The sequence below is a fragment of the Lipotes vexillifer genome, unplaced genomic scaffold (assembly GCF_000442215.2).
Source record: "Lipotes vexillifer unplaced genomic scaffold, Lipotes_vexillifer_v1.1 scaffold793, whole genome shotgun sequence".
NCBI lineage: Eukaryota > Metazoa > Chordata > Mammalia > Artiodactyla > Lipotidae > Lipotes > Lipotes vexillifer.
In genome coordinates, this window is record NW_006774859.1 from 1,322,732 (window position 1) to 1,389,367 (window position 66,636).

Genomic DNA, 66,636 nt, shown 5'->3' on the forward strand with positions numbered 1-66,636 from the left:
TTTGTTCTTTAAATCTACTAGCTCTTTGTTAAACATTTCTTATATCTTTTCCGTCTGTGCCTCCATTCTTTTTCTGAGATCTTGGATCATCTTTACTATCATTATTCTGAATTCTTTTTCAGGCAGATTGCTTACCTCCACTTCACATAAGTGTTCTTCTGGGGTTTTATCTTGTTCCTTCATCTGGAACATATTTCTCTGCCATCTCATTTTGTCTAGTTTTCTGTGTCGTGGTCTTTATTCTGCAGGATGCTGAATTATAGTTCTTCTTGCTTCTGGTGTCTTCCCCTTCATGGGTGAAGTTGGTCCAGGGGCTTGTGCAGGCTTTCTGGTAGGAGGGACTTGTGCACACTGGTGAGTGGAGCTGGGTCTTGTCCCTCTGGTGGGCAGGGCTGTGTCAAGGGGTGTGTCTAGAGGTGGCTGTGGGCTCAGTAGGACGTTATGCAGCCTGCCTGATGAGTGGGGCTGTGTTCCCACCATGTTGCTTGTTTGGCCTGAGGTGTCCCAGCCCTGGACCTTGCAGGCTGTTGAGTGGTACCAGGTCTTGGTGCCAAAATGGTGACCTACAGAAGTGATCATGCCTAGGAATATTCCCTAGGGCCTTCCACCACCAGTGTCCTTGCCTCCCACAGTGGGCCATAGCTGACTTCCTCCTCCCCTGGAGGCACTCCAAAACCTGCAGTTAGGTCTGGCCCAGGGTCCTATGGTGTCCCTGCTTTGCCTTGTGTCCCAGTCCATGTGAAAATTGTGTGAACCCTCCAATAGTTGAGTCTCTTTTTCCCCCTGTCCTGTGGAGCTCCTGAACTGAAGCCCTGCTGGCCTTCAATGTCAAATGCTCTGAGGAATCCTCCTCCTGATGCCAGACTCCAGGCTTGGGAGCCTGATGTTGGGCTCAGAACTCTCACTCCTGTGGGAGAACCTTTGCAATATAATTATTTTCCAGTTTGTGAGTCACCCACCTGGCAGGCATGGAATTTGATTATATTGTAAAAGTGCCCCTGCCTTCTGTCTCATTGTGGCTTCTTCTTTTTCTTTGGATGTAGAATATCTTTTTTGGTAGGTTCCAGTCATTTTTTGTTGATGGCTGTTCAGCAGTTCATTGCGATTTCGGTGTTTTCATGAGAGGAAGCAAGCTCAAGTTGTTCTACTCTGACAACTTGTCTCCAATCATTAAAGTTATAAATGCCCATAGTTTAAAGAGTTAAACAGTTCTTTGTTCCACCTCTTTTTCTCCTCCAAAAACATCCATTCTCAATTTCTTTAGTTATATCTTTTGTTTGTACTCAATATTTCTAAAAATTGTACTTAAATTACTATTTATTCCTCTGTAATTGTTTGGCATTAACTACTGACTTCTCACATTGGATAAATGAAGATTTAGCTCTTTTTCCTCCCTCCTCCCTGAATGCACATGCACACTTTCAATTTTCCTAATCATCTTAATAAAGTATTGCGATTTTAGTAGAACAAATATTTAGTCTTTACATTGTGAATGTAATTCACAATTGTAAAGCTATCCACAATTGAGCCATGTAGTATTATTATATGATAATTTTTCCTTGCCCATATAATTTTTTCTTTTCCATGGAGTTGATAGGCATAGAGTAGTATAATTAAACAGTTAGTTTAGAAATCCTACTAGAAGATTAAAGGAAGAAAGGGAATTTTAAGGGAGTTTGGAAGACTGTTGTAAGCCAGTGACCACTTAAGAAAATAATCCAGTAACCTAGCAACAATCTATTTTACCTTGAAGGAAGACCAGGTGCATTTAAGCACCATGCACACTCAAGCCACAAACCCTGGTAATTAAAACACATGGCAATAAATATGGGTTCTGAATCTTGTTACATGAAGTCAGGGAGTTAATGATCCTCGAAGAGTAGAATCTCTGCATGTAACCAAGACAGGAATACAGGTGAAAGGGGAAAGAAACTAGGTGAAAGGGGACATTATACCAAAACCTGGGATGAATCACCATAGTTTAGTATACATTACCACTATTTTGTTAATATGCCTATGATTTAAATAACACCATGACAGTCCCTGTTATACGATATAGGGCCAAAGGAGGAACTAATGACATAAGGCTTGATGTCTACCCAAAAATGAGGAAGAAGGGAGTCTTCTCTCCTCCCATTTTTCTTTGATTTTAAAAATGTAATGCTCTTTGTTCTTAGGGCTGCGCTCCCTTGCCTACCTGCTTGTATCTCTCACAAGCATCCCTCACTAATAAACTCATTTTTTGCCTGTCACTTTGCCTCTTGCTAAATTCTCTCTGTACCGAGAAAAAAGAACCTGAGCTTCAGTAAGTCCTGTGGCCAGGTGTACAGTTTCAATCAAAAGACTGTGGGCTTGAGTTCCCTTCTACGTCAGAGACTGTGGGTTCAAGTCCCAATCCGAAGTGCAGCTGGCTTCAAGTCCTATCCAAGGTGTGTGGTTTCAGAGTTAATAATTGTCTTTTTTTCCTAGTTGCTTAATATCCCATATATATATTAGAAATTCAACCTCAATTATTTCCCAACATTCATGTACAAGAGACATTTTATTAACTTATTCTTCTTGTAAATTATTTCTTGGGCTTTTGTCCTGAACATATCTGATAGTACTTTACTACTTATAAAAGTAAAGTACTATCATATATGTCATTCAGCTGTCATTCTGAGATTTCACCTTATCAGTTTCCTGGGGATTCCCTTTACTCTCCACCATTTGGATCTCCTGTTTCTTGGTTTTATGATTTTCCTCTGTATTGGTTTCCTATTTCAGAGAAACACATCTTTCATCAGTTTTTTGAGAAAAGTATATGAGTGGTATGTGAAACATGTCTTCATTTTGCTCTTCACTTGAATTTTAGTTTTGACTCAGTATAGAATTATGGGTTAGACAATTTCCCACATGATTCTGAAATCATGTTTTCTAAGTTCCAGTGATGTTATTAAGAAGTCTGAGTTCATTCTGATTCCTCATCCATGGTATGTGCTAGCATTCTGAAATTTTATGACGGTGAGTCTTGTATCAATTGTAATCTACTTAGCTAAGTATACAGAGTACCATTTCATTCTGGAAACTCATGCCCTTCAATTCTGGGAAATAAATATTTTTGGAGGTTTATTTCCCTCTATTTTCTCTCATCTTTTTCAGAATATTTTATTATTCATATGTTGAACCTCCTGGATTGGTCATCTTTTTCTTTTTTAATCCCTTCTCTCTTATTTTCCATTTCTTTGTTTTTTTTCTCTTATTTTTGGAAAGTTCTATGTGGTACACTGCATTGTTTCTTGGTTTTCCTCACTAATTATTTGGGGATAGCTCTCTGAGTTTGTTAAATGTTTGGTACAATTTTTCTTACTGCTTTATTCCACACAGATCTTTTTTCTTTTGTCCCCATTTCCATTTTTTTTCTCCCTTTTTGCTTATGATACTTTGTTAACTTTTTTTTGAAAGAGGCAAAAGTAAGTGCATGTATTAAATGTGGCATTTCTCCCCAAAAGGCTTCAACATTTTTAAGAAAAGCTTATAAAGTAAAAGATGTATTTTATCCTAAACAATCAGGTAAGAAAATTGGTTGGTTAATCAAGAAAGTCAGCAGAAATAAGGAATCATAAAAAAGAGTAAATATTTTAAACATATTATTTTAAATTGAGTTGTATAATTATACATTTGTTAACCAATGTATTGAATTTAGAACAATGTCTTTTTTTGAGTATACATCCATTGGTTTGAATCTCATATTGTCTTTCTTGCAAAAAAACCATTATCATAGTGCATCATATAAGAATAATATAAGATTTTTTGTTTTTTGTTTCTTGGATGCTAGGTCTTAAAAACCATTGTAAGACAATCTGAAAGATAATTCTAAATTTAACAAATTGTTTTAATTTTTTTTTTACATTTGTATTACCCAAACGGAATTCAACAATTTGTATTTGACATATACTGCTATGAACTGATCTCTCATAAATTAGATTAGTGCCCTTATGAAAGAGACTCCAGAGAGCTCCCTCACCCTTTCTGCAAAGTTAGGACACAGTGAGAAGACAGCTGTCTATGAATCAGGAAGCTGCCCTCCCCAGACGTTGAATCTCTTCTTGATCTTGAACTTTCCAGGCTCCATAACTGTGAGAAATAAATTTCTATTGTTTATAAGCTACCTATTCTATGGTATTTTGTTATAGAAGCCCAAACTACGGCATGTATTATATTTTCAAGTCTTTCTAAAACATTCAGCTTAGATTTGAAGAAATGTTAAATGTCTTTCTTCATATTAGTTTACATAATATTTAATTAAATTGCATGTATGCAATAACCAGCACAACTATGATAAACAATTGTGAAAATAACCACAGTCAGTATACAACTAGACTGGTGGGAGAAGAAGCTGGGTGGGGGGGGACTGTTAAAACAGTTAATCTTGAGGTTTACTGCAGGAAGAGTCCAATTATAATGAGGAGGAGCTAGAGATAATTTGATTAGTAGGTTAGATGATGATGTACAGGCCCAATGTGAGTACAACAGAGTTGGAAGGATGCTCAGTGAGTAGGTTGTCACTAGAAATGAGAATCTCTGAATTAAGATCTCTTTGACTTAATAATGTGCAGTTTATGCCTCTATTGGGCAGATAAGACACTCTTCATGACATGGAAAATCTTATAAATGAAGAATAACTAAGTTTTAACAACTTAGTGAGATCTAATAGTTTATCTGATTTATTTGTCAGAAATGTACCAACTCCGTGTTTTATGACACAACAATTTTTCCATCTTACTTCAAATATTAGAATTATGATTAGTTATTAATTTGGAGGGTTAGTAAAAAGTTGTGGCTGTGGATGCAAACTGTATTTAGATTGTTGTGTTTTATGTAAATAATATTGATTATCTGGCAACTTCAGGTGTAAGTTTTAACTTCATCTTGATTCTACAAAATAAATGCATTATTAAATTTTATAAAGAGAATCAGCATTTAGATTTGGATGAAAAACAACCAAGTGAACAGGTAAATAGGTTAATTTTAAGCTTTTTAAGTTTTAAAAGAGAAATGAAAACCCTTTCAAATACTCATTTTTGTAATTAAGAACAGAGATAAAAATTTCTCAGCAATATAGCAACTGTTGTACACAGTATGTTTGAATTTTATATTGCAGTTTGAGTAGAAAGAAACAAAGAGGATAAATGGAGAAGATATTGACATTCATAAGGTAGGAAAGAGAGGCAACTGGAATGATGATCAAAGAAATAAAGGAAAAGGTAGAGTTGATTACAACAAACATAAAATAATGAGTATGCAATTGCAGAGATAGAACAAGACAGTCAGGCCGAGCTGACCAGTTGGAGTTGGGCCTGGACTTTCTTGGGCCTAGACACCCTGGAAAGGAGTGCTCAGCTGTGGAGACTATACATCACACACGGAGGAGGGTACAGAGGGTTTGACTGGATTCAGAAAAAGCCTCCTACCATCCCCCATCAACTAGACTTGAAGTTGTGGTTGAAGGTAGCAAACTCCCTTTGAGAAGGCATTTCCTATTTCCTCTGACTGAGTTAGGATTTTTTCTGGGACCATGTAGAGCAGCTTGTAGATGATTTCTGTGCTCATTGTGTACAGCTGTAATGGCTGGGGTTCTTCAGAGACTGATATTTGGAGAATTGAAAAGGCTAAAGAAAGATGACAGTAGTTATACAACACAGGACCAGAATTAATTTAGAGACTAGAAATGATGCTAGAAAGGAAAATAAAAATAGAAATTACAAATAAGTAGATCTTTGCCATCGGTAAAAATCTGGGTCACTTACAGGTGTATTTTTCCAATTATGTTTTTGTCTGTGGACTTCAATAACATAGTTGTCTAATAAATATTTCATTATCTCAGTCTAACAATAGATTTCATTCCAGAATACAATTGTTATATAACAAAACCAGTATGTTGCAGAAAATGTTGATCAACACAGTTTTAAGCTTTGTATATCCTTTGTTTGTAGGGAGTCAGGCATAAATGAACATTTGTCATTAGACTTTTCTAGTGCATTTCTAGTGTATTGTGCCTTGGGCATGACACATGAGAGTCTGGTGCTTATCTTTTGTTACCTGTCAGACCCCTCTGGAAAGAGCCTCTATGCAATTCATCATCTGCAGTGTTTGTTTTGGGTATACATATAAATACATGTTGAATGCATTTGTTGGGGACACTGTGGTTTCCTAAGCCAACTTAAGTAAAAATGTGTGAGATGAATGATGAAGGGGACCTTCTGAAGGAGGTATGAAGTTAATAATTAACACGTTATTTATCAAAATACTGACAGAAAAGCTTTTTATTATTCTATGTCAACTGTTTGAGTGTCAGAATGAATAAGGACAACGTGATTTCACTTGTTTTATGTCTGCCCTGGGGAAGTTTATGAAGAAACTCTCTACTACACATTGAGTTTATAAATGTAATAAAAACTAAATTCAGAATTTGCATTAGGAAAGCATATTTAGTTTGATGAATCATTTAAAATAACTTCATTAGGCGCAGAGTTTGAAGCATAAGTATGATACAAAAATTTTTATGCCTATTTTGGTTGTTATTGAGAGAACAATCTTTGTTTTCTCAAAGTTTTTGTTTCATTCAAACAAAAATGCTTTGAGGTTAAATGACTAAAGGTAAGAAGCCATTTTCAAATTATATTTGAAATGCACGTCATTTTAAATAGTGACAGCCACTCATCTCTTTTAGAATATATTTAAACAACTCAGTTGTCAACATGTAGCATTTCTCATTACTTCTTAATGTGTATATACCCAACTTTGACTCCTGTTATTCTCACAGACAATTCTGAAAGTCTAGAATGTAGACTGGGAGGTATGTTGTGGTCAAGTCTCGGAGTATGTGGGTTTTCATTAGTTGAAATTAAGAAAATACAGTGTAAGAAGCATGCCTACTCTGTGTGAGGCACAGTGTTAGACCAATGCACTGTTTGAAATAGTGGCAAATAGAGAATAGACTCCTCCATCTAGTGGTCAAGACAGCTAAAAACCTAAGGAAGCGGGACTTCCCTGGTGGCACAGTGGTTGAGACTCTGCCTGCCAATGCGGGGGACATCGGTTCAAGCCCTGGTCCGGGAGGATCCCACATGCCGTGGAGCAACTAGACCTGTGCGCCACAACTACTGAGCCTGCGTGCCACAGCTACTGAGGCCCGTGTGCCTGGAGCCCATGCTCCACAGCGAGAGAGGCCACCGCAGTGAGAAGCCCGCACACCACAGTGAAGAGTAGACCCCACTTGCCGCAACTAGAGAAAGCCTGCAAGCAGCAATGAAGACCCAACACAGCCAAAATAAATAAATAAATAAATTTATTAAAAAAAAAAAACCTGAGGAAAAATGGGGTAACTGCTGTGTATAATGAGCATAAGCAGTGTGCTTTGGGATGGAGACAAGTGCTTTCCACAAGGGAACCGGGTTACACTGTGTGAAGAAGGGACCCACTGCGGAGTGGCTGTGGCTTATCAAGTAGTGTCCTGTCATTGTCAGAGGCATCAAATGATAGACATGTGTAAGAGAACAAATTAGTCTGAAAGTAAACTTGTAGCTGCAAATGATGGCTTAGAGAAAGTAGTTAGTATACACATAATAGCTTTTTGAAATTTTGATTTCTATTTAATTTCTTCTTGGATTAGGTTTTACTACTCCTGAGCCCATGGCAGAACTGTGTTTTCTCCCCCACCTTCCACAATTTTAAGGATTCCAGGTGACCCAGATTTTGTGAAAATATATGAGTCACACTCTCCCCAAGACCAGTCTAGACTAAATGTTGACAGTTCACTCTTAGGAGAATACAAAAACCAACAATATGATTTTAAAGTACACAATTTTTACAACAAAAGACATATTCTGCCTTTTGGGGAAAAGTTCACTGCTAACTGGGATGGACATTATATTTAATAGATGTAGTAAAGGTGAGTCTTGGTGTCCACTTTACCCAACTCTTCATTGAATAATCTCCTCTGTGTTTTCCTGCCTAGGGTCATATTTCAGAGAGAGAATGAATATGGGAGGAGCGAGGGAGATGGTGTATGATATCCTTTTCCTGTTAATTGATGTCTAGAAAAGGACAGTGATTGTGTGCTGTACCAGACACTCTGGTAAAGTAAGCAGAAGCAGCACGAGGTTAACAAAGGCCCAATGGATTCAGGAGGGTGGATTAGATGTAGGAAGAAAATCCCCAGGATGATCATGTACCCAATCTGAACAAATTCTTTGTCAGAATCTTCAGTAAAAATGAACTGTTATTAACCTTAGATATGGTATGTCCCTAAAGAATATTTTACTGACATTCTCTATTCCAATGTCATGAAGTCGTGCGTTCAGCCAAATTCTTATCAACGGTGAAAAGAAAATAGATCAAAAACACATTCTTATTCCTCAAAATACACCCTATGGGTGTATGACATTGTGAAATTGAGGAAAATAGCAGCACATCAAGTTATCAAAATTAAAATCTATCTATCAAAAACCTTGAGTGCAGCACTGAGTTGCATGATATGCCAAGAGACCTGGGTAAGATCTACTCTCTGCCCTGTAGATGCTTATGGCTCAATATAGAAAACATCCACCCAGGTGGACACAAAAGGCTGAGCCTTCCACATTGAAATGTGGAAGAGAAATGGGTGCCAGATGGGGTGGGACCAGAGGCTTCTCATCCTCTGCAACCTCTGTATGTGTCGGCAGCAAGCATGGCACCGGGGGAGGCTGTAACTGACTGAGGCCACACTGAAGGCTACAGATTTACCTACCCCAACTTACCCTACTTTTCCTGCTGCATGCTACTGTGTGTGCAAGTTTATAAAGACTTCTTGATTCTATTTTTATATTTTAAATGTGTTTTGTCTTTTAGGATTCAAAGTCTTGTTTTCAGATTTCAAGGTTTTAGCTCATTTTATACTTGTTTTCATTTGACTCAAATGTACCTCCTTCCAGTTCATTAAGTGCCTCTCTCAATGTTAAAAATTAAGTTTGTATTTCACATGCAGTGACTAAGAGTACATTCCCTGAAGCCAAAATGTCTGTGTTTTAATCTCAGCTCTACTACTTACTATCGGTGTCACATAGGGAAAATTATTGGACTTCTCTGTGCTTCATTTGGACATTAATATTACCAAATGGAAGAGGTATTGTGGAGGGATTAAATGTCTTAATACATTCAAAGTGCTTAGAATAGTGCTTACAACACAGTGAGCACTCATGAAACAGGAATTAGTTATCATACATACTTTAGTGTATTTTAGACTGACTAGTAATATCTTCCCTAAGTTTTCATTTTTACAGCCTTAAAGAGTTTTACACTTTTTCTTTACATGGTAGAACTTCATTTGCTTTTCTATGTCATAATGAAATAATTATATGTGGTATACATTTATATAAACACACATCTATTCACTGCTAGCCCATTAAGTCTTTCCTAAGGTATAGTGATGAGAACTATATTTAGTATTCTAGTTATAGGCACATCATATTTTTAAAAAGATAGAATGCCTTCTCCTGTAATATTTAAAATATTTTTGATGAGACCCAGTATTTTTATCTACTGCAGCCTATCAGTTGATATTTTCACCAACAGTTCTATAATGTTCTTGGATCTTATTTCAACTATATTACAAGAATCCATTATCATAAATATTATATGTATTATATTATATGCTAAATGTACATTAAAAATTTTCTACAAGTCTTTTCTTACTATTGAAGTATATTTGTTGCTTTTCTGCCCATCCACAAAGCCTTCAAAAATTACTTTGATCCTATCTACGCAGATAAATATATTTATTAGGTGAAAATATTAATTTCTCTGGAAAACGTGGAGATTTCTTTTTTGGTTCACTTATGAAAAAGCAAAGTAAGACTGGTATACTAGCACCAAGCCCAGGGAATTGACCGAACATTTTGCTTCCTTTATTATTTTAGCTTCCTTTGTTATTTAGTTTCATGTTATGAAAATAACATGGTGTTAGACCTTTATAAGAGCATTTTTTCCCTTCTCTGAAACTATTGATTAGGCATTTTTTTTCTTGCATAGAATGTACTGTTGCAGATTTTGCTTTGCCCCCGAAGTTGTGATTTTCTCTGGGCTTGGTGCTGATGTTGCTTATTTGCCATCTTGCTGGGAATGGAAGCAAGATCCAGAACTCTGAACTTGAGGAACAGCCATATCATTTACACTGTGACAGTTGCTTCACACAGAGGCTTTTTATAATGATAGTTTCTCTATAATTCTTGGGCGGATGTGGATATATATTATGTTCCACCTAATCTACCAACTAGTATATAGATTATCTTATTGCAAAGGTGGTGAGTATCTATGGTGGTAGAACTGGAAATGATCTGGGTCATCTCTGACATTTGACTCTCTAACCTCTCCACAAATGAGCTTGAGGATAAGAAGCTGGACACTTTTCCAAATAGTCCATCCCATTTTAGCCCATTATATTAAGTAAAATTTGGATTCTCTGTAACTTCCAAAAAATTTATTTGTATTTTTCGTCGATGCATAGTTTCACTTCAAAGGATGGAGATGGCACTCTTCGGTTGGAATGTGAAGTTTAAAAAAAAAGACTCAAATTTCTTATAGCTTTTCATGTATTCAGATGAAGGCTCCTAAAATGCAACACGTTTAAGGATGAAAATTCTTTAAAATATAAAGATGAAGGTCTAGTTTTTATAATAAGTAGATATGTGGATAGTGTCTTTGTAAGAATATCTTATTTTCTATAAGTTGGGTCCCTGTGTATAATGATCTCAGGGACTCTCTAATTTAGTGAAAGACTAAAGTGACTTTGCAGAAACAGCTTGGTGGAAGGAGTGAATTACTCACTAGGCCATAAAAAGGTGTGGAAGTTTTTCTTTTTCTATTTAATTATTTATTGCCATGTGGGATCTTAGTTCCCCTACCAGGGATCGAACCTGTGTCCCCTGCAGTGGAAGCTCAGGTTCTTAACTACTGGACAGCCAGGGAAATCCCTGAAATTTTTAAATAAACTCCAAATGATGTTCATTTATCTGGGAAGCCAGACAACTTAAAAGGAGAATAATTTGACTAACGTTTTAAATAAGACATGGAACAGATCAGAGTATACAAACATAGTTAACTGCCAGTGAATATTTTCACTGAAAGTGAATATTTTGGTTCTCTTTAATGTTTCTGAGTTTTCTTAATTTTCTTTCGTATAGTTCTTTAATGTTTAGAACATTCTTTTGAAATATTAGCATGTTTCAGCTATGCTATAAGGAAGGATTGGAAATAAGATTCTATATTTCAAAGGGAGTAATCATAACCCTGGAGATAAGCTGTCCTTTTGTGGATAAATATGGTGAATAAAACCCTGAAGGAAATTATGAAATGGTGAAATTAATGGGGAGAGGGGACAGAGTTGTGAAGCAGCTTGTCACCAGCAGAAGCTTCTTTTTCTCTAAGCCCTTCTCGAGAAAACTTTGAAGGATTCCACATAATATTTTATCTAGGAAAGCTGTTTTGATTATGTCAACCTATTGGATTACTATCAAGTCCTGTTGGACATTTAAAGAAATCTCATTTGGTATTATTTATGAAGGAGAGATCTGAACCAAATGTTCCTTCTGGCCTTGTGTTTCAACATGGTAGACCTTGGTTGCCATTCATTCATTCATTTATCAGAAAATAATCAATTTCCATTTTATTCTAGTCAATATATTAAGCTCAAGGGTATATCTAAAATGGCCCCTTCTAGGACTCTCCAATCCCTTGACTAGCTTCTCTTTGTCAGTCTTTCCTGATTTCACTTCCTATGTCATCTGTCTTGGATTTCATGTCTCATTATTTTAGCTCTTACTTGCCAATATCTTCAACTTATTTTTGTCATTGTCTTCCTGAGTTTGTATCATCACAAAACCTCAACGCTGTGTTTTTCACAACCCCACAGAGCTTTGCTGGAGAAAAATAATTTACCTGTAAAGATTGGTGCCAGTAAAACTTTAAAGTCTTCAGTTCTTTTAGACACTAGACATTTTTGTTTCCTGAGTTGGCTTTTTCTTGTTCTCTGCTATGCCTATGTCAAACCACTTCCACTCTTCTTAAACCTTTAGTTTTCCATATGCTTACAGTCTGAGCACACCCAGAATGGATAAGAAAGATCAAAGTTTAAAATTAGTTTTAAATTCAGATTCTGTCACTCATTAGGTGCAATTAATCTTACTGAGGTACAGTTATGTCATCTGAAAAGCACTCATTAAATGTTGAGGATTCCCTTCTTTCTCTCCTACTCCTAATTCTCCTCTTCCTCCAGATTTTTCCTCTTCTCCCCTGCTCTAACCTTCTATCTTCTATCTTCTTTACTTCCTCTTATGGAAGGAGATATGTTAAAGTTATTCCTTCATTTCAACTCTAGTTTCCATACTTTTTGCCCTTTCAGGGATCTCGCTTTATCCTTTTTCTCCTTTCTTCAACATCTCCTTCTTTATAGACTCCTTTCATTAAGTATTTATATACAATACATGTAAGTCTTTTCTTCCTAAAAGCAACATAAGCTTTTCTTGGACCCCTAGGCACTCTCCCATTGGCCATCCTCTCTGTCTTCTTCTCTTGTATTTTTGAGTTGTATTTCCTGCCTGTCTCCCCTCGATGGTGATGGACATCTCTGGTGTACTTATTGTGTGTGGACCCAGGACTGAACACTTCTCAGTCCTCCTCGGTTTACTGCTGCTGCTTACATTCTTCCACTGAAACTGCTCTTACCAAGGCCTCCAGTGACCTTGTTGCAAAAAACAATTGGCAAGTTTTAATGCTAACTTTATTTATCATTTTAGTAGCATGGCCTATTTGTGCTCCCTTCTCTGAAATACAGCTTTTATCTTTTTACGTCAATGAAGCCATCCTGTCCCAGTTTTTTCTTTCACATTCTCATCCTTTGTTCTCTGACTACTGTCTGAGATTCAATTTCTATGTTTAATCATTAAATATTGTTGTTCTCATTTTTATCTTAGTCATTTTTTTCAGTCTCTGCTCTTTTTTTCCTTAATAATTCCAACCAATGTCAGGCCTTTGCTTTTTTCCTTTTGTTTCATCTTCTGGGTTCTGACCCATATGGCTAATAACTTCTGGGTACCTCCAGATGACACACTTATCTTAGATTCTATATACCCAAAGTAGAACCCAGAAACTCTCCTCTCATGTCTCCTCCTCATTTGGGTTTCCTGGTCAGAAACCTTACTGCTATCTTTAATCCTTCTGTCTACTTTATTTCCTATATCCAGTCAAACACCAACCTGCCAAATCTACCTCCCCAATATATCTGTAGTATGCTCATTTATTGCCTCATCTCTACAGCTATTATCCTAGTTCAGATCACTGTAATCTATACCCTAGATTGCCCAAGTGGATATTGGGAGGTCTAAGTAGTTCCTTGGTTTATGGCTGCAGAAGTTCTTGATTCTAGAAGGGGCACCTAAATACATACTTGGCACTTAAGGAATCATGATACTTGGGCTAAACTAATCATTGCCTTAAGGTTTGGAGAGATTGGTAAGGCTGGGTTATGCAGGGCCTCAGAGAATACTAATATGAATTTTTCCTGAAGGAGATGGGAAACTGTGGAAGTATCCTAAGCAGAGAAATAACAAGACCAAAATTGTGATTTAGAGAAGTGATATGGGCAGAAGTCTGGAGGATGGGTAGGAGAATGGTAACACTGAAGGTAAGGAGAAAGTTGGTAATGACTGTGGTAATCTAAGAAAAATGTGGGAAATGGAAGCACGTACTTTTAAATGGGGAATTATTGAACAGAATTACCACACTGTATTCAACTCTTCCTACTTCATGCTGCTTTCAAGTTTTCACTATTATAACAAAGATGCCACTGGACATGCATATAACTTTACATATTTTGAATTATTTTCTTAGACCAAGTTGCCGGAAGTAGGAAAAGTGTTTAATAGGTATGGATATTTTTAGATAAGCTGATATGAGTTTAGAATGTGTTCTTTGAAGTATCTTTCTACAAATATTTTGAACACATTTCTTCCCCTTTTCTTTGAAGAATACATTTTAAGGAAACTGAAATTCTTTTCTTTTTGATATATTCTTTTAAATTTGATAATCACTGATTCTTTTTAACATTATTTCTAACACAAGTTAAAACTTGATGTGGCTTTTTTCCCCCTGTGCTGTACAGTAGTTCCTTGTTTGTTATACATTTTAAATATAACAGTGTGTACATGTCAACCCCAAACTCTGATTTTATTAATGAGGGGAGGTACATGAAAAAGCAAGCAAGCAAATACAAGAACAAAAATTAAAAAGAAAAAAACAAACAAAAAAACTTGATGTAGGGATGTGGGATTTTTTTTTTTTTCTTGCTGGCTGTTTCATGCATCTCCCCTCATCAACAAAATCAGTGTATGGTAAATGCATTAATAATTATACCACAGACTATAGCCAGTATACAGGGGTTAAAACAAGGATTTTTAAAGTATTGACATTGAAAAAGTAACTGTTAGAGAAAATAGTAAATGAACAGAATCAGTGATATCTAGAATCTAAATAACACTGGTTACTTTATTGGAAAGAAACTTATTAGGTCAAATTATGCCTAAATTTAATACTTGGCAGTAGCCCTTTAGGTTAAATCTTTTAGTTAACTTGATCAGCCACTGAGTGGAAATGCAAAATGACAAACATATTAAGCCATATAAACAATTTTCAAAGGAAATGCTGTGATGAAAAAAAATGAATTATGAAAATATCTTGTAATATGAAATATTCTTTAAAGACCATTCCTGTGTATGAACTGAAGTCATCTGACAGAATGAAAGTAGAAAAGTATCTGAAGCGTGAAAAGCTTCTCTGGTGGAAATGTCAAAAGAAACCAGAGTCAGCCGGTTGTAGTAGAATTTTGAGACTGTCCACATTAAGCATAAATTAGATTTGTATGTTCACACATATCCGTGTTTATGCTCATGGTTTTTCCAGCTTCGTTTATTGACTTCTTTTTATCTTTAGTTCAAGTGTCCCCTCTTCTGTTTAAGCTTGGCCTAGTTTCCCTGAAGACTCTCTGAGCACCCTATTTATAAAACAATCTGCCTGTTTAATAGCAGTGCTGTAGATTACAAGCATGAGTATGTTGGCTCCCCACTGAGAACCCTCAGACTACTTGACATACACTCACCTCTCTGAGAGGTTCCACTAGTTTACTGTGTTCAGAGTCTAGAGATGCTTAGAAAAGAGAGGGATTACAGCCTGACTGAATAGGAGTCATCTCTCATGAGTTAACGGCCCATGAGGTAGCCTAGAAAGAGGTATCTTTGAAGCAGAGATCCTCAGTAATGCGTGGTGTCTGGGTAAAGATAATCATGACTAACATCTATTTAGTACTTACTACGCATCAGGCACTGCTTGTCCGACTTAACGGTGCAACCAGGAAATTTGTCGGCTGCACCTGTAATGTCAATTACTTGATCAACATTTCTAAACTGGTTGGTAAACAGCTGCTGACGAGTGCCTTGAAGGTACCCCAACCCTCTGAACTTCTCTAGCTCTCCTACTGTTTCCCTGGGGCCCTTAGACCTCTCCATAATCCATCTACTAAAGAGTTAACATCTGGTCCTGCAGGGACCCTCTAGAATCCTGTCCTGGCTTCCCAGCACCCCAGCAATGATTCTGGGGCATTCTGCCTGACTGTATTCATTAATAATGCATTAAGCACTTGTGCTCTGGAGCCAATTTCCTGGGCTCGAGTCCTAGCTCTACCACTTACAATATTACAAGATGTGTGGGCTAATTAGTCTTTCTTTGACTCAGTTTTACTCATCTCTAAAATGGAGATGACAATGTATCTATCTCAAGTGGTTGTTCTGAGACGAAACGGAGAGCATTTAGAAGAGAGCTGACACATAGTAGGTAAAATAAAAGTATTTGTTATTTTTATTATCTGTACTAATGGTTAAATATCTTGACCATCTCTACTAACCACCACTGATGGGGAAAAGATAGGTGGTCTCTGCTGCTATCATTGTGCCCAGGGCCTCTAGCACTGCTGAATATTCTGAACAACATTCCAGTCTTTTTGAGATCTGGCTATATGGGAATTAAGTATCTTTCTTCTCTTCTTTACTACCTATTTTACACTTTAAATTGATTGTCAACATTTTAAAAATCATAGAATCCAGATTTCTGGCATTCCTTGGAAATTTGGAAAACTGGCATCACTAGGGCCACATTTTGTCATGGCAACTATTGGCTAGAGCCACACATTGGTTCCTTTCTTGGATGGCTGTCAGCTCTGGTGTTCACCATACAGCCCACTGCATCTCTGTTACTGGCTCAGCATTGAGTTTGCTGTCTCTGAACTAGGGTATCCTAACTATATCTCTTTCTTTGTTACCTGGGAGCCTTCAACTTCAATAACAACACTTTATCTCCTATACTAGATTGTAAGATTCTTTATGAAATGGACCATGTTTTATTTATTTTTATGTCTTTGATTTTACCTTACCCATAGTCCTCATTGTTTGGACTGATGAAGTTTAAGCTAATAGTGACTTAAGATGGTTTTTACCCTTATTTAGGAAAGAGTTATTAAAACACAATATAGTTGTAGAAGAATATGTAACTGAAGGAGTTGAGTGAACAAATTTTTACAAGTCATACAGATAATCTTATAAAATAGAAGTGGAATTTCATCTAGTTCAGCTGTCCACTATGGTGATGTGGGAAGCTCCCCAGATAATTCCTATTCTTCCTTGGCAGTCATATGACCTTGAACAAATCATTTCCTGGTGAACCTGTTTCTGCCTTGGCAAAACGTAGGTGATAATAAATGTTCCCTGAAAGTTGTGAGTATTAAATAAGATATAACATATTGTTTGGTTATAAAAATACTTGTAAAATGTTAATATACTTTTGGGAATTGTACTTATAGCAGTGTTTACAGATGAAAATACCAAGGCTCCAGAGGACTTGCTACTTAGTGGAAAAGTCAGAATTAGGACTCAAATCACATGAATCTTGACTAGTAGATTTTTTTTACTGAAACATCATTCACATTGTAACTAAATGTAGTTAAGAGATTAAGGAGAATAAAAATACTTATTGGAGGTGAGGTAAATCAGGGATCCACTAAATTTGTTTGAGCTATTATAGAAATGATCATTTTAGTATATAAAGGAAAATCAAAGGACTGAAGTAAATGTATTCTTCATTTGAAAAAACATTGAGCATCTATTTTGGAGTCAGAGGCACATACTATGACTTAGTTCTAGGGTTTTTATTGGTGAAATTCTCAGTTTAGGAACTTGATAAATTGTCCTTGTTTTTCTCTTAATAAACTTTCCCTTTTGGTCTGGTTTATATGAAGGCAGGTGAAATTTACTAAAATAAACATTCTCTGAGTTTGAGTTTCTGAAATTTAGGGAGCAGAATGGCATTTTGGAAACCAGAGGACCTGTTTGCATCAATACTCTGTACTTTCCGTTCATTTTTGTGGCCTTGGGCAAGTTATTCAGGGTCTCACTTTTCTCATTTGTAGGATGGAGATTCTACCATCTTGAGGGTTATGCTGAAGAAATGTGCCTGACAGAGTGCTCAATTGTAGCATATTGTTATTTGGTTGCAGTTAGAGTTTGAAGCTGGAAGAAATCTTAAAATTTGTTTCATTTGATTCCATCAATCTGTATATGAGAGGATCCCTATGAATCAAACTAACACAAATATTAGTCTGCTCAGTTTCCTTTGAAATTTGTGTAACTGGACTAATAAGTCATTTTCTAAAGAAGACTTCTTAAAAGTAACCAGAGACATGAATATGTAAAAACATTTACCAAAATTACAACTGTATAATGTATATTTCTGGCAATGCAATCTTAGAAATTGTGAATATATACAATAGAGCTAGTATGTCACTGTCAGAATCCTATCCAAAGTGCATAGGGATAATTTACACAGATATTTGAATAAAATTATAAACTAATAGAAAAAATAAATTACTATAACAATAAATATCACATGATCCAAATATAAGATTATCTGTAGTGAAAGACCACAATTTTCTAAAAAGTGAAACTTAAAATCACACAAGATGTTAAGGAAAAAAAACAGTATGGCCAACTTAAAAATTGCTTCAAAATTTAAAAGGCTAGATCTCATGTTAAGTGTTCTTACCATAATAAAATTTTAAAAATATAAAGTATAATGTTGGTATTTAGTATACATTAAGTGCTTAATAAATATTAGTTCCTTGAAAAAAATCACACAAAGACTTTATCCTATGAAATATATCTTTTTAAAAAAACATGATAACAATAAGAACAATGTATCATAACTACATGTAGACACAAAACAGTTAAATTCATGTTTCTTCTTTTAGTCTTCAGAGATTGAATTGATTTAATTGACAAATGGTACAGCTGTTCCCCAGCAACCACTCTGGACATGTATTTATAACTTGCCTCCAGGGATGGAAACTTCAGAAATAGCTCTTCAAAAAGAAAATAGCTCCAGGTTCATCCAACTTGTTGCAAATGGCAAAACTTCATTTTTTATGGCTGAATAATATTCCATTATATATATATATATATATATATATATATATATATATATATGCCATATTATCCTGAGTGAAATAAGTCATACAGAGAAAGACAAGTACTATATATTTTACTTTTATGTGAAATTTAAAAAAATGAACAAATATAACAAAGCAGAAACAGACTTACAGATACAGAGAACAAACTACCAAAGGGGAGAGGTGTGGGGAGGGATGGGCAAAATAGGAGTAGATGATTAAGAGATACAAACTACTAGGTAGATAATAAATAAGTTACAAAGATGTAATGTGCAGCACAAGGAATATAGTCAATATAATAAATGTATGGAGTATACTCTATAAAAATATTTAATATTGTACACCTGAAACTAATATAATTTTGTAAGGCAATTACACTTCATTTAAAAAAATCAGAAAAGTTGACTTGGTAGAAGTAATGACACCTACACAAAACTTAAAATAGAATCTGTAGTCAGTACATTATGATGTGCATAAAGTATCAAGCCATTTGAGTAGAACATAATTGATTCTTTTAAAAATTATTTCAGTGAAGTAAAAATAAAAGTGTATAAATGAAAAAAATCAACGTCAGCTTTTTATTTTAAAAAATTCTTATTTATTTCAGTTGTGACTCAAGACTGCAGGGATTATTCTGTCCACTGATGGGACAGAGACACCATAGCTCTTCATCCCCAGTCCCTGCCTCACTGTCCAGCTCCCTGTGGGGAATTGCCCTTGACAGCTCTGTCAAGGAATCCTGTCAAAGATTATATATAACTAGAGTGTTGAAGTTAGGTTATTTTGTTTTAATATGTTTTTCTTTAGGTTTTCCTAAGCTATAAAACACTTTGAGCATGACATTTTTTCACATACATAAAATACAGTCACAAAATAGAATTTTATGAAAGCATGTGCTTTTTTGAAGTAAATATTGATGCAATTAGGATGAGGGTAATAAGAGGAGAGTCTAATTCCTTAGGTATAATACTTATGTGTCTGGTCAGAAACATTAGATACCCTAAAAAAAGAGAGACAGAAATTATAAAAGAGGGCTTTTGAAAGTTAAAATGGGTTTGGTAAAATTACTTAAGAATAAATAATGCAAAATATCGCAGAGTAAAAAATATAGAAAATCTTGACTATTTGGGAAAGATTTTAATTTATTTGGTGATATTTTTTGTACCACATATAAAAAGAGATACAGAAAATCCATCCTGTCAGCAGAATGTTAAGCCTTTTAATTTTGAATTATTCAAGTGGATGTGGAAACAAAATTTACCTTGTTTTTAAAGTCTTCTAGAGTCATTTTTATATCATCATTCTTTACTGACCTCCAAATTTCATTGTATGCATGATCTGTTATTTGACTTTTTGTTTATTAATTATTACAGGACACCAGAGATGAAGGTAATGAGACTAAAGCCAGCAGGATGAGTAAATTAAGAAATACAAGAAAGGAAGTCACTAAACTACATAGTTTTTCAACTGAAATAGGAGAAGTGGATATAGCCAACTCAAAAGGTATCTTGCTACTATGGTCCCTCAAGAATATGTAGTCAAAGATAATCTCTATTTGGTCTCTTCTTTATAAAACATTTTTCTTCTCTTCTATGGGAGAAGCAAAGAAAGAAAGAAAATTTATTCCTACATAGGCAATATAAAAGGTGGAAAATATAGGCTTGCAGTATAAATATATAAAAATAATAAAAATATTTAGAATTTTAAAGGAGTAGAACTAGGAAAATAGTAGTGTGAACAAAAGAGATTACAGAACAGAAGGAACATATGAGTAAGAAGAGAAGCATATTTCTGCTCTGAGAATGAGTAAAAAGATCATTACTGAGAGAGGCCACAGTAAAGTTGTGGATCAAGTTTTCATAACACATGTTGGAATTCCAACTAGACTCCAGTGGATTTGAAACAGTGCTGAAATTAGGAGTTGATGTGGACAACAGTCTCAATTCTAGGAAGAGTGGTGTTCCAAGGCAGGGGCAGTACAAATGGCCAGTGCATGGCAACAATAAAATGCAGTTAGACTTTTGTAAACTTTATTATTGTTTTAAAATTCTCTACAGAAAATGCAACCCCATATATCTTAAAACCAGGGTGAACTACTCCCACTGCCCCTTATTTGGTATGTCACTGCCTAGGAATAAATTATTTTCTCAAGTGTTCCTCTTTACATCATATTGAAAGACAGTTGAAAACTGCCAACATTTTAAAACATTTTTCTTTCTTTTTTTAAATTGATGTATAGTTGATTTATAATATTGTGTTAGTTTCAGGTGTACAGCAAAGTGATTCAGTTATATACATTTTTTCAGATTATTTTCCATTATAGGTTATTACAAGATATTGAATATTGTTCCCTGTGTTATACAGTAAATCCCTGTTGTTTATGTATTTTATATATAGTGATGTGTATCTGTCAATCTCATACTCCTAAGTTTTTCCCTCTCCACTCTACCTTTCCCCTTTGGTAACCATAAGTTTGTTTCTATGAAAACCGTTAAATCTACTACAGAACCGGTAAGTCAGTTTCTGTTTTGTATATAAATTTGTCTTACTTTTTTAGATTGCACATATAAGAGATTATCATATATTTCTCTTTCTCTGTCTGACTTACTTCACGCAGTATGAGGTAATCTCTAGGTCCATCCACGTTGCTGCAAATAGCAATATTTCATTTTGGGGGCTGAGTAATATTCCATTATATATATATATATATATATATATATATATATATATATATATACCACAAATACCACACCTTCTTAAACCAATCATCAGTTTATGGACAATTGGATTGTTCCCATGTTTTGGTTATTGTAAATAGTGCTGCTATGAACATTGGGGTACATGTATCTTTTTGAAATAGAGTTTTCATCTCTTCTGGATATATGCCCAGGAGTGGGATTGCTGGAACATATGGTAGCTCTATTTTTAGTTTCTTAAGGAACCTATGTACTGCTTTTCATAGTGGCTACACTCATTTACATTTCCACCAAAGGTTTAGGAGGGTTCCCTTTTTTAATCTAGCATTTATTTGTAGACTTTATGGTGATAGCCACTCTGAATGGTGTGAGGTGATACCTCATTGTAGTTTTGATTTGCATTACTCTAATAATTAGTGATATTGAGCATCCTTTCATGTGCCTGTTGGCCATCTGTATGTCTTCTTTGGAGAAATGTCTATTTCATTTTGATAAAATGGCCATACTACCCAAAGCAATCTGCAGATTTAATGTGATCTCTATCAAATTATCTATGACGTTTTTCACAAAACTAGAACAAATAACTCTAATATCTATATGGAACCATGAAAGACCCAGAATTGCCAAAGCAATCCTGAGGAAAAAGAACAAAGCTGGATCTATAACCATCCCAGATTTCAGACAATACTACAAAGCTACAGTAATCAAAACAGCATGGTATTTGCACAAAAGCATCATATAGATCAATGGAACAGAATAGAGAGCCCAGTAATAAATCCATGTACCTAAGGTCAATTATTATTTGACAAAGAAGGCAAGCATATACAATAGAGAAGAAACAGTCTCTTCAGCAAGTGGTGTTGGGAAAGTTGGACAGCTGCATATAAATCAATGAAATTAAAACATTCTCTCGCACCATAGACAAAAATAAACTCAAAATGGTTTAAAGACCTAAATATAAGACATGACACCATGAAACTCCTAAAAGACATGAATTGTAGCCATATTTTCTTACATCAGTCAATATTTTCTTTAGGCCAAGGCAAAAGAAATAAAAGCAAAAATAAATAAATTGTACCTAATCAAATTTAAAAGCTTTTGCACAGCAAAGGAAACCATCAACAAAACGAAAAGACAACATATGGAATAGGAGAAAATATTTGCAAACAATGAGACCAACAAGAGGTTAATATAAAAAATACACAAACAGTTCATAAAACTCCATATCATGAAAACAAACAACCTAATCAAAAATGGGCAGAAGACCTTAACATTTTTCTTTATTTCTACAGAAAGGATTAGAAACCAAATGGTGTGTCACAAATTGGGGGATACCAATAAACCAGTCATGGGACCTGGCTCTGCTGAATCTCATTTGCCAGAAGATGACAAGGATTCCAAAGATCAGACAATAGTGATAAAGCCATTGCCCCTGAAAACATCAGCTAACGCTCCTGGTGGTGAATTTCACCCAAACTCCAGCTATACTGGTAAGGACTCTGGGACAAACTGGTATATGGGTCTAGTTGCTAATCCCAAATTTGTATTTGAATTAGTGATATTGTGTTGTTGGTTGAAGATGCTAACCTGAAAGTCAGAACACTTAAAATAGTTTATACACCTATCATTTATAAAATGCTTTACAGTTTTCTTTCCCCACTAGGCTGCTCATCTGGAAAATGGAGGGGTTGCCATGCATGATCTCTCAAGTCTTTTCTAAAAGTAAAATTATTATTATTAGTTTTTTAGATTCTATTCCCATATAGGTCATTACAGAGTGTTGACTATTCACTGTGTTATATGGAAGATTCATATTAGTTATCTATTTTATATATATAGTGTGTATATGTTAATCCTAATTTATCTCTCCCCCCTTTCCCCCTTGGTAAATGTAAGTTTGTTTTCTTCATCTGTAACTCAATTTCTGTTTTGTTAATAGGTTCACTTGTACCTTGTTTTTTAAGATTCCTCATGTAAGATGATAGTTGTCTTTCTCTGCCCTTCCTACTTCCCTCAGTATGACCATCTCTAGGTCCATCCATGTTGCTGCAAATGGCATTATTTTGTTCTTTTTAATGGCTGAGTAACATTCCATTGCACATATGTACATTTTCTTTAACCATTCCTCTGTTGATGGACATTTAGGTGGCTTCCTTGTCCTGTCTATTGTAAATAGTGCTGCAATGAACGTTGGGGTGCATGTATCCTTTTGAATTATGGTTTTCTCAGGGTATATGCCCAGTAGTGGGATTGCTGGGTCATATCGTGGTTTTATTTTTAGTATTTAAAGAAATCTCCATACTGTTCTCAATAGTGACTGTATCAATTTACATTCCCACCAACAGTGCAGGAGGGTTCCCTTTTCTCCACACCCTGTCCAGCATTTATTGTTTGTAGACTTTTTTGATGATAGTCATTTTAACTGGTGTGAGGTGATACCTCATTGTAGTTTTGAGTTGTATTTCTCTAATAATTAGTGATGTTAAGCATCTTTTCATTTGCCTCTGGGCCATCTGTATTTCTTCTTTGGAGAAATGTCTATTTAGATTGTCCACTCATTTTTGATTGGAATATTTGGTTTTTTGATATTGAGCTGCATGAGCTGTTTGTATATTTTGGAGATTAGTCCCTTGCTGGTTGCTTCATTTGCAAATATTTTCTCCCAATCTGTGGTTTGTCTTTTCATTTTGCTTATGGTTTCCTTTGCTATGCAAAAGCTTTTATGTTTAATTAGGTCCTATTTTTTTATTTCTGTTTTTATTTTCTTCATTCTCATAGGTGGATCAAAAAAGATCTTGCTGCAAATTATGTCAGAGAGTGTTCTGCCTATTTTTTCCTCTAAGAGTTTTTCAACATAGTTTTGGAAGTCTTAGCCATGGCAATCAAAGAAAAAGAAGTAAAAGGAATCCAAACTGGAAATGAAGAAGTAAAATTGTCACTGTTTGCAGTTGACATGATACTATATATAGAAAATCCTAAAGATGCTACCAGAAAACTACTAACACTCATCAATTAATTCAGTAAAGTTGCAGGATACAAAATTAATATACCCAAATCTCTTTCATTCCTATACACGAACAATGAAAGATCAGGAGAAATTAAGGAAACAATCCCATTTACATCAAAAATAATAAAATACTTAGGAGTAAACCTGCCTAAGGAGGCAAAAGATCTGTAGTCAGAAAACTATAAGATACTGTTGAAAGAAATTGAAGATGACACAAACAGATGAAGAGATATACCATGTTCTTGTATTGGAAGAACGAATATTGTCAAAATGATTATAGTACCCAAAGTAATCTATATATTCAAAGTAATCCCTATCAAATTGCCAGTAAAATTTCTCACAGAATTAGACAAAATATTTTACAATTGTATGGAGACACAAAAGACCCTGAATATCCAAGGCTATCATGAGAAAGAAAAACAGAACTGGAAGAATCAGGCTCTCTGACTTCAGACTACACTACAAAGCTACAGTAATCAAACAGTATGATACTGGCACAAAAACAGAAATATAGATCAATGGAAGAGAATATAAACCCCACAGTTAAAGCCACGCACCTATGATCACCTAATCTATGACAAAGGAGGCAAGAATATACAATGGAGAAAAGACAGTCTCTTCAATAAGTGTTGCTGGGAAAACTGGATAGCTACATGGAAAAGACTGAAATTAGCACATTCTCCAACACCATACAAAAAAATAAATTCAAAATGAATTAAAGACCTAAATGTAAGACCAGATACTAAAAATTCTGTTATTCTAAATTTATGGGTTATCAATAGTGATATAGCTATTTTGACCTATGAGTGTATTGGTCAAAAATCTGTGGGATCCAAGTGATAGAAAATAATTTTAAAATTATTTATTCCACATAGGAATCCATGATGAAAAGATTGAACAAACAAGGTTTGGAAAGGTAGAAATATAGCAGGGTGTAAGGTTAGAGATACAGTGTCTACCAGGCTACTCTCACTTCTGAAACCAATTTCAAGTTTGGGAGTTCCCTAAGACTAACCTTAGTTTTGATAATTAGCTATAAGAACTCACAGAACTCACCAAAGGCTATTATCCTCAAGGTTATGGTTTATTACAATGAAAAAAATACAGATTAAATTCAATTAAGGAAAGGATTCATGATGAAGAGTCCAAGGAAGTTCTAAGCATGGAACTCCCACTTGTCCTCTGCCACTGAAATCAGGAACAACACTATTTTCTTGGCAATGGTGTGTGACAATGTAAACGGAGTACTGCCAACCAGGGAAGCTCACCTTAGTCTTGGTGTGCAGGTCCTTATTGGAGCTCCACAGTCAACTGGCCACACGGCTGACCTCAGTCTCCAGCTCCATTGGGGTCAAGCTGATGCCAGATGACTCAATAATAAATGACATTGCTGGACTTTCTAGTGTGGCCAGAGACACAAGGAAAACAAATCACTCTTGTCAGGCAGGACATTCTAAGGGCTTGGAACATGTAGAATATGTTAAACTGCAGGGCCAGGGGTAAAGGCCAGAGCTCTCTCTGGGCAAGGTTAAATTCTTTACCACACACAGGGCCTAAGAAGGACATAGAGCCTGGGAGTGAACACTGTCAGGACTCCATATATATAAATTTTCTGTTGCCACTATAACAAATTTAGCATTTTAAAAGAACACAATTCATTATCTCACAGTTCTGTACATTGGAAGTCTAGGTTTGCACAGCTGGTTTCTGTGCTTCAAGTATGTCAAGGCCAAAATCAAGGTGTTGGCCATCTTAGTTCTTAGCCAGAGATTCTAGGAAACAATACACTTCCAAGATCATTCACATTGTTGGGAGAATCCAGTTCCTTGCAGTCATAGGACTGAGGTTCCTGTTTCCTTGCTGGCTGCCAGCTGGAGTGGCCCTTAGCTCCTGGAAGCCTTTGGTTCTATATCTCTGAGCCAGTAGTGCCTCAGATATTTCTCATGTTTGGAATTTCTCTGAATTCTTCATCTTCCACACCTCTTTTATGCCTACAGCTGGAGAAAGTTCTCTGCTTTTAAGGGCTCACCTGAATAATACAAGACAATGTCCCTGTTTTAAGGTCCATAACCTTAATTACATCTGCAAAGTCCTGTTTGCCCTGCAGTTTAACATATTCTACATGTTCCAGAGTTTAGGGTGTCAACATCCTCAGGGGCAATTCATACCATCTCTCATGTCTGCATTTCTCTGTGGCTTCATGAATGTCTCTTTCTGTGTTTGGCTTCATGAATTTCTCCATGAAGTGAAGAACATGAGCACCGACAGCCTCCTAGCATTAGGGACTATAATACAAATGTCACAGTGGCCAGGCAGATAATGCCAATGAGTGAGGCGTGCTGGTGAGAAAGTAGTGAGTGCTACTCACTCAGAGACCACATGGCTTGCAAAGCTGTGAATATTTACTATCTGGCCATTTACAGAAAACATTTGCCAACCCGTGAATTAGAGAATGCATACATACCCAATTTGAAGGCCGCCTCAGGGTTCCAGCCAATGGTTGCTGCAGAGAAATGTTCACCCAGTGTTGCCCAATCTTTCTCTTTTTTCAAGAGAAGGTTGAACTCAAGATTTTTATATGAAATTTTCTGATATTTAACTGTCAACTAATTAAAAAAAAATTCCAAACACTGGGAAGGCTAATGAGAAAATATCTGCTGATTACACTGGCTCTTTCACAGTTTGTGACCTTTGTTTTATATAATTTCAGGCATAAAAAAATGGAATTTACCATTATTTAGTCTCAAGTCAAAATATCTGAGAAAAGAACTGTGTCATGAGCTCTCTTCTCACCAATCAACTATGACTAGGGATGTGGGTATAATTATTGATTGATTCAACTTGATTAATTCACAGTCTTCTTCTTTGGCCCAGGGATAGATTTTTTACAGGCCCCAAGTACCAGAAAGTTTACAACTCCAAACAAACCACCAATAAATAATTTCAAAATAAATATAAAAATAAATCTCCAAAATAAGTGTAAGGATTTTCAATGTGGTATTTTCTTCTCTGTAATAGCTACTTTGAATTTATTAAAAATGTATTTTTTCAAAGAATAGCTCCCCCTACCCTCACTTTTTATTGTTTTTGTTTTTGTCCCGGCTTTTATACCAGGTTATTCTGCCACCCTTGTTTTCGAATACTGCTGGGCTAATGTGATGTGGCCAAAGGTGGGGTCACATCTGCATTAACAGTGTGGCTCTCAGAGCAGCCAGGTCGATGAAGGAAAAGAATATGGCAGTCGTCCCTAAGCTGAATGTGTTACAAATTGTACTCTCAAATGCACTTTTCCTCTTTTGAAATGAGTTTTTTGAAAGCCCAAACACCTATTTAATTTGTATTTTATAAGTGACCATGACTTGTTCTCTATAACTGAAACATGTCCTCATTGTCATGGAACATGGACATTTCCCCAGGGCTTTCTAGCTGCTATAGAGCTTTGAGGTTTGCTTGGTTTTTCATGTTTTCTTATTTTTCCCCTTAAAAACTCACAGCCATGAAACTTCCTCTATAAAAGCGCATTGATTTAATTTATTAACTCTCTGAGAAGATGGGAAAGGAGAGCACCTCTCAGGAGCCACAGTATAAGTAAAACAAATGAGCCCCTGAATTGGCAAATATCTGTCTTCTCTTCTATCATACACATATATGCTCTATCATACACATCTAGGAAGGGCTGACCAAAAGGTTCAATTGTAACTAAGAAGTGCAATTTATTTGAAGAAAAGAAAGTCAGACAATTCAGATTAGTTGATGCCATGAAAATGAAATTTGATTGAATAGGGTTCTTATATTTGGTGAAAGAATTAAACTTTTAAATGAAAATTTGATACTTAGGATACATATCAAAATATGTGATGCCAATTTTTACTTTTTAATTAGACAAGGTCAAATCACACGATGTATTAATTACTTAACTAAATAATTAAATCACATTAATTATTAACTTATTAAAGGAATAACCAGTGAGTGCCTATGATATGCCTGTACTGCTTGGAGGTACTGGGGATACAATACCAATAAGTAAATACATAATAAGAAAGCTCTCCTGGAGCTAACATGCAAGTGGTGAAGACAGTAAACATGTATTACACAACAACATGGCAGGTGGTGATTAGGACCCTGAAGAAAATGGAAACTGGTCAGTATATTATTATAGGCTGAATTGTGTCTCCCCAGAATTCATATGTTGAAGTTCTAACCCCTAGTACCTCACAATGTGACTGTATTTGAAGACAGAGTTTTAGAAGAGGTAATTAATGTTGCATGAGTTCTGTAGAATGGGCCCAATCCAATATGACTGCTGTCCCTATAAGAAGAGATTAGGAAACACACACACAGAGGGAAAACCATGTGAAGAAGATGACCATCTACAAGCCAAGGAGAGATGTTTTCAGAAGAAAACAACCAATCTTGCTGACACCTTGGTCTTGGACTTCTACTCTCCAGAACTGTAAGGAAATAAATTTCTGTTTAAGCCTCCTGGTCTATGGTATTTGTTATGGCAGCCCTAGCAAACTAATATATGCACTCACTGTCCAGCCATAGTGCAACTTGGTGACGTTAGAGAGAATCAGTGGTTGGACCTGTCCACATTGTGATCAAATCTCACAGAATTAATACTTCAGATGATCATGTTATTTTTCCCCAGCACTTTCACCATGATAAATTATCCCACCTTTGCATTTGGTGGCATGTTTATTGTCTATAGTTTCCTCACTCAATAATATAAAGCTCTCTAAGGGTGCCCAACCTTTTTCTGGGTGCCCCTATAATATATGTGCAGTATAAATAGTATGTGGTTAAAAAAAAAATCTATATTGAGTGGATAAACCTTTTTCTTATTTTAAAATAACACTCATTTATTGTAGTAACTGTAGAAGATACAGATAAGGCAAAGAACTAATGATTACCTGTGATTGTATTATTGGTGAACCAGTAAAATGACTATTCCTTTAGTAGGAGATGTCTTCTGATTTTTTTATGTTATTAATATATTTATGGTTTACATGTAATTGCTTATTAGGTTTAAAATACTGATTATCTGAAATTTTCCATATTTTAAAATGCCTATAAATTTTATTTTCTTTAAGGAGAGTTATTCATCTTGGGCAGAACACCCAATACTTCAGAATAAGTTTGGGAACACAGCAACTGATAATTTGGCATAAAACACTGTAACTGCTACAGCTTAATTTTTTCTGTTAAATGGAAGGTTGTTATAAAGCCTATGGAGCATCAGAGCAGCCAAATTTATCAGTGATGGGACAGCATCCCTAATATATTTGCATAGGTAGAACCAGTCATTGCATAGGTAGAACCAATCAAATGACTACATGTGCTTCATGTACTTAAAATTTACGTAATCTGTGTTTTTAAACTGTCAATCTTTATGTTTTAAAAGCCTAATTATATCTCAAAAAATGATACTCAAGCATCACTTTAAAATTACAGCTGTTCAACATCAGTGATGCGACAGATTGGTGGGTATTCAGATTCAGACATGATCATGGTACCATTACCAGTGTTAGAGTAATTGTGCTCACTTGATGCATTTAATAAACATTGATATGGTGCTTACTGTCTGCCAAGAACTGTTAAATAACTTGTTTAATCATCATAACAAGCCTATGAAATAGGTAATATTGTGCCAGTGAGAAAGTTGAGGCACATAAGAAAGCTGAGATAAGGAAAGTTGTCAGGGCAAAGGCAGGATTTGTAGGGAGGCAGATGAGCTTCAGTGTTTGTGTTGAATGACTACAATCTGCTGCATCTCCTAAGTCAGACAGTAGCCAACATCTATGATGTGTACTGTGTGCCTGATCCTTCTATACGCTTTAGATACATTCAGTCAGTTTATGGTATTGAACAACCCACCGAGAATCAAAAGGTCTGGGTTCCAGTTTCAATTTTGGTGATGGACTGAGAGCGTGATTCAGGGAACCTGGTTGTACTTCTCTGGGACTTAAGCTACTGAGTTGGTTGAATTAGATGTTATCTCCGGTCTCTTCTAACTCTAGAGTTTTAGAATTTGGTGACTATCTTAAAAGTCTTGAAAAAAACTTCTTTTTAAGTTTTCTAGTTTTTTAAAATGGAGTACTCAGTCTAGATTTTTCATCTCCTACACTCTCATTCTTGGAAAACACTTTTATATGCTCATTTATACAAATTTTAAATTTGACAGAGATGTAGATGTCTTAGATTCAGATGCCATTATAAAGATATAAAGCTCTTTTGGCAAAGAAAATGAAACAAAAAAGAAAACCCACAGAAAATAAAACAAACAAATAATTTTACCTTTAATCATACAGGAACTTTTTATTTGGGTAAAACCAGTTAGTTCAAGAAGCTCAAAGTCTTTTCGATGATACTCATCTATATACAGCCTTATATGGTGCCAAAACAGTGATGTAAATATATTCTAATTTCCATAAGCAAAGACATTTTCAGTAAGTGCTTACATATAATATTGCTATTTACTTAAGCAAATAGAGTTAACCTTTACCTCATCCCAGGTGATAATCTCTTAGACTGTTTAGAGACAATGTTCTCAGGAATAAGCCAAAGACATGGAAACATATGATGCTTTTGTTAATGATCATAATGACTAATTCACTATTCTCTACCCTCATTTTACTTCGCAGTTCATCATGATCTAATGATTTAGACCATTTTTTATTTTACAGATAACACCAGGAACAGCACTCAAATTCCTACTGCACCTCAACTCTCCTCTAGAATGAAACACATTAAACAAGAGGTGGCCAAAAATCACCTTCAGTTTGTGCGATTTGAAGCAACAGACCTCCATGGTGTGTCCCGGTCTAAGAGTATCCCTGCACACTTTTTCCAAGTGAGTTTTGCAAGTAGAGTTATGATTGAATATAATTTTGTTCAATTCATTTGCAAGCAAATGGTCCTTATTGCTCTTTCTTATTTTATTGTAACCTATACAGCAATTCTAGTTGAAAACCAATCATTCATTTTGTTTCTTCCCTTGCCACTCCCCAGACACATTATTGTTCCCCTAAGAGCTGAATGTATACTTTCAGCTCCCAAAGAGCAATTAATTTACCAAATATAAATATAAAACTAATTAAGACTGGTAATTTTCATCCTTCTGCCTTGAATAATTTCACTACTTTTTTCTCATATTGCAATTATGAAGATTATAATTTGTTTGATATGAGAAAATTACAACAGAAGACCTAGGAGTAAAAACAAAGAGAAAAATAAGATTAAATAGAATTTTCTAGATAAAAAGTATATCCTTTTTAGCTTCTAATTCTGATAAGAATATATCCTATTTTTTTGGATGACAATAAATATTATTAACTTCTCAAAAATAGTGATATCAAGAAATATGATATTTTTAGATATGTTTTGAGATTTTCTGAGTATTTTTCAGTTTATGTCATGTATTTACTTTAATAATTGACTTACTGTGTTACTGAAACATCATTTCTTAGGAAGGGACATCAGTATTATATACAAAAGTATGAAAATTAAGCATCCTCTAAGATTATTGTTTAAATATATCTTACTTATTACTTCAATGTCAAATTGTAATTTTTCTCATTTGCTTTATATTGGGAAAAATTGGGCATCTTCAAAACACTTTTTAAAGAATTCCAAAAGATTCAAATCTGTTTCTTCAAAAATTCTTTAGATCTGCCTGCACACACACACACACACACACACACACACACAAACACACACACACGAAGTTTATGTATATAGGCCCTTGAGTAGGTTGAAAATTAAGCAGGGGCTGAATAAACAGTGCTTGACTTACTCAACTTTACTACTGGCAAAAGTAGATTTGGATCATCCAGGTCAAATGGCACTTGGAAATGTGCAGAGATGGTGGAAAGTGAAGGAGGAAGTGGCTCACCGACACCTGTAGAAGAGTCGCTTCTGCGAGCATCAACCCTTCCTCGTTAGCCACGCTGTTTGAGATTTGGAAGTAAAACCAGTTTGTCTTGCAGAATGTGAGTAGGTTTTGTTAACCTCACGGTGTTCACTGACATCATAGGAATCAAACTTTACAGTCAGCTTTTTCTCCACCCATTAATGGAAACGTCAACACATGAAACCTTACTGATATTCCTACTACACAATTTCTACATTTTTATGTGTCTTTTCAACTTTATAACTTCATTATTTCCATGTTGTATGGCACATAGAAAAGTTAAATAAAAGTTAAATCCATTGAACCCAAGAGGTATTTGACTAGAAAGTGCCTTAGCAATCATCTACTCTAACACTTCTGTTTCACAGATATGGAGGCTGAGGCACATAACATAGTTCTGTGATCTGCTTAACATCACACAAGGAATTAATGACAGAGTTAGGACTGCTGACTTGAAGGCTGCAACATTTTGGAAACTATAACGTAGGTCCACATTCACGGGCAAGGTTTCTGGAACTCTGCACCTGTGAGGTAGTTTGTTCATTAGTGTGTTGTAAAGGTGAGTGAAGAGAGGAGTGAAGCTGTCAGCAGTCCCGGCTCTTCTGTCCTGTGTGTCCCGGGTGTGACAATAGTCAGCTCTCTGAGAAAGACTGAGAATTCTTTACTGTAGACTTTGGAGAGTCAGTTACCTGTGGGGATTACAATAGAATAAGCCTTATCTGAAGTATTAGTCACTACGCCACACGATAAAAAGTGCTTTAAAAAATATTTTTGGTTATGAGCAGTTCAAATAATTCTGTTAGGTTTTACATTTGTCATTTGCTATAGACATTTTCTTTATCATTATAGCTTTTTTTATGAGTGCTGTTTTCATGAACATGAGCATATAAAGTCTCCAAGGCTAAAGCTATTAAGACTTGTTTATAAATTACCTTTGGGGGTTCTATTTTAAACTATTTAAAATTTATCTGATACTAACCTAGCTTTAACCAACAGATGTTAAACATTTTTTTCTCGTTCTCCCACCCCCCACGTTTTTGTGTTTTTTTCAAGTTTCAAAACTTGATTGCTCTATCCTTTAACTTCTTTAGGAAAAAGTGATCCATGGCGTTTACATGCCCCGAGGTTATCTTGAATTGATACCAAATCCTAAGGACAATGAAGTGGATCACATAAGAGCAACATGTTTTAATAGTGACATAGTCCTGATGCCAGAGCTATCGACCTTCAGAGTTTTGCCGTGGGCTGAGAGGACTGCAAGAGTGATCTGTGACACGTTCACTGTGACTGGCGAGCCTCTGCTGACTTCCCCAAGGCACATCGCAAAGAGGCAGCTGAGCCGGCTGCAGGACTCTGGCTTCTCTCTGTTCTCTGCCTTCATCTATGATTTTTGCACTTTTAGTGTACCTGAAATTATCAATTCAAAGACCATATCTCTTCCTGCTTCAGCATTGCTAAATGATCACGACCAGCCTTTCATCCAGGAACTCGTGGATGGGTTATATCACACTGGGGCCAATGTTGAGAGCTTTTCCTCCTCCACCAGGCCTGGCCAGATGGAAATCTGCTTTATGCCCGAATTTGGCATCAGTTCAGCTGATAATGCATTTACCTTTAGAACAGCTGTCAAAGAAGTGGCAAGGAAATATAATTACATCACCAGCTTTTTCATTGAGACTGGCTTCTGCAATTCAGGAATTTTGTCTCATAGTCTCTGGAATATCGATGGAAAGAAAAACATGTTCTGTAGCAGTTCTGGAATGGAGCAGCTCACTACCACTGGGGAAAAATGGTTGGCAGGTCTCTTGAAGCACTCTGCTGCTCTCAGCTGCTTGATGGCTCCTGCTGCTAGCTGCCGGAAGCGCTATTTCAAGGAGAGTAAAGACCTGAAGGAGAGTGTGCCGACAACATGGGCATACAACGATAACAGCTGTGCTTTTAATATCAAGTGCCATGGTGAGAAAGGCACCAGAATAGAAAATAAACTGGGCTCAGCCACGGCAAACCCTTACCTGGTGCTGGCTGCCACTGTGGCTGCAGGCTTGGATGGACTTCAAAGAAACGATGGTGTTTTGGCTGCTCCAGAGGACGGCACAGACCTTCATCAATCCAAATTTTCTGAGATCCCTTTGAAACTAGAAGATGCCCTCATGGCACTGGAGGAAGATCAATGTCTGAGACAGGCTCTAGGGGAAACTTTTATTCGATATTTTGTTGCCATGAAGAAATATGAGTTGGAAAGTGAAGAAACAGATGCTGAGAGAAATAAATTCTTAGAGTATTTTATTTAGTGTGAAACCCTTGACTATTCCTTTAGTGATGTGAGTTTTACTTAAGTAATTGATCTGCCAGAAAGAAAAGATTGGATTTTTGCAACAACAACAAGACTACAAATGCTTTCTCTCTTTTTGTCCCCATGGAGTATTTGACAGATGAAGTGAGGTTGCTGAGAGGATTCTGATTCAGAAACAAACAATAAAGTTGTGGTGCAATTGTGATGTGAAAACCCAGCAAACCTTGTCACTCGGTGGTCATTGCCTCTGCATATGTTGACCTAGATACGAATATTCAGTTCTGTGGGAGCAACACATATATTCACACAATTAAAAATACTTAATAATTAGAATGCAAAATTTAAATGACTATAAAAAACGGAATAATTTCAATTATACACATAGGTTGTGACTGCCAGGAAAACAAAGATATTCACTAATATAATCTCACTCATCAAGGCATTCTGAAGGTCTATTTTCCAAGCATCATTGTGATGCCTCTAAACGATTTAATTAAGTTTTACAAAAATATGTCATGATGACAAGTTAGCAGAAGTTTTCATATATGTCCCTTCTCTTTCTACCCTTTGTCACAAGCTCCTAAAAGGCCAAGGAATTTCAAGGCTGTAATGTCCACAAGAAACAAATCCACAAGAAATAGATTTTGAGCTGGGAACAAGGAGGTCAAATATTTAAAAGTAGTGAAAATATTTCTTTAAACAGTAACTCATATAGAAGCCGTATTCATAAAATACGGGTAGAATGGGGATGGGCTGCGGTGGGTGGGCTCTGCCTGGTTTGTACCACTCCTTGAAACTGGAGATTTCAAAGATACCTCTGGTGCTTTGTGGAGCATGAAAACAACTGCCTTGATAACCAGGGCAATGTTTTCAGCTAAAATTGTCTTTAAATTACTGAGTCTCCTGCCCATAGAAGTTGGTATCTCCCCAGAGAATCTTAAATGTTCTAGACTTTTGTCTATCACCAAAGTTTAGCTTCTTTGGGGAGGAAATTCAAAATCCACTTACTAGCAAATAAAAACCCTATTCCACTGCTTAGAATCAAATAGGAGATTTTATGTTCAATTAAAACCAACTGTGGTCTCAGTTGAGAGAGCAAACATGCAGGCACAGGATTAGAATATGGCTCAGATCCTCCTAATTCAAATCCATGGTACTCAGTAGCTTTAATACTGAAAGTCAGACTGTCTTCTTCTAATTGCTCACCCTCTTTCCTTTGAGCAGGAGAAGTATGTTTGAATACATAAGAATAAGATTTTTTGAGTGGATTAAGGGGTAGAGAGAATGGTAGTGTAGGAATCTGAATGAGATCTTTTCTGGGTACAGTAATCTTGGTGATAGCTTTTTCTCCTTCATAACCTTAAATATGTCCTGCCACTCCCTTCTAGCTGGCAGAGTTTCTGCTGAAAGATAAGCTCTTAACCTTATGGGGATTCCCTTGTGTGTTATTTGTTGTTTTTCCCTTGCTGCTTTTAATATCTTTTCTTTGTATTTAATTTTTGACAGTTTGATTAATATGTGTCTTGGCATGTTTCTCCTTGGATTTGTCCTGTATTGGACTCTCTGTTTCCTGGACTTGAGTAACTATTTCCTTTCCCATGTTAGGGAAGTTTTCAATTATAATCTCTTCAAATATTTTCTCAGTCCCTTTCTTTTTGTCTTTTTCTTCTAGGATCCCTATAATTCGAATCTTGGTGTGTTTAATGTTGTCCCAGAAGTCTCTGAGACTGTCCTCAGTTCTTTTCATTCTTTTTTCTTTATTCTGCTCTGCAGTAGTTACTTCCACTATTTTATGTTCCAGGTCACCTATCCGTTCTTCTGCCTTAGTTATTCTGATATTGATCCCTCATAGAGAATTTTTAATTTCATTTACTGTGTTGTTCATCATTGTTTGTTTGCTCTTTAGTTCTTCTAGGTCCTTGTTAAATGTTTCTTGTATTTTCTCTATTCTATTTCAAAGATTTTGGATCATCTTTACTATTGTTACTCTGAATTCTTTTTCAGGTAGACTGCCTATTTCCTCTTCGTTTGTTAGGTCTGGTGGGTTTTTACCTTTCTCCTTCATCTGCTGTGTGTTTTTCTGTCTTCTCATTTTGCTTAACTTACTGTGTTTGGGGTCTCCTTTTTGAAGGCTGCACATTCATAGTTTCCGTTGTTTTTGGTGTCTGCCCCCAGTGGCTAAGGTTGGTACAGTGGGTCATGTAGGCTTCCTGGTGGAGGGGACTAGTGCCTGTTTTCTGGTTGATGAGGATGGATCTTGTCTTTCTGGTGGGCAGGTCCATGTCTGATGGTGTGTTTTGGGGTGTCTGTGGCCTTATTATGATTTTAGGCAGCCTCTGTGCTAATGCGTGGGGTTGTGTTCCTGTCTTCCTAGTTGTTTGGCATAGGGTGTCCAGCACTGTAGCTTGCTGGTCGTTGAGTGAAGCTGGGTGTTCATGTTGAGATGGGGATCTCTGGGAGGTTTTCACCATTTGATATTACGTGGAGCTGTGAGGTCTCTTGTGGACCAGTGTCCTGAAGTTGGCTCTCCCACCTCAGAGGCACAGCACTGATGCCTCACTTGAGCATCAAGAGCGTTTCATCCACATGGCTCAGAATAAAAGGGAGAAAAAATAGAAAGAAAGAAAGAAGATAAAATGAAATAAAAAATAAAGTAAAATAAAATAAAATAAATTATTAAGAAAAGAATTTTTAAAAGTAAAAAAAGAAAAAAAAAGGACACACAGAACCCTAGGTCAAATGTGAAAGCAAAGTTATGCAGACAAAATCACACACAGAAGCATACACATACACACTCACAAAAAAAGGAAAAGGGGAAAAAATATATATCTTTGCTCCCAAAGTCTACCTCCCCAATTTGGGAAGATTCGTTGTCTATTCAGGTATTCCACAGATGCAGGGCACATCAAGTTGATTGTGGAGATTTAATCCTGAGGCTGCTGGGAGAGATTTCCCTTTCTATTCTTTGTTCTCACAGCTGCCAGGGCTCAGCTTTGGATTTGGCCCCGCCTCTGCGTGTAGGTTGCCAGAGGGCGTCTGTTCTTCGCTCAGACAGGACTGGGTTAAAGGAGCCACTGATTCGGGGGCTCTGGGGCACTCAGGCCGGGGGGAGGGAGGGGTGTGGGTGCGGGGCGAGCCTGCGGCGGCAGAGGCCGGCGTGACATTGCACTAGCCTGAGGCGCGCCCTGCTTTCTCCCGGGGATGTTGTCCCTGGATCCCGGGACCCTGGCAGTGGTGCCCTGCACAGGCTCCCCGGACGGGGGTGTGTGGATGGTGACCTGTGCTTGCACACAGACTTCTTGGTGGCGGCAGCAGCAGCCTTAGCATCTCACGCACGTCTCTGGGGTCCACGCTGTTAGCCGCGGCTCGCACCCGTCTCTGGAGCTCCTTTAAGCAGCGCTCTTAATCCCCTCTCCTCGTGCACCAGGAAACAAAGAGGGAAGAAAAAGTCTCTTGCCACTTTGGCAGGTCCAGACTTTTCCCCAGACTCCTTCCCGGCTCGTTGCGGTGCACTAACCCCCTGCAGGCTGTGTTCATGCCGCCAATCCCAGTCCTCTCCCTGGACTCCGACCGAAGCCCAAGCCTCATCTAGCAGCCACGCCCACCCCGGCGGGTGAGCAGACAAGCCTCTCTGGCTGGTAAGTGCCAGTCGGCACTGATCCTCTGTGCGGGAATCTCTCCGCTTTGCCCTCCGCACCCCTGTGGCTGCGCTCTCCTCCGCGGCTCAGAAGCTTTCCCCCTCCGCCACCCACAGTCTCCGCCCGCAAAGGGGCTTCCTAGTGTGTGGAAACCTTTCCTCCTTCACGGCTCCCTCCCACTGGTGCAGGGCCCGTCCCTCTTCTTCTGTCTCTGTTTATTCCTTTTTCTTTTGCCCTGCCTAGGTACGTGGTCACTTTCTTGCCTTTGGGGAGGGCTGTCTTCTGCCAGCGTTCAGTGGGTGTTATGTAGGAGTTGTTCCACATGTAGATGTATTTCTGGTGTATCTGTGGGGAGGAAGGTGATCTCCGCTTCTTCCTCTTCCGCCATCTTCCCCCTCTCTCATAACTGTGTTTTCTAAATGTGTGATTCTGTGTCTCTTTTGTCATTTAGTTCATGTGTCGCAATTTTGATATTCCACCTGTAACTGATATCTTATGATAAGTCTCTTTTTCTGACTTAGGTCACTGAGAATGATCATACCTAAGTACACCAGAATTTCTGCAACTGGCCTCATTTCATTGATTTCATGGCTGAGTTATATTCCATTGTACATAAGTATCACATCTACTTTATCCATGTTTTCCTTCCAAGGAAATTTCGGTTGTATCCAAGTCGAGGCTCTTGTATACTGACCAGCACTAAAAGTTGTACTGCCTGTGTCCTGTCGAGCTTTGGGTTTCCCAAGATATACGCCCATGAGAGGAAGTGCCGTATGCTCTGTAGCTTTGTTTCTTAGATTTTTTGGGGAAACACAAAACACTTCTCCAGAGTGCTGTTGGCAATTTACCGTCCCACAATTAGCGTAAAAATGCTACCTTTTCTTCAACCCTATCCTGCATTTCTGGTTTTTACACTTTGTGAGGGTGGCCCTTTGGACTGATGCGAAGTGATAACGCTTGGTAGTGTTTATTTGCACCGCGGGCCAACGGCATCATTGAAGAAGTTCTGCCCCTTTCCATGTGCATTCGAGGCGAGACCAATCTCCCTCTTGAAATCCCGTTCCTGCAATTCTGCCTTGCTTTCAAGTCCTTTTTTGTTACTTACCTCAAGGCATTTTTCCACGTTAGGTATCTTTTACAATCCTGCATGATTGTGAATTGCAGTGCCCCTGAGCTCCACTTTTCAAATTGTTTCTTTGGGAACTGGACACAAAACAGCAGGATTGCTTCAAGCCCTCTTCCAGTTCAGAGGGCAAGCTGAGCCTTTGGTTAATTCCTCTTCCTCATTGGAAATTAGAGTGGTATGCGCCTGTCCAAACACCTTGGCATTATCTCTCATTGTTCCCCCATTCCTGTTCATCCTCCAGACAAATTCCAAACTGTGTGAAAGAGGGTGTTGTAGGTACAGACTTCCACAAGTGGGGAGTTTTTTAGGAAAGTCGCTGGAGATGGGAACCCGAACACCAGGAATTGAGGTGGTTTTTCCAAACTCTTCCTTTTCTGATGGGGTAACATCCTCAGGGTGTCCCTGCATGTTTTAGCTGTACAAAGGGTTTCCTGAATCTGGAGATTTGGGACCCATGGAATCAGGACCAGGCAGTATTACTCTAAGGGGCTGAGTTTGCTGACTCATGTTCACCAAGCCTCTCAGCCCCATGAGTGTTTAGCCTTAGGTCCCATCCAGCTGTGTGTTTCTATATGGTCAATCCAGGTTGCCTCCCAGACTCTGAATGAATTGTATAAGAATTTTCCTTTCATTCAGTGTCTTTTTTTTGTAATTTATTTTTATAATGAGGAGTAGCTGATTTTCAGTGCTGTGTTTCTTGCTGCTGTACATCCACTTGATTCACGTACAGAGATATATTGATAAATTCTTTTTCAGATTCTTACCAGTCGTATATAATCTTTTCCGGTGTGTAGAGTGAGCTGAGTTCAGTCCTTTGAGGTTTAGAGTAAGTCTTGTTGATTCCCTATTTGGTCTATGGAATGGTATGTGTGCTCATTTTAAACTCCTTCTTTATGCCTCACGTCAACCGACCTTTGCACTCTTGCAGTCATAAGTGAATTTTCTAAATGTGAGATTCTGTGTCTATTTTGTCATTTAGTTCATGTGTAGCAATTGTGATATTCCACCTATAACTGATATCTTATGATAAGTCTGTTTTTCTGTCTTACTTATGTCACTGAGAATGATTGTACCTACGTACACTCGAGTGGCTGCAACTGGCCTTATTTTATTGATTTCATGGATGAGTTATATTCCATTGTACATGCGTATGACTTCTTTATCCATGTTTTCCTTCCAAGGAAATTTCAGTTGTGTCCAAGTCGAGGCTCTTGTAACAGACCAGCACTACACGTTGTGGTGCCTGTGTCCTGTCGAGTTTTGTTTTCCCAAGATATATGCTCTTAAGTGGAAGTTCCGTATGCTCTACAGCTTTGTTTCTTAGATTTTTTTGTGAAACACAATACACTTCTCCAGAGTGCCGTTGGCAATTTACTTTCCCACAGTTTGCCTAAAAAGGCTCCCTTTCCTCCACGTCCTATTCTGCATTTCTGGTTTTTACTCTTTCTGAGGATGGCCCTTGCGACTGATGCGAAGTGATACCTCTTTGTAGTGTTGATTTGCACCTCGCGCCTGTTTGCTTAGCCAAAAAGGGCATATGCGTTTTTTCTGAATATATTCATGTAGAACTCAAACACCCTTTTTGGCCAACGGTATCGTTAAAGAAGTTCTGCACCTTTCCATGTGCTTTCGAGGTGAGACCAATCTCCCTCTTGAAATCCGGTTTCCGCAGTTCTGCCTTGCTTTCAAGTCCTTTGTGGTCAGTTACCTCAAGGCATTTTTCCACGGTAGGTATCTTTTACAATCCTGCAGTGTTGAGAATTGCAGTGCCCCTGAGGCCCACTTTTCAACTTGTTTCTTTGGGAACTGGCCACAAAACAGCCGGATTGCTTCAAGCCCTATTCCTGTTCCAAGGGCAAGCTGAGCCTTTGGTCAATTCATCTTCCTCATTGGAAATTAGAGTGGCATGTGCCTGTCCAAATACCTAGGGCTTGTCTCTCATTGTTTCCCCCCATTCCAGTTCATCCTCTGGACAATTTCCAGACTGTGCAAAAGAGGATGTTGAAGGTGATGACTTCCCCTAGTGGGGAGATTGTTAAGAAAGAGTCTGGAGGGGGGAACCCAAGCACCTGGAGATGAGGAGATTATGTGCCTTTTCTTAAACTCTTCCCGATGTGACGTTGTACCATCGTCAGTGTGTCCCATGCATGTTTTAGCTGTACGAAGTGTCCCCTGCACCTGGAGATTTGGGGTCCATGGAATGGGGACCAGGAAGTATTACTCTAAAGGGGCTGCATTTGCTGATTCATCCTCACCATGCCTCTCAGACCCACGAGTGTCCAGCCTTAGGGCCAATCCAGCTGTGGGTCTAGATGTGGTCAATCCAGCTTGCATCACAGCCTCTGAGTGTATTTTGTAACATTTTCTCTCTGTCTTTTATTGTTTTTGTTTTTTTGCAATTTATTTTTATAATGGGGTGTAGCTGATTTTGAATGCTGTCTTTCTTGCTGCTGCACATCTACTTGATCCACTTACAGAGTCATCCATAAATTCTTTTTCAGTTTCTTACCAGTTGTATATATTCTTTTCTGGTAACTAGAGTGTGCTGAGTGCAGTTCTTGAGCTATAGAGTAGGTCTTGTCGATTACCTATTTGATCTTTGGACCGGTATCTGTGCTAATTTCAACCCTGTAGTTTATGTCTCACCCCACCCCACCTTTCCCCTTTAGCAGCCCTAAGTGTGTTTTCTAAATGTGTGACTCTGTTTCTGTTTTGTAATTTAGTTCATGTGTAGCCATTTTTAGTTTCCACCTATAAATGATACCTTATGCTAACTGTCTTTTTGTGTCTGACTTATGTCACTTAGAATGATCGTACCTAAGTCCACCCAAGTTGCTGCAACTGGCGTTATTTCATTGATTTCATGGCTGAGTACTATTCCATTGTACATAAGTACCATATCTTCTTTATCCATTTTTTTCCTTCCAAGGATATTTATATTGTTTTCAAGTTGAGGTTCCTGCAAAAGTGCTGCACTAACATTGAAGTGGCTGTGTCCTATCGATTTATGGTTATCCCGAGATATACACCCAGGAGTGGAAGTGCCATATGCTCTGTAGCTCTTTTTTTTTAAATTAATTAATTAATCTTTTTTGCCTGTGTTTTGTCATCATTACTGCATGTGGGGTTTCTCTAGTTGCAGGAAGTTGGGGCTACTCTTCGTTGAAGTGCGTGGTCTTCTCATTGCAGTGTCTTGTCTTCTTTTGGATCCCAGGCTCTAGGCGTCAGGCTTCAGTAGTTGTGGCACACAGGCTCCGTAGTTGTGGCTCACAGGCTGTAGAGCACAGGCTCAGTAGTTGTGGTGCACGGGCTCAGTTGCTCTGCAGCATGTGTTATCTTTCCGGACCAGGGCTCGAGCCCGTGTCCTCTGCATTGGCAGTTGGATTCTTAACCTCTGTGTCACCAGGGAGTCCCTGTAGCTCTATATTTTAGATTTTTAGGAAACATCATACCCTTCTCCAGCGTGGCTGTTAGCAGTTGACATTCCCACCATCAGTGTAGCAGGGTTCCATTTTCTCTACATCCTCTCCTCCATTTCTTGTTTTTACCCTTTGTGAGGATGGCGATTCTGACTGAGACAAAGTGCTACATCTTGTAGTGTTGATTTGTACTTCCCGCATGTTTGGTTGGCCACAAAGTTCGTATGGATTTCAACCTGTACACCCTTTTTGGCCAACTGAATCATAGGCAATGTTGAGCAGCTTTCATATGCTTTAACAGTGAGTCCAATCTACCCCTTGCCATCCGGTTCCTGCAATCCTGCCTTGTTTTCAAGTCCTTTTCATTTACTTACCCCAAGCCATTTTTCCACGATAGTTGTCATTTACAACACTGCAGGCGTGGTGGATTGCAGTGTCCCTGAGCAACTGTCTTCAACTTGTTTCTGGAACCGGCCACAAAGTGGCAGGATTGCTTCAAGCTCCATTCTGGTTACCGGGCCAGCCTGAGCCTTTGGGAAATTCCTCTTCCTGATTGGAAATTAGAGTGGAATGTGCTGTCCAAACACATAGAGCTTGTTTCTCATTCCTTCCCCCCCTTCCCTTTCATCCTCCCGACAAATTGCAAGCTGTGCACGACGAGCTGTTGAGGGTGCTGACTTCCCCAGGTGGGGAGACTCTAAGGAAAGAGGCTGGAGCAGGGAACCCCTCCCCCAGGATATGTGGAGATAAGGAGACTTTTCCAAACTCTTCCCGCCCATCCGGGTCCCCATCTTCTGGGGTTCTGTCAGGACACCGCAGGGTTTCCAGCAGTGCGGGGCTCTGGCGCTGCCCTGGAGGGAGCAGCCCTGCTATCCGCACCTACAGCACCGCCTGCTGGTCTCTCCATCCTCCCGCCGGGCACAGTCTTCCACTTTCCCCCGCTGCCTCAAATGATCTGTCTCCTCACTGTCCTGTGATCAGACCCTCGTCCCCACCGCCATCACCCCCAGCTCCACACCCCTCCTCCAGCCTCAGGGATGACCCAGGACTGGGCTCCCCCGCCTGCCCACCCTGGGTCTGTGTCCTCAGTCCACGTGTGCAGACAGGTGAGGATCCCCTCCATGAGGCTCCCAAATGCTTCACCCCTACATCCTCCCCGGTGTGGGTCCATGTCTTGTCAGAATGTTCCACCCCCACCAAGCCCCCAAGTACATGGCAAGGGCAGGCATCAGGCCTTCGGCGTGCACTGCTGTGCGTCCTCCTGTATACACAGGCATGAACCTGCCCCAGAGTGCAGGAAAGGCAGCTCTACCTCGAGACGTGGGGAGAGGGGCTGCCCACAGGGCAGATGTCCGATCTTGGCTCACCAGGCAAGGGCAGCCAGCTTATCGCTCCCTGGACCTTTTCTCACCCAGCCTCACCATGACCCAGTTTTGTTCCCACCCCTATTGTCCTTCCATTGGCCATGCTCTTGTGAGCAGAGCAGGACAGTGTGGTCTGTGGTCACAGGCTGAGACGCACAGACACTGGCTGACCCGCTTGCACTCATGCTGACCACACGGAATGGGCACTGCACCAGGGCCCGTGCAGTGTGGGTTCACCTGCCCTCAGAGAGGCCGGGTCTCTGTTCTGTCTCCAGAGGTCACCTTAAATCTGACGGGAGTATCCGTGCTCCATGGGCCTCACTCCAGGCTGGTCTGTACTGACGGCGTGATACACGGTGGGGCTTCCTGAGTTCCCCGGTGGCTGGAGGCCAAGGTCAGGCACATGGCAGTCCTCACATTGACGTGACAGACCCCAATAAATGCGGCACTTCAGGACTCGGGTGGGCTTCCCTGGGCTGTCACAGCCAAGGACGCTGGACTCTACTAATCGCCTCTGTCCTCACTGATTTTAATTTGCATCCTTAAAACCCTAACAGCTTCAGGGACTTCTGGGGGCCTCCAAGAGAAAAGAAGCCAGGGAGAGGGTCTCTGGGTCACCGACTCTGCAGTTGGGGACAGAAGTCGGTGGGGAGGATCTTGGGGCCCTGGAATCTGAAGGGCCCCCCTACCAGGGGAGGGGTAGGAAACCCTGGGTGGTAATTAAGCTGAGTCCAAGGCCTTCCTGGGTAGGAAGAATCCTAGCCCCGGGGATCCCTAAGAGGCCGGCTCCCTCCTCTCCTCAGCCCCCAGGCCTGGTCCCTGCTCTTGAGAAATTTCCTAGGGTGGGGTCCTGGTGCTGGAGATGCCCCGATGCTGTGGCCTCCTGAGCCTCCATGGAGGATAATGGGAGTGGGGGAAGACTTGTTCACAGAAAGGGAGCTTCTGCCAGAACAGAGCCTGGGTCTGCTGCCCCCGAACCCAGGTGCACTGGGGCAAGAATGTGAGAACGAGTCTCCCTCCCCTCCCAAGACACACAGGACACATGGGCACTGGTTGCTGGACTCACACACAATATTAAAATCTCCTACGTAGGCCTGATGGATGAGAGACACTATTTAAAGACTATTATTGGGCCGGGGGGCCCAGGGAGTGAAGTTGGGTGTGGGAAGAGTTGAAAAATCACCCAAGGACATGCTCTCTCTACAGCGACCCCCCAGGTGAGCTCAGGTGGAGGTGGACCCATAAAGTCAGAGCCCACATTCGGGGTATTTGGGAGACAAATAGCCAAGAACTCCCAGTACTTGCCTTCACCTGCTGCAGTTAGGGCCTGCCCTGACTTCTTCATGGTCAAATTCTCACTCTTCCCAGAAGGCCTCTTGGGGGATGATAGGATGGGGGTGTCCATGGCAGGACTGGAGGGACTGTGGTGGGCTGGAGGCCATGTGGCAGGCAGGAGGGCTCACATCGAGCCTGTCAGTCTACACCTCATGGTCATAGGCCCGCACAGAGTCCACCAGGCTGTGGATGTGGTAGAAGGTACAGAGGTCCGGGGACCAGTCCAACCCATTCAGGTGTCTGACCACCGAGTGGTCAGTGTGGAGTATTCACAGGGAGCCCTGGCTGTGCTCATATCCTCCCGGGAAGGACATGTCAGTATGGTCCCTGGAATGACCGGGAGGCCAGCCAGAAGCGCCCCCCAACCAACCTCACTGTTACCACAAGAAACAAGAGAAAACTCCGTGAGGAAACACAGAACATCACCAGCCTGATGCTGTCCTGAGGAAGGTCGGCTGGCATCTGGGTACTGGGTACTATAGTGGGTTGAATGGGGGGGGTCCCCCAAAAGTTATGTCCACGTCATGCTCCCCAGAATCTGAGAAAGGAACCTTATTTGGAAGTAGGGTATTTGCAGGTATAATTAGTTACGGATCTGGAGATGAGGTCATCCTGGATCCAGGTGGCCCTAAATCAGTGACAGTGTCCTTCTAAGAGACAAGAGGAGAGACACAGACACAGAGGAGACACCATGTGAAGAGAGAGGTAGAGACGGGAGGGATGCAGCCACAAGCCCAAGGACTCCTGGAGCCCCCAGAAGCCGGAAGAGGCAGGCAGGACCGTCCCCTGGGGCCTCTGGAAGGAGTGTGGCCCTGGGACACCTTCTTCTCAGAAGTCTGGTCTCCAGGACTGAGAGAGGACAGGTTTCTGTTGCTCTGAGCCTCCGTTTGTGGTTGTTTTTCACAGCTGTCCCGGGAAGCTAATGCAGATGGTGAGCAGCTCCCTGGCCTGATCTAAACCCTCCCTCCTCCCATTAGGGGCAGCCCCCTGTGCCTGTGCTGTTTGCATAAACCATGTGGTTCATGCTGAACCCTGGCTTCCCTTCTGGACACCGGCATTTTGGAGGGTGAGGGCAGAGAACACCACGTGACAAGCCCCCATCCAGGTGCCAAGCCTCTAATAGGCTTTCCTGGGGGACAGGGGTGGGGGTAACTGTCGTGGTTCTGCCCTTCATCGCTGGGGGAAGAGATACCCTAGAGACCCTCGAGGGAAGGAGGGGGCATGAAGGTCATGAGGTGACCGGAGCAGGGGCCCTCCCTCCCGGGCATCCCTACTGCGTGCTGTGACCCATCTCAGCTGTGAGGGCACAAGCCACAAGCTTATGTGGGGTCCTGTGAGCCTCCCAGCCAGTTCCTGAAGGTGAGGGCGGCCCTGTAGACCCCAGCTCTCTCCTCCACACCTAGTAGGTGGAAGACCCACTTCTCCTTTCCATTCTAGAAGCGGTTCTGGAGCTGTCCTGGGAGGGCTTCTGGGGTTACGCAGGCTGAGCCCCTGTTGCTAAGTCCCCGCTTTCCCACAAGAGCCTCCAGAGCAAGCTGTTTGCCCTGTTGCCTGAATGACCGCCCACCAGTTTTCTCAGAAAAGAATCAGGGGTTTCTGTAGCAGCGTCTGCAGGCAGCTCTGCATCTGGACCCACGTTCACATCTTCTGTGTAAACGCCGAGAACCTTCCCTGACACATGCCCCAGCTGACCACCTCCACATGCCGAGCACAGACCCCAGTGCGGGCATCAGACTGACTGCCTGTCTCAGCCTCCTCTTGTTATCAGAGCCGCTCCAGGCCCTGCTCAAAACCTGTGCACCCAGCTTTCACAGGGCTGTCCTCCACCCCCCAACTTCATCAGGAGTTCACCTAAGTATTTAAGTTAAGGGGTCCAGAGATAAGAAAGGAAGCTATAAAAAAACAAACAGATGGAAGGACCAAGATGGCAACGAATGGGACTTCCAACCGACGCCGAGTCTCATCATGTGTTGAATTTACTATACCAGGATATTAAGTGACACACCTACCGGTGGCCATGACTGGACATGAACAACCAAAAATGGGTAAAAGGAGGTGGTACCTCAACCCCTTGGAAAAAGCCCCACCCCTTCCCTGGAAGGCCTCTTCAACCCATCATTAGCCTCACTCCTCCTCCCTTTGCCTTTACTCTTTAAAATTAAACCACTCTCAGAAAAGCTAACACCTATCCATCTCAAACTTCCAAAATATAGCAGAGGGAGGAACACTTCCAAACTCATTCTACAAGGCCACCATCACCCTGATACCAAAACCAGACAAGGATGTCACAAAGAAAGAAAACTACAAGCCAATATCACTGATGAACATAGATGCAAAAATCCTCAACAAAATACTAGCAAACAGATTCCAACAGCACATTAAAAGGATCATACACCATGATCAAGTGGGGTTTAGTCCAGGAATGCAAGGATTCTTCAATATACGCAAAACAATCAGTGTGATACACCATATTAACAAATTGAAGGAGAAAAACCATATGATCATCACAATAGATGCAGAGAAAGCTTTCAACAAACTTCAGCACCCATTTACGATAAAAACCCTGCAGAAAGTAGTCATAGAGGGAACTTTCCTCAACATAATAAAGGCCATATATGACAAACCCACAGCCAACATCGTCCTCAATGGTGAAAACCTGAAAGCATTTCCACTAAGATCAGGAACAAGACAAGGTTGCCCACTCTCACCACTCTTATTCAACATAGATTTGGAAGTTTTAGACAGAGCAATTGGAGAAGAAAAGGAAATAAAAGGAATTCAAATCGGAAAAGAAGAACTAAAGCTGTCACTGTTTGCAGATGACATGATACTATACATAGAGAATCCTAAAGATGCTACCAGAAAACTACTAGAGCTAATCAATGAATTTGGTAAAGTAGCAGGATACAAAATTAATGCACAGAAATCTCTGGCATTCCTATACACTAATGATGAAAAATCTGAAAGTGAAATCAAGAAAACACTCCCATTTACCATTGCAACAAAAAGAATAAAATATCTAGGAATAAACCTACCTAAGGAGACAAAAGACCTGTATGCAGAAAATTATAAGACACTGATGAAAGAAATTAAAGATGATACAAATAGATGGAGAGATATACCATGTTCTTGGATTGGAAGAATCAACATTGTGAAAATGATTCTACTACCCAAAGCAATCTACAGATTCAATGCACTCCCTATCAAATTACCACTGGCATTTTTCACAGAACTAGAACAAAAAATTTCACAATTTGTATGGAAACACAACAGACCCCCAAATAGCCAAGGCAATCTTGAGGATGAAAAATAGAGCTGGAGGAACCAGGCTCCCTGACTTCAGACTATACTACAAAGCTACAGTAATCAAGACAGTATGGTACTGGCACAAAAACAGAAAGATAGATCAATGGAACAGGATAGAAAGCCCAGAGATAAACCCACGCACATATGGTCACCTTATCTTTGATAAAGGAGGCAGGAATGTACAGTGGAGAAAGGACAGCCTCTTCAATAAGTGGTGCTGGGAAAACTGGACAGGTACATGTAAAAGTATGAGATTAGATCACTCCATAACACCATACACAAAAATAGGCACAAAATGGATGAAATACCTAAATGTAAGGCCAGAAACTATCAAACTTTTAGAGGAAAACATAGGCAGAACACTCTATGACATAAATCACAGCAAGATCCTTTTTGACCCACCTCCTAGGAAAATGGAAATAAAAACAAAAATAAACAAATGGGACCTAATGAAACTTCAAATCTTTTGCACAGCAAAGGAAACCATAAACAAGACCAAAAGACAACCGTCAGAATGAGAGAAAATATTTGCAAATGAAGCAACTGACAAAGGATTGATCTCCAAAATTTACAAGTAGCCCATGTAGCTCAATATCACGAAAACAAAAAACCCAATCCAAAAATGGGCAGAAGACCTAAATAGACATTTCTCCAAAGAAGATATACAGACTGCCAACAAATGCATGAAAGAATGCTCAACATCATTAATCATTAGATAAATGCAAATCAAAACTACATTGAGATAGCACCTCACACCAGTCAGAATGGCCGTCATCAAAAATTCTAGAAACAATAAATGTTGGAGAGGGTGTGGAGTAAAGGGAACACTCTTGCACTGCTGGTGGGAATGTGAATTGGTACAGCCACTATGGAGAACAGTATGGAGGTTCCTTAAAAAACAACAAATAGAACTACCATATGACCCAGCAATCCCACTACTGGGCATATACCCTGAGAAAACCATAATTCAAAAAGAATCATATACCAAAATGTTCATTGCAGCTCTATTTACAATAGCCCAGAGATGGAAACAACCTAAGTGTCCATCATTGGATGTATGGATAAAGAAGATGTGGCACATATATCCAATGGAATATTACTCAGCCATAAAAAGAAACTAAATTGAGCTATTTGTAATGAGGTGGATAGAACTAGAGTCTGTCATACAGAGTGAAGTAAGTCAGAAAGAGAAAGACAAATACCATATGCTAACACATATATATGGAATCTAAAAAAAAATGTCATGAAGAACCTAGGGGTAAGACGGGACTAAAGACACAGACCTACTAGAGAATGGACTTGAGGATATGGGGAGGGGGAAGGTTAAGCTGTGACAAAGCGAGAGAGTGTCATGGACATATATACACTATCAAATGTAAGGTAGATAGCTAGTGGTAAGCAGCCGCATAGCACAGGGAGATCAGCTCGATGCTTTGTGACCTCTTTGAGGGGTGGGATAGGGAGGGTGGGAGGGAGGGAGATGCAAGATGGAAGAGATATGGGAACATATGTGTTTGTATAACTGATTCACTTTGTTATAAAGCAGAAACTAACACACCATTGTTAAGCAATTATACTCCAATAAAGATGTAAAAAAAAAAATTAAACCACTCTCTCTAGGAGGGCGAGAAGCTGATCTGTGAACTTAGTTCCCGCTTCTCCATTCTTTGGCCACTGAATAGAGCCTGTGCTGTGGTGGTCTCAGCTTTGGTTCTGTTATTTGCCTACTTGAACCCACGTGGAAAAAGGAAACCTTCCCCGCTGAGGCAGAGCACCTCGCAGGCTGGGGCCTGAGCAGGGTCCACGTGACTTCACTTGGTAACAGTCTGTAAGGGGACGGTGGTCTCTGCCCCTGGGGTGGGGAGGGAACACCTACAGCCACAGCACCGGCTCCATGGACGGCACGGCCCCTCGTGGGCCTGGACCGTGTGGTCTCGTCCCCCCACGCCTGACACCCCCTGACAGTCATGACAGGGTGACACTGGCTGCCGGGCGTCTAGTCAGGAGAGACCAGAGGCAGCACCTGGTGCCAGGTGAGACGTGCCTTTTCACGGGCAGGGGACATAGGAGATATTAGGACTTTGTCTAGAAAACAAACCAAGCGGCTAGAAGGTGATCTGAGCTGTGGACTTGAAACCCACATGCGTGGTGAGGGTTCCCACTGCACACTGGCTCGGGAGCTTCCGCACAGGCGAGACAGCACCCGTGCTTCCCGCCCAACCCCTCCAGGCCTCCCTGTGGGCACAGCTGGGCCTGCGCCCCTCAGGCTCCCCGACCCAGAGCCTGGAGGGCTGATGCTGCCAGGGCCTGGGGAGGCGAGGGGTCCCTCCACCCACGCTGCTCGGCCCCTCCTGCCCAGTCACCAGGGGAGGGAAGCCCCGTGGAGTCTGAGGCCCGGCACAGACGAAGCTCACACACACCCCCAGGACCCCCGGCCCCGCCCTGCTTCCGCAGGCCCACCGCCTGCCCCTCCCGGTGCCCGCGTCCCACCGACCCCCATTCCCGGTGTGGACGTCCACGTGCACAAGCTGCCCCGTGTCCTGTTCCCACATGGGACACCCCCATCCCTGCTTCTCCCTAATGGCGGCCTGGACCCCGAATGTTCTGGGCATGAAGAAGGCCGAGGAGGACAGCGGCCTGTCCCACCTGCCTCCCGGGGGCCCAGACACAGGGCTCAGGGCTGCTGGGCCTTGAGGTCTGGATGCTTCCAGGTGTGGGATGAAGCTGCCACTGCCCGCTGGAGCTGCTCCTTCCGAAATTCAGGAAACAGGGGGACCAACAAAACGGAACCCGTCCCCAGGCTCTGCTGCAAGACTGCTCGGATTTGCTCTCCTGATCCTGAAGACAGACCTGTGGGAAACAAGACCTGCGATTCCCATACTGACGGTGTTCTGTGGAATTTCCACTATATGGCTTCCTACCGTGTTCTGAGCAAATTACTAGTCAGTCCATGCTACCATCACCCCATGAGCAGACCAGGAAGCTGAGGCTCCCAGAAGCCAAGCAATCTAGCCGGAAGCACAGATGCGGGACCACGGAGTGGGGTCTGCACCCGCTGCCCGCCCAGGGGGACTGCCCACTTCCCGCAGGTTCCACTCCTGTTCCCTTTGCCTCCCTCCCCGGGCCAGCTCACAGAGCCTCCTCTTGGGGGGATTCACTTACCTTCTTCTAACAGGATCCGTCTCATTATCCTGTTCCAGGATCATCCGGAAGCTTGTCACTCTGAAGTAGGATCAGCCTCACGTCACCAGGGCAGTTTTCCTGGATCACACTCACCACCTGCACGTCCACTCCCAGCTCAGAACCAGAAAAGCCCCCTTGGCCCCGAGCCCCATGGCTCTGCCTGGGCTCCCACCTCCTCCTTCCTGGTCCATCCCTCTCATGTCCCATGCAGCGTTACCAGGAACCCCCTCCTGCCCCAGGCAGGCTGTCTGCTCTGTCCTGGGGAGGCCTCCGTGGTGTCAGGTGGATGACACAAGAGGTACCCGTGGGGCCTCCCTCATGCATCACAGTGGCCAGCACCTGCCTACTGACCTCATCACTCTAGATGGACAGGGGTTCAGGGGGCCCGTGGCATCTCCTGCTTCTCATTTCATCCCAGCACTGCCCACAGGGAAGTTGATAAGCAACTCTGTGCCAGCTGGACAGAGAGGACGCTCATACACATGCCCCCCTCCCAGCACACAGGGCTCTTGTGGCCAAACCCCTCCCAGGATATGGAGCTCACCTGGACAGGTACCCAGCAGCCCCGGGTCTCTCGTGGTCAGGCCCCTCCCAGGATGTGGAGCTCACCTGAGAAGGTACCCAGTGCCCCCGGGGCTCTTGTGGTCAGGTTCCTCCCCGGATATGGAGCTCACCTGGACAGGCACCCTTAGGGTTGGGCTTCCAACTAACCCCTCAACATTCTGGTGTCCAGCCTCTTCTTTAGGATTTCTGGGGCTCAATGATGATTCTAAGGGTTCTGCAATCCAGCCTCTGTTGGCCTTTAATGAGATCCGACTTCCAGGATCCTAAAGAGCAGGGTCTGTGTGACTGTTCTGTGGGTTCTGCAAAAAATGACCACAAGCTGGGTGGTTTAAAACAAGAGGAATTCATCCTCTCCCAGTCCTGGAGACCAAATATCTGAGATCAAGGTGTTGCAGGATAGAAGTCCCTCCAGAGGCTCCAGGATAGTGTTCTTCCTGAATTTTCCAGCTTCTGGGGGCTCTAGGAGTCCCCAGGCTTGTTGCTGCATCCCTCCAATCTCTGCCTCTGTCTTCACGTGGCTTCTTCTCTGTGTCTGTGTCTCTCCTCTTTTGTCTCTCATAAGGACTCTCTCAATTGGATTGAGGGCCATCCTAACCCAAGATGACCTCACCTCGAGATCCTGAACTACCTATAGAAAGACCTTTTCCCAGATAGGGTCCTGTTCACGTGTTCTGGGGGGGGCACATCTTTTGGGGCCAGCATTCAACCCATTGTGTATAAAATAACCCTCATTTTAGGAGATTACCAAGGTTCCATATAGACTGGCACAGACAGCAGCCATGTGGGTGGGGGTCTGGGCAGAGTGAGGACCCTGGAATCACCTGGAAAGGATGAAGTCCTGGCTGCATTAGGTGAGCTCTTCCACCACGGGGCCCATGGAAACAGCCACTCCCCTCTGTCTGTGGAAAGGGACCCAGTGCTGAGTCCAGAAATGGTTATATTGCAAAGCTGGCTCTTCTGGGATTTCATCATCAAGAGCATCATGTAACCAATAACTGCGGGCTTGGAGGAATCACTTTCTGGCGCGTGATGACGGCACTGTCTCTTGAGGCTCATCCAGCCTAGAATAGGAATGTTTGAAGGAGAAGAGTTTGGGAGATTGTGCAGCGTGGTTGTCAAGGCAACTGAGGAGGTTTGTCAAGGTTGTCAAGGAAACTTCCTCCTTAAACTGAAGGCAGGATTGGGAGAGCTGAACTCCAGGGATCTTTTAAAGGGGCTGCTCTGAAGCACCATCATCTGAGAGGTGGTCTCAGCATGAGCTGGTGTTTGAGAAAAGTGTGATGAGGTTAAGCCTGAATTTCTGTGACAGCTGGGGAGGGGTTTGTAAAGCACCTTGGCTTTTAGGGCATAAGTTTGTTGCTGGAACAAAGTGTCTCCCAAAACTGGGCTGGAGCTCAAGATGTGTCTGTCCCCTTCTTGTGAGAGTCCAGGGCAGGTGGGTGTCAGGTCCCAGGCTCTGTCCCCCTTGTTCCTCCTCCCTACTTCCAGGTGAGTGCTCCAAACAGCAGGGTGGGGTGACCAGGTGGGCATCGTGCCCTCTGTCCTAGGATACAGGCTGGCCAAGGCCCTTACCACCTCCACCCCTTCCCCTTGGTAACACAAGACACTACACCCCAGCTGGAAGGGGTGGGAAAGCTGGGAGGTGCAGGGTAGCCGTGAACAGGAAAAAGGGAAATGGGTTCTGATGGGCAGCTGCGCGGCTTTGCTGTGATGGTCACCTGGACGCTAGCACATTGACTCTTGGTCCTGTGAAGCTTTGATGCTTTGTGGTTCTGGAAATCCTATAGGAGACCTTCCACAACAGGTGAAGCTAATGCTCTCAGTGGAGATGGTGAAGACAGAGATCTGCAGTTCAGACTGAAGGTGCTGATGTGGGTGTACATACAGGACAAAACCATCTCATGTGAATGGATTTCAGGCACGTTTAACATGAATGCAGTCATGTTAATGCCTAACATCTTCTATCGCATGCCTCCCTTCGGGGACCCCCTTCTCAGGCCCTGAGGATCCTGTAACTCACATACAGGGTGATGGAGAGTGGGCTCTGTCCAGTCTGAGCCCTGAGTTACCCTGTGTGTGAGTCTGCTCAGGACCACCATAACAAATAGCACAGACAGGGCAGCTTGAATAACAGACCTATCTCCCAGTCCTGGATGCTGTCGGAGATCAAGGTGTGTGCACGCTGGCTTCTCCTGAGGCCTCTCTCCCCGGTGCTTAGACAGCCATCTTCTCCCCAGGTCCTCACATGGTCTCCCCCTGTGCCTATCTGTGTCCTAATCTCTTCTTGTAGGACATCAATCCTATTGGATTAGGATCCACCCTACTAACCTCATTTTTACCTTGATCACCTCTTTAAAAATCCCATCTCCAACTACAGCCACATCCCGGGGTCCTGGGGGTTAGGGATTCAGCATGTGAATTTGGGAGGACGTGACTGAGCCTACATCATCCTCCTTAGGAACCAAGTGTGCTTCGGTCCTTCCTTCCCTCAAGTCACACGAGGTGATGTAATGGCTCAAGGAGAGACCACTCGCGCAGAGTTTGTGTTCCAGCTGGGGAAGCCTTCTCTGCTCTCTTTGTTCAGGCGTGGCAGTGCCTGCCCCGTCCTGAAGTGAGCAGTTCTGGGGTTTCCTGCCGTGTCTCCTGGCCTGCTGAGGTCCTCATTGTCAGGGAGCTCAGGAGCCAGCGGCCTAGTGGGGATGCCGGGGACTCTCATGGCAGATGTCTCTCCCAGCAGATACCCTAGTGAAAGTGGGGAAACATTTGGGGGATTACAGGTGGGAGAGAGTCGGTCTCGTTTATGCTTCAGAAAGACCACGTTGGGGTGGGATGTGAGACGCACCGTGCGGGCAGGGAGCTTTGTCAGGCCTGATGGAGGAACCAGGCACAAGATCGGGCTTGGGCCAGGGCTGTGGGTGTAGAAAGGAATTAGTGTGGGAACTGGCCACAGATTGTCGAAGTATCAGCTTCCTTGTGCACGGAGGCCGAAAAGAAATTCGGAGACAGGGATTTTGGAGGGAGACAGATGGCTTTATTTTTCTGCCAGGCAGAAGGGAAGACACAGCCGTCTAGCATCTCAAGAACTGGGCACTCCTCCTTGAGAATCAGGGAAGATTTTATATGTGGGGCTCTTGCAGTCGGGGTATAAGATAAGGATAAAAGTAGTGAAGGTCTTGCATTCCTCCTTTCCTTTGCATTAGTTCAAAACAGTCATGAGTTGGATGGACCTAGAGTCTGTCATACAGAGTGAAGTAAGTCAGAAAGAGAAAGACAAATACCGTATGCTAACACATATATGGAATCTAAAAAAAAAAAATGTCATGAAGAACATAGGGGTAAGACAGTAATAAAGACACAGACCCAGTAGAGAATGGACTTAAGGATATGGGGAGGGGGAAGGGTGAGCTGTGACAAAGCGAGAGAGTGGCATGGACATATATACACTACCAAACGTAAAATAGATAGCTAGTGGGAAGGAGCCGCATAGCACAGGGAGATCAGCTCGGTGCTTTGTGACCACCTAGAGGGGTGGGATAGGGAGGGTGGGAGGGAGGGAGATGCAAGAGGGAAGAGATATGGGAACATATGTATATGTATAACTGATTCACTTTGTTGTAAAGCAGAAACTAACACACCGTTGTAAAGCAATTATACTCCAATAAAGATGTAAAAACAACAAAAACAACAACAACAAACAGCCATAGTTGGCATCAGGCGCCCGGTAATTGGGGTCCAGCAGACTGGTAATTGCGCCCATTTGCCTCTGGTTTATCGGCCGATGAACTTGTTTCTGAAATGAAAAACTGGGGGGTGATTTGTTATGAGGGACATATAGAATGTAAGTGCTGGACATAATAAGGTTAGGGCATGAGAGGCAGGGGATGTAACTCTCACAGAGTTAGGGATGATGGGTGCTGAATGCAAATTACATAGTGTCAGGGAGTGAGGTTAGCTTTGTAAAGTACAAATCTAGTTACTACAAATGAGTGACAAAATAAAACAAGGGGTGATGAACTCTTTCAGGCCAGGTTATGTTTCTTCTCTAGCCTGTTCTCTGTTCCCTTTGTTTTCCTTGTTCTCAGGGGAGGGAAATCTTCATTTCTCATTTTGCTGCAACAAGACTCTGGAGGAGCAGATGACAGTCACTGGGGCATAAGGAGGGTGGGAACCTGGGAGACCCCAGTGTTACCGAACAAAACTTGGGTCCGCTTGTCCAAGTGCAGTAAAGCCAGTCTACTGACACCGGGTGTGGTGAAGGAAAGTGCAGCTTTAGTTGTCAAAGTGCCAATACAAGGAGGCCAGGTGGCTTGTGCTCTAAAACCCCAAACTCCCTGAAGGATTCCAGCAAAGGAATGTCAAAGGCCAGGTGAAGGAGGAGGGTCGCAGGGTATACGATCAGCTGGTGCACAATTCTCTGGTTGGTGAGGTAACAGGCGGTTAACATTATAAATTCTTAGGCACCAGAAGCTCTGGGGTTACATGTTCATGATCATCAAGTAGTTAATTTCTTCCACTTGGTGGTGGAGGAGGCGTGCATCAGACACTGTTATCCAGGTACTTCAGAGAGGAGCTACAGCAGAGGATATGGGGGAGGGGTCTGTCCTGGAAGGCCCCATAGGGTCCTGCTTGGTTATACCCTGTGCCTGGAATCAGCAACCTGGGAAGTTGGGGCTGCTCCTGGGTGTGGGGAGCTGTGGGCCCAGTCCTCTGAGGGGCCTGTTAGCCCCCAAGGTGAGATGGGGATGCAGCGGCTGGACAGAGGCGTCTGGCCTGGGGGAGGGGTCCAGCCTGGAAATGTCACTGGAATCATCGCAGGGAGGGAGAGGAAAGGCCAATGGGGGCAGGTAGGTCACAGCAGACTATGTGCAGGTGACTGCAGTCCTGGTGGAAGAAACTCAGAGCCACAAAGGAGTGGTCATCGGGCTCAGCTCCATTCTCCTGTTCCTTTGTAAAACCTCTGTGTCAGAGTTTGAGACACTGCCAGGAGACGTCTGGGTCCAGTGCTGCCATGGCTTCATCAAAGGGCCCAGGGGGAACAGAGAACCACTGCAGGCCCCGCCCATGTCCACACTGGGAATGAACCCCATCAGGGCTCCTGGGCTCACAGACTTCAGGGAACCTCTGTCCTCTGGACCAGTCTTCCTCCCTCCTCTCCCCTGCTGGTCAGAGGCCCAGGAACCCCCAACCAGGCTCCACCCCCAGGGTCTGGATTCAGAGGCCCAGGAACCCCTAAACTGGCTCCACCACCAGGGCCTGGCTTCAGAGGCTCAGGAGGCCCCAACCTGGCTCCACCACCAGGGCCTGGATTCTGGGACAGCTTAGGGGAAAGAAGACCTTCATGCTCCTTTATCCGCCTGGGGGTGACAATGTCTTAAAAGTTGCAATTGACTGATTATGGAGGGCTGAATGTTTCCAGCAGGTATGGGTGGAAAGATGAGGTGTGAGGTTCCTATGTCTGCAGGGTCTTCCCAGCATGAAGATCTGTGTGTATCCCCCGGCCAGTCAACATCCTCCCAGGAAGCCCAGATCCAGGATTACGAGGGCAGAGGGTCTCCCCTTGCTTATCTGTAACCTCCCACTCCCACAGCAAGGCTGTGGCTGGCTCCCTGGCTCCCACCATCTGCCATTTATCTGTGCATTGCTCCTTTCCAGGTTACATGTGCAGCGGTTTCAGAATCGTTAGCTACTACACCCTGGAAAGAACTTCGTAGAATAAAGCCCACTGTTTATATACGGTCCATTTTGCCTTTAGTCTACAGATTCCATTCATTTCCAAAGGTAACTTAGTTCAGCACCTTTTATCCCATCCCCTACAGTGAGTTGTTTCCATATATTTCTAATACAGTTAGATTCTGTGACATTATGTATTCCATCCTGCAACACTCTTACATCCTAAATAACTAAATTTGAATAGATTATGATTTGCCCCTTGGGCTATACGCATCTGTGGGCTTCGACAAATACATAGTGACAGGTATCCACCCTAGAGTATAACATGGACTTCTTCAAACCCCCCACCCCATGATCTGCTTATCTCTATGTAGCTTTGCCTTTCCTGGAATGTCATCAATGGGGTCATACTGTGTGAAGTCTCCTCAGACTGGATTCTTTCACTTAGCAGTATATACTGAAGATTTATCCATGTCTTTCCATAGGTTGGTGGTGCATTCCTTTCTGATGAGTAGTATTCCTCTGCACGTGTATGGGAGGAAAAACAATTTTCCCTCTACTTTTCTAGATTCTTGGTTGAGGCCCCCCTGCCTCTGTAATAAAAGACAGATTACCAGGAGAAAAGCAGAAGTTTAATAACATTTATACCTTGTGAATATAGGGGGGATACCACGGAAAACTGAGTCACTCCCTGAAATGACCAAAACCATCCCCTTAAATACCGTCTTCATCTAAAAACAGAAGGAAGATGCTGGGGAAGTGGGGAAGACCAGTTATGGCAGGTTATCAAGCAAAACACAGTAAACAAGGGTATGATTGTTTGCACATTTAAGTCAGGACTTCTCCATTGAAAAGAGTTACTTAGGAGTTAATTATCCTTGTATTTTTGGTGCAAAGAGGGACATACCCTTATAAATGGAGATTTCTCTATTGTAAATGTCCTTCATAAAATGGCAATCTCAATTTTCTGAGATTTTTAAAAATAAGTTTATTGTTTTATGTTGGGCTGCATTGGGTCTTCGTTGCTGCGTGCAGGCTTTTCTCTGGTTGTGGCGAGCAGGGGCTACTCTTCATTGTGGTGCGTGGGCTTCTCACTGTGGTGGCTTTTCTTGTCGTGGAGCACAGGCTCTAGGCATGCAGGCTTCAGTAGTTGTGGCACACAGGCTCAGTAGTTGTGGCTCACGGGCTCTAGAGTGCAGGCTCAGTAGTTGTGGTGCATAGGCTTAGTTGCTCTGTGGCATGTCGGATCTTCCAGGACCAGGGTTCAAACCTGTGTTCCCTGCATTGGCAGGCAGACTCTTAACCACTGAGACACCAAGGAAGCCCTTTAAAAAAAAAAAAGCAGACCAATAATCCTTATGCCAGAGATACATATTTTGGGGTGGCATATTCTACTCGCCTTGACATGGATGTACCCCAATTTGCTTATGCATTCATCTTTTGAAGGATATCTTGACTGCTTCAAGTTTTTAGCCATTATGAAAGTGCTGCTGTGCATAATTGCATCCTTGTTTGCATTTGGACATAGATTTTCAAAGCAGTTGCCTAAATACTGGAAGCATGATTGTTGGATCCCAACGTGAGACTTGTTTAGCTTTGGAAAAAACTGCCAAATTGTCTTACAAAGTGGTTGCACATGCATCCCCCCAGCTATGAGGGAGAGTTCCTTTTGTTCCTCACCCTCTAGCAATTGGTACTGTCATATTTTGGGAGCTTAGCAGTCCTAATAGGTGTGCTGTGATAGCTCATCATTTTAATTTGTAATTCCCTAATGGTGTATGATGTTGAGCTTGTTTTTGTATGACTTTTACTATCTATATATCTTTTTTGGCGGGATGTCTATCCAGATCATGCTGTTCACGTTCATGATGAGAGGAGCCCTGTCTCCTCAGGACCCGCTGGGGCTTTGGCTTCTGGAACACGCTGGGCTGAGTCCACACTGATGGCCGGGCTTCGGGACAACCTGGGGTCAAGTCCACACTTAACGGAAGCTGGGTCTCCTCAGAACCCACTGAGGCTTCAGCTTTGGGACACTGTGGGGTCCAGTTCATGCTGACAGGAGCCTGGTCTCCTCAGGACCTGCCTGGAGGTGATGCCACTGAGGGAAAAGGTGAGGAAAAGTGGGCAGAACGTTCCTGTGCGTGGCTGGCCACTGAGGGTGTCTGTCTTCAGAGGACCCAGGAGAGGAAGGGCTTGATGTGGAAAACTGAGTTTTTGGCCCCTTTTGTGTGTGGTGTAGACAGAGTTCAGTGTAGTTCTTTGGCGAGTGGCGTCCGGTTTTCCCAGCACCGTTTATTGAGGGGACTGTCCTTTCCCTGGTGTACGTTCTTGGCTCCTTTCTTGTGAATTAACTGACCACATGCCTGTAGGTTGATTCCTGGGCTCTCTGCTCTGTCCTCTGCTCTGTGCACCTGTTTTTGTGCCAATTCAACACTTTTGGGGGACTGTAGCTTCATAATGAAGTGTGAAGTCAGGTAGCGAAATGCCTCCAGCCCATTCTCCTTCCTCAGGGTATCTTTGGCTCTTCTGGGTCCTTTGGGGCTCCACACATGTCTTAAAGATTGTTTGTTCTGTTTATATGGAAAATGTCATTGGACTTTTGGGGGCCACACCATGTGGCATGCAGGATGTGGGATCTTAGTCCCCCAACCAGGGATCTAACCTGCCCCTCCTGCAGTGGGAGCACAGAGTCCCAACCCCTGGAGGGCCAGGGAAGTCCCACCTTAGAATGCATATTTTCACAGTATTCTTTTTATTCATGAGCACAGGGTATCTTTCCATTTATTTTTGTCTGTTCAGTTTCCTTTATCAGTATCTTCCAGTTGTCAGTGTGCAGGTCCTTCATGTCCTTCGTTAAATTTATTCCTAGTTATCTTTTTGGGTACAATTGTAAGTGGGATTTTCTAAAAATTCTTTTTCTTATGGTTCATTATCAGTGTATAGAATCACAAATGATTTTTGTGCATTGATTTTTCTTTTTCTTTTTTGTATCCTGCAGCTTTACTGAATTCATTTTTTAGTTGTAACAGTTTTTTGGTGGTTGAATGTGGAAAACTAGAATTCAGAAATCCCACTGTTTCATCTACATCCAGGTCGTCCACAGCACCCAAGACATAGTGGCTCCCAATATAATCTTCCCATGGTGCCTCTTGTAGTATGTGGACTCCGACAAGGGTGATTGGCATCCCCACTGTGGGTGAACTGGATCTGGGCAGGGATTGGCCTCTATAACAGAGTTTGATGTCTGTATTTCTGACGTGGTATGACATGGTTGTTTTTTTTTTTTTAACATCTTTATTGGGGTATAATTGCTTTACAATGGTGTTAGTTTCTGCTTTATAACAGAGAGAATCAGTTATACATATACATATGTTCCCATATCTCTTCCTTCTTTGTCTCCCTCCCTCCCACCCTCCCTATCCCACCCCTCCAGGCAGCCACAAAGAACCGAGCCGGTATACCTGTGTCATGCGGCTGCTTCCCACTGACTATCTACATTACGTTTGTTAGTATATATATGTCCATGTCTCTCTCTCGCCCTATCACAGCTCACCCTTCCCCCTCCCCATATCCTCAAGTCTGTTCTCCAGTAGGTCTGTGTCTTTATTCCTGTTTTACCTCTAGGTTCTTCATAACATTTTTTTTTCTTAAATTCCATATATATGTGTTAACATATGGTATTTGTCCTTCTCTTTCTGACTTACTTCACTCTGTATGACAGACTCTAGGTCTATCCACCTCATTACAAATAGCTCAATTTCGTTTCTTTTTATGGCTGAGTAATATTCCATTGTATATATGTGCCACATCTTCTTTATCCATTCATCCGACGATGGGCACTTAGGTTGTTTCCATCTCCGGGCTATTGTAAATAGAGCTGCAATGAACATTTTGGTACATGACGCTTTTTGAATTCTGGTTTCCTCAGGGTATATGCCCAGTAGGGGGATTGCTGGGTCATATGGTAGTTCTATTTGTTGTTTTTTAAGGAACCTCCATACTGTTCTCCATAGTGGCTGTACCAATTCACATTCCCACCAGCAGTACAAGTGTTCCCTTTTCTCCACACCCTCTCCAAAATTTATTGTTTCTAGATTTTTTGATCATGGCCATTCTGACTGGTGTGAGATGATACCTCATTGTGTAGTTTTGATTTGCATTTCTCTAATGATTAATGATGTTGAGCATTCTTTCATGTGTTTGTTGGCAGTCTGTATATCTTCTTTGGAGAAATGTCTATTTAGGTCTTCTGCCCATTTTTGGATTGGGTTGTTTATTTTTTTGTTATTGAGCTGCATGAGCTGCCTGTAAATTTTAGAGATTAATCCTTTGTCAGTTGATTCATTTGCAAATATTTTCTCCCATTCTGAGGGCTGTCTTTTGGTCTTGTTTATGGTTTCCTTTGCTGTGCAAAAGCTTTGAAGTTTCATTAGGTCCCATTTGTTTATTTTTGTTTTTATCTCCATTACTCTAGGAGATGGGTCAAGAAGGATCTTGCTGTGATTTATGTCATAGAGTGTTCTGCCTATGTTTTCCTCTAAGAGTTTGATAGTTTCTGGCCTTACATTTAGGTCTTTAATCCATTTTGAGCTTATTTTTGTGTATGGTGTTAGGGAGTGATCTAATCTCATACTTTTACATGTACCTGTCCAGTTTTCCCAGCACCACTTATTGAAGAGGCTGTCCTTTCTCCACTGTACGTTCCTGCCACCTTTATCAAAGATAAGGTGTCCATATGTGCGTGGGTTTATCTCTGGGCTTTCTATCCTATTCCATTGATCTATCTTTCTGTTTTTGTGCCAGTACCATACTGTCTTGATTACTGTAGCTTTGTAGTATAGTCTGAAGTCAGGCAGCCTGATTCCTCCAGCTCCATTTTTTGTTCTCAAGATTGCTTTGGCTATTCGGGGTCTTTTGTGTTTCCATACAAATTGTGAAATTTTTTGTTCTAGTTCTGTGAAAAATGCCAGTGGTAGTTTGATAGGGATTGCATTGAATCTATAGATTGCTTTGGGAAGTAGAGTCATTTTCACAATGTTGATTCTTCCAATCCAAGAACATGGTATATCTCTCCATCTGTTTGTATCATCTTTAATTTCTTTCATCAGTGTCTTATAATTTTCTGCATACAGGTCTTTTGTCTCCTTAGGTAGGTTTATTCCTAGATATTTTATTCTTTTTGTTGCAATGGTAAATGGGAGTGTTTTCTTGATTTCACTTTCAGATTTTTCATCATTAGTATATAGGAATGCCAGAGATTTCTGTGCATTAATTTTGTATCCTGCTACTTTACCAAATTCATTGATTAGCTCTAGTAGTTTTCTGGTAGCATCTTTAGGATTCTCTATGTATAGTATCATGTCATCTGCAAACAGTGACAGCTTTACTTCTTCTTTTCCGATTTGGATTCCTTTTATTTCCTTTTCTTCTCTGATTGCTGTGGCTAAAACTTCCAAAACTATGTTGAATAAGAGTGGTGAGAGTGGGCAACCTTGTCTTGTTCCTGACCTTAGTGGAAATGCTTTCAGTTTTTCGCCATTGAGGATGATGTTGGCTGTGGGCTTGTCATATACGGCCTTTATTATATTGAGGAAAGTTCCCTCTACACCTACTTTCTGCAGGGTTTTTATCATAAATGGGTGTTGAATTTTGTCAAAAGCTTTCTCTGCATCTATTGAGATGATCATATGGTTTTTCTCCTTCAATTTGTTAATATGGTTAATCACATTGATAGATTTGCGTATATTGAAGAATCCTTGCATTCCTGGAATAAACCCCACTTGATCATGGTGTATGATCCTTTTAATGTGCTGTTGGATTCTGTTTGCTAGTATTTTGTTGAGGATTTTTGCATCTATGTTCATCAGTGATATTGGCCTGTAGTTTTCTTTCTTTGTGACATCCTTGTCTGGTTTTGGTATCAAGGTGATGGTGGCCTCGTAGAATGAGTTTGGGAGTGTTCCTCCCTCTGCTATATTTTGGAAGAGTTTGAGAAGAATAGGTGTTAGCTCTTCTCTAAATGTTTGATAGAATTCGCCTGTGAAGCCATCTGGTCCTGGGCTTTTGTTTGTTGGAAGATTTTTAATCACAGTTTCAATTTCAGTGTTTGTGATTGGTCTGTTCATATTTTCTATTTCTTCCTGATTCAGTCTTGGCAGTTTGTGCATTTCTAAGAATTTGTCCATTTCTTCCAGATTGTCCATTTTATTGGCATAGAGTTGCTTGTAGTAATCCCTCATGATTTTTTGTATTTCTGCAGTGTCAGTTGTTACTTCTCCTTTTTCATTTCTGATTCTATTGATTTGAGTCTTCTCCCTTATTTTCTTGATGAGTCTGGCTAATGGTTTATCAATTTTGTTAATCTTCTCAAAGAACCAGCTTTTAGTTTTATTGATCTTTGCTATTGTTTCCTTCATTTCTTTTTCATTTATTTCTGATCTGATTTTTATGATTTCTTTCCTTCTGCTAACTCTGGGGTTTTTTTGTTCTTCTTTCTCTAATTGCTTGAGGTGCAAGGTTAGGTTGTTTATTCGAGATGTTTCCTGCTTCTTAAGGTGGGCTTGTATTGCTATAAACTTCCCTCTTAGAACTGCTTTTGCTGCATCCCATAGGTTTTGGGTCGTTGTATCTCCATTGTCATTTGTTTCTAGGTATTTTTTAATTTCCTCTTTGATTTCTTCAGTGATCACTTCGTTACTAAGTAGTGTATTGTTTAGCCTCCATGTGTTTGTATTTTTTACTGCTCTTTTCCTATAATTGATATCTAATCTCATGGCGTTGTGGTCGGAAAAGATACTTGATATAATTTCAATTTTCTTAAATTTACCAAGGCTTGATTTGTGACCCAAGATATGATCTATCCTGGAGAATGTTCCATGAGCACTTGAGAAAAATGTGTATTCTGTTGTTTTTGGATGGAGTGTCCTATAAATATCAATTAAGTCCATCCTGTTTAATGTATCATTTAAAGCTTGTGTTTCCTTATTTATTTTCATTTTGGATGATCTGTCCATTGGTGAAAGTGGGGTGTTGAAGTCCCCTACTATGAATGTGTTACTGTCGATTTCCCCTTTTATGGCTGCTAGTTTTTGCCTTATGTATTGAGGTGCTCCTATGTTGGGTGCATAAATATTTACAATTGTTATATCTTCTTCTTGGATCGATCCCTTAATCATTATGTAGTGTCCTTCTTTGTCTCTTCTGATAGTCCTTATTTTAAAGTCTATTTTGTCTGATATGAGAATTGCTACTCCAGCTTTCTTTTGGTTTCCATTTGCATGGAATATCTTTTTCCATCCCCTTACTTTCAGTCTGTATGTGTCTCTAGGTCTGAAGTGGGTCTCTTGTAGACAGCATATATATGGGTCTTGTTTTTGTATCCATTCAGCCAATCTGTGTCTTTTGGTGGGAGCATTTAGTCCATTTACATTTAAGGTAATTATCGATATGTATGTTCCTATTCCCATTTTCTAAATTGTTTTGGGTTCGTTATTATAGGACTTTTCCTTCTCTTGTGTTTTTGTCTAGAGAAGTTCCTTTAGCATTTGTTGTAAAGCTGGTTTGGTGGTGCTGAACTCTCTCAGCTTTTGCTTGTCTGTAAAGGTTTTAATTTCTCCATCAAATCTGAATGAGATCCTTGCTGGGTAGAGTAATCTTGGTTGCAGGTTTTTCTCCTTCATCACTTTCAGTATGTCCTGCCACTCCCTTCTGGCTTGTAGAGTTTCTGCTGAGAGATCAGCTGTTAACCTTATGGGGATTCCCTTGTGTGTTATTTGTTGTTTTTCCCTTGCTGCTTTTAATATGCTTTCTTTGTATTTAGTTTTTGACAGTTTGATTAATATGTGTCTTGGCGTATTTCTCCTTGAATTTATCCTGTATGGGACTCTCTGTGCTTCCTGGACTTGATTAACGATTTCCTTTCCCATATTAGGGAAGTTTTCAACTATAATCTCTTCAAATATTTTCTCAGTCCCTTTCTTTTTCTCTTCTTCTTCTGGAACCCCTATAATTCGAATGTTGGTGCGTTTAATGTTGTCCCAGAGGTCTCTGAGACTGTCCTCAGTTCTTTTCATTCTTTTTTCTTTATTCTGCTCTGCAGTAGTTAAGCAAGAAAGAAAGGAGGGAAGGAAGGAAGGAAGGAAGGAAGGAAGGAAGGTAGGAAGAAAGAAAGAAGAAAAGAAGGAAAGAAGGCAAGAGGGAAAGAAAGGAGGGAGGGAGGGAGGAAGGAGGGAAGGAAGGAAAAAATACAGAAAGAAAGAAGATACAGTAAAATAAAATAAAGTATAATAAAGTTATTGAATTAAAAAATAATTATTTAGAGAAAAAAAAAGGGACGGATAGAACCTTAGGACAAATGGTGGAAGCAAAGCTATACAGACAAAATCTTACATAGAAGCATACACATATACCCTCACAAAAAGAGGTAAAGGGGAAAAAATGATAAAACTTGCTCTCCAAGTCCACCTCCTCAATTTGGAATGATTCGTTGTCTAAATGAGGGAAGGAAGGAAAGAAAGATAGAAAGAAGGTAAAGTATAATAGAGTTTTTTAAATTAAAATTA

General features: G+C 40.9%; 1 protein-coding gene across 1 annotated transcript; it reads left to right on the forward strand.

Annotated features, from left to right (window-relative positions):
- Positions 1-6,194: 6,194 nt before the first annotated feature.
- LGSN (lengsin, lens protein with glutamine synthetase domain) lies at positions 6,195-34,692 on the forward strand. The gene is made up of 5 exons (XM_007449585.1): positions 6,195-6,251; positions 19,936-20,065; positions 22,551-22,748; positions 30,952-31,118; positions 33,269-34,692. Exons 1-5 carry the CDS (start codon positions 6,213-6,215, stop codon positions 34,466-34,468), a joined length of 1,734 nt encoding a protein of 577 aa, XP_007449647.1. The 5' UTR covers positions 6,195-6,212; the 3' UTR covers positions 34,469-34,692.
- The last annotated feature ends 31,944 nt before the right edge of the window (positions 34,693-66,636 follow it).

Excerpts from the sequence above, each read along its gene's own strand:
- LGSN (XM_007449585.1), top strand. The coding sequence starts at position 6,213 with ATGTGTGAGATGAATGATGAAGGGGACCTTCTGAAGGAG. Across the intron at positions 20,066-22,550 it reads GGATATAGCCAACTCAAAAG|AAAGGATTAGAAACCAAATG; the intron begins GTATCTTGCTAC and ends TTATTTCTACAG. Across the intron at positions 22,749-30,951 it reads CCCAAACTCCAGCTATACTG|ATAACACCAGGAACAGCACT; the intron begins GTAAGGACTCTG and ends TTTATTTTACAG.